Source organism: Ranitomeya variabilis, chromosome 1 (assembly GCF_051348905.1).
Source record: "Ranitomeya variabilis isolate aRanVar5 chromosome 1, aRanVar5.hap1, whole genome shotgun sequence".
In the NCBI taxonomy this organism is placed as follows: domain Eukaryota; kingdom Metazoa; phylum Chordata; class Amphibia; order Anura; family Dendrobatidae; genus Ranitomeya; species Ranitomeya variabilis.
The window spans coordinates 170196680-170266353 of record NC_135232.1 but is presented as its reverse complement, the minus strand read 5'-3'; the positions used below and the strand labels follow the sequence as shown (position 1 = coordinate 170266353).

The 69674-nt window shown below is 46.0% G+C and overlaps 1 protein-coding gene and 1 long non-coding RNA gene across 2 annotated transcripts; both read left to right on the top strand.

Moving 5' to 3' along the window:
- The first annotated feature begins 25938 nt into the window (after window positions 1-25938).
- On the top strand, window positions 25939-26980 carry LOC143793807 (uncharacterized). Its single transcript, XR_013220272.1, has 3 exons — window positions 25939-26062; window positions 26475-26562; window positions 26948-26980. It is a non-coding gene; the product is annotated as an uncharacterized LOC143793807 (long non-coding RNA).
- A 67-nt stretch (window positions 26981-27047) lies between these two features.
- On the top strand, window positions 27048-37170 carry LOC143793798 (germ cell nuclear acidic protein-like). The gene is made up of 11 exons (XM_077280782.1): window positions 27048-27144; window positions 27616-27661; window positions 27749-27813; window positions 34596-34641; window positions 34738-34882; window positions 35412-35541; window positions 35685-35892; window positions 36164-36252; window positions 36555-36615; window positions 36768-36867; window positions 37037-37170. Exons 1-8 carry the CDS (start codon window positions 27048-27050, stop codon window positions 36246-36248), a joined length of 822 nt encoding a protein of 273 aa, XP_077136897.1. The 3' UTR covers window positions 36249-36252; window positions 36555-36615; window positions 36768-36867; window positions 37037-37170.
- The last annotated feature ends 32504 nt before the right edge of the window (window positions 37171-69674 follow it).

Genomic DNA, 69674 nt, shown 5'->3' with positions numbered 1-69674 from the left:
ACAGGTTCCCTTAAACCCCTACCCCCAGGATAAGTGCTAACTTCCTGGTCGCTGAGAATCAAAGTGCTGGAAGCCCCACCAACCCAGAGAATGCGGTTCTGAATTGAGAGGAGGCCGAACATGTGCTCCTCTGCTTCAGTAATTCTCAATGGGACTGCTGGATTTACCTGCAACTTGCATTTGGTTGGTCTTTGGCAACCCCATTAAAAATGGTAATGTAATGGAATGATCATTCATTTTCAAAATTCTCAATTCCAGGGTAAAAGCTTTATTCAGTGTAGACAGATTGTTACATTACTGAGTTAGGTAATGACTAGTGATGAGCAAGTAATAAACAGGCAATCCCCACAAGTACTCAGGCTGGCTAGCAGCCACAAATCATGCAGCTATGGCGACAGAAACTAAATCTCCGAGCACATGCAAATACTCGGAGATCATCCAAGCATGCTCGAGAAATCTCGAGTAACGAGTATACTCGCTCATCACTAGTAATGACAGTTGTTATACAAGATTTTATGTCAAAGAGAGGACCTCTACCTCTAGCTCTTTCCTCTTCCATCCTCCACCCATCTACACAGAAACTTATCTGTAGTAAATGCCATCTCCTATCTCAGGAAATAAAAAATCTGCCTTCACTGAATACAGATTTTACCCAGTAATTGAGAATTTTGAAGATGAATATTAAGTCCTGGAGGAGAAAGAAGCTGATTTCTCTGATAAAATATAATACAAAGTTTCATATTTTCATGTGAACTATTGATTTACAAAATAAAAATATTCACAAGAAAAAATATTAACCCCTTGCTGACATCAGATGTAATAATCTGTTCATGTGCCCTGGGCCTATTTCACCAGGGATGGATTATTACGTTTGACCTTTTCGTTTGCTGTAGAATTTTTGAATTCTAGTTGTTGACAAAGGAAAAAGGCGATGAAGTTTATCAGGCTGGTGATGCAGAAGAATTGCCAGCACACTTTCTGATGGACGAGGTAAGTCCCTCAAACATTACATGTTACATAGATCTATTTTGAATACACTCATCATACTCTTATGGTTGGTATTGCATTTTTCTATTATAACACCAATATTGGCAACTTCATTTTCCCAATTTACAAATTGTCCATTTTCTGTATTCAATTTATGATCCAATATTGTTATAATTTCATGTACATTTAACCCTTTTACGACATGCGCCGTACATGTAGGCCACATGTCGATTCTCCCCCTTTCATGTGGGCTCTGACGCTGAGCACACATCTTTTCCCCACACATGTCAAATCAGTGGTCGGCGCTCATAGCCAGTGACCATTCAGATGATCGGAGCTTCTAGTCTCCCATGGAGACTATTGAAGATAGTGAAAATGTTTTTTTGGTCGCCGCTACATTTGCAATAACAGGCGATCAAAACATCGTATCTACAACAAAATGGTATTAATAAAAATGTCAGCTCGGCACACAAACAATAAGCCCTCACCCAGCCCCTGATCCCGAAAAATCTAGACGCTACGTTTTTCGGAAAATGGTGCAATTTTTTTTTAACAAACTTTGGATTTTTTTTACTACTTAAATAAAAAAAACCTATACATGTTTTGATCAACTAACTTGTACTGATATTGATACTCATAATGGCAGGTCAGTTTAACATTTAGAGAGCATAGTAAAAAAAACAAAACCAAAAAACAGTTGTGGAATTGCCCTTTTTTTGCAATTTCACCACACTTGGAATTTATTTTTTGTTTTCCAGTACATTTTATGGTAAGATCAAAAGGTGTTGTTCAAAAGAACAACTCGTCGCACAAAAAAACAAGCCCTCACATGGTCATACTGATGGAAAAATAAAAAAGTTATGGCTCTGGGAACAAGAGGAGCAAAAAACAGAAACGCAAAAATGGAAAATAGCCCGGTGTAACAGGCCAGATTAACCCCCCGCCCAGAATATACCCGGGGTTAAAGTGGGGGCCCCTGTGTGCTGCCTGGGGCCCTGTGTTCTGCCAGGGACCCCGTGTGCTGCCTGAGGCCCCTGTGTGCTGCCTGGGGCCCTGTGCGCTGCCTGGAACTCCGTTATTGATTATATCACCCGGGGTATAGTTTGGGCTAGGCCAGAATATACCTGGGGTATAATCTGGCTCAGAGGGGTATAAACTTGGCTAGTCCAATTTATACCCCGGGGTATAGTTTGGGCTAGGCCAGAATATACCCGGGGTATAATCTGGCCTAGGCCACTTTAACCCCAGGTATATTCTCGGTGGGGGGGTTAATCTGGCCTGTTACACCGGAGTTAAAATGGCCTAGGCCAGATTATACCCCGGGTATATTCTGGCCTAGCCCAAACTATACCCCGGGGTATAAATTGGACTAGTCCAGTTTATACCCCTCTGGGCCAGATTATACCCCGGGTATATTCTGGCCTAGCCCAAACTATACCCCGGGTGATATAATCAATAACGGAGCTCCAGGCAGCAAACGGGGCCCCAGGCAGCGCACAGGGCCCAAGGCAGCGCACAAGGTCCCAGGCAGCGCACAGGGCCCCAGGCAGCGCACAGGGACCTCAGGCAGCACACGGGGTCCCTGGAAGAACACTGGGTCCCAGGCAGCACACAGGAGCCCCAGGCAGCCCACAGGGCTCCAGGCAGCGCACAGGGACCTCAGGCAGCGCACAGGGGCCCAAGGCAGCAAACAGGGCCCCAGGCAGCACAGAGGGGCCCCAGGCAGCGCCCAGGGCCCCAGATAGTACAGAGGGGCCCCAGGAAGAGCACAGGGGCCCCAGGCAGCGCCCAGGGCAACAGGCAGCACAGAGGGGCCCCAGGAAGAGCACAGGGGCCCCAGGCAGCGCACAAGACAACAGGCAGCACAGAGGGGCCCCAGGCAGCACAGAGGGGCCCCAGGAAGAGCACAGGGGCCCCAGGCAGTGCCCAGGGCAACAGGCAGCACAGAGGGGCCCCAGGCAGCGCACAAGACGACAGGCAGCACAGAGGGGCCTCAGGCAGCACACGGGGTCCCTGGCAGAACACAGGGTCCAAGGCAGCACACAGGGGCCCCAGGTAGCCCACAGGGCTCCAGGCAGCGCCCAGGGACCTCAGGCAGCGCACAGGGGCCCAAGGCAGCACACAGGGCCCCAGGCAGCACAGAGGGGCCCCAGGCAGCGCCCAGGGCCCCAGACAGCACAGAGGGGCCCCAGGAAGAGCACAGGGGCCCCAGACAGCGCACAAGACAACAGGCAGCACACAGGGGCCTCAGGCAGCACACGGGGTCCCTGGCAGAACACAGGGTCCCAGGCAGCACACAGGGGCCCCAGGCAGCCCACAGGGCTCCAGGCAGCGCACAGGGACCTCAGGCAGCGCACAGGGGCCCAAGGCAGCACACAGGGCCCCAGGCAGCACAGAGGGGCCCCAGGCAGCGCCCAGGGCCCCAGACAGCACAGAGGGGCCCCAGGAAGAGCACAGGGGCCCCAGGCAGCGCCCAGGGCAACAGGCAGCACAGAAAGGCCCCAGGAAGAGCACAGGGGCCCCAGGCAGCGCACAAGACAACAGGCAGCACAGAGGGGCCCCAGGAAGAGCACAGGGGCCCCAGGCAGCGCCCAGGGCAACAGGCAGCACAGAGGGGCCCCAGGAAGAGCACAGGGGCCCCAGGCAGCGCACAAGACAACAGACAGCACAGAGGGGCCTCAGGCAGCACACGGGGTCCCTGGCAGAACACAGGGGCCTCAGGCAGCACACGGGGTCCCTGGCAGAACACAGGGTCCCAGGCAGCACACAGGGGCCCCAGGCAGCCCCAAGGGCTCCAGGCAGCGCACAGGCACCTCAGGCAGCGCACAGGGGCCCAAGGCAGCGCCCAGGGCCCCAGACAGCACAGAGGGGCCCCAGGAAGAGCACACGGGCCCAAGGCAGCGCCCAGGGCAACAGGCAGCACAGAGGGGCCCCAGGAAGAGCACAGGGGCCCCAGGCAGCGCACAAGACAACAGGCAGCACAGAGGGGCCCCAGGCAGCACAGAGGGGCCCCAGGAAGAGCACAGGGGCCACAGGAAGTGCATGGGGCCCTAGTCAGTGCACAGGGCAACAGGCAGCATAGAGGGGCCCCAGGCAGCACAAAGGGGCCCAGGAAGAGCACAGGGCCCCCAGGAAGAGCACAGGGGCCCCAGTAAGTGCACGGGGCCCCAGGCAGCCCACAGGGGCCCAAGGCAGCCCACAGGGCCCCAGGCAGCAGAGAGGGGCCCCTATGCTCTTCCTGGGGCAGGCAGCGCACAGGGCAACAGGCAGCACAGAGGGGCTCCAGGAAGAGGACAGGGGCCACAGGAAGTGCACGGGGCCCCAGGCAGGCGCTGCCTGGGGCCCTGTGCGCTGCCTGGAGCGCTGTGGGCTGCATGGGGCCCTGTGGGCTGCATGGGGCCCTGTGGGCTGCCTGAGGCCCCTGTGTGTGCTGCCTGGGGCCTCGTGTGCTGCAGAGGTCCCTGTGCGCTGCCTGGGGCACCTGTGTGCTGCCTGGGGCCCTGTGTGCTGCCTGGGGCCCATGTGTGCTGCCTGGGACCTCGTGTGCTGCATGGGTCTCTGTGCGCTGCCTGGGGCCCCTGTGTGCTGCCTGGGGCCCTATATGCTGCATGGGGCCCTGTGTTCTGTCTGGGGCCCTGTGCACTGCCTGGGGCCCTGTACCAACGTAGGTCCCAGGCAGCACACATGGATTCCAGGCAGCGCACAGGGCCCCAGGCAGCACACAGGCGCCTTTGCAATGACTGGAGCCCTGTGCACTGCCTGGGGCCCTTGTTTGCTGCCTGGGGCCCCATGCGCTGCCTGGAGCCCCGTGGGCTGCCTGGAGCCCTGTGGGCTGCATGGGCCCTGTGGGCTGCATAGGTCCCTGTGTGCTGCCTGGGGCCCTGTGCGCTGCCTGGGGCCCTGTGTTCTGTCTGGGTCCCTGTGCCCTGCCTGGAGCCCTGTGCGCTGCCTGGGGCCACTGTCTGCTGCCTGGGTCCCCATGCGCTGCCTGGAGCCCTGTGGGCTGCATGGGGCCGTGTTCTGTCTGAGGCCCTGTGCACTGCCTGGGACTCTGTATGTTGCCTGGGGCCCTTGTGCGTTGTCTTGGGGCCCTTGTGCGCTGTCTTGGGCCCCTTTGCATTGCCTGGAGCCCCTGTTTGCTGCCTGGCACGCTGTGCGCTGCCTGGAGCCCTGTGGGCTGCATGGAGCCCAGTGGGCTGCCTGAGGCTCCTGTGGGCTGCCTCAGGCCCCTGTGGGCTGCCTGGGGTCCTGTGCACTGCCTGGGGCCCCTGAGCGCTGCTTGGGGCCCCGTGCGCTGCCTGTGGCCCCTGTGCTCTCCCTGGGGCCCCATGTGTTGCCTGTGGCCCCTGTGCGCTGCCTGTGGCCCCTGTGCACTGCCTGTGGCCGCGTGCGCTGCCTGTGGCCCCTGTGCACTGCCTGTGGCCCCGTGCGCTGCCTGGGGCCCATGTGTGCTGCCTGGGGCCCCGTTATTAAGAATGTCACTCAATGGTACGCAAAAGCCTTAAAAATCTGATCTACAGTAGCTGGGGTATATTCTGACCTGGAGGGGTATAAACTGGACTAGTCCAATTTGTACCCCGGGGTATAGTTTGGGCTAGGCCAGAATATACCCGGGGTATAATCTGGCCCAGAGGGGTATAAACTGGACTAGTCCAATTTATACCCTGGGGTATAGTTTGGGCTAGGCCAGAATATACCCGGGGTATAATCTGGCCTAGGCCACTTTAACACCGGGTATATTCTGGGCGGGGGGTTAATCTGGCCTGTTACACCGGGTATATTCTGGGCGGGGGGGTTAATCTGGCCTGTTACACCGGGTATATTCTGGGCGGGGGGGGGTTAATCTGGCCCGTTACACCGGGGCTAAAGGGGTTAAACCTCAGCTGTTGTCTAAAAATATGTTAAAGTGACTTTTGCTTTAGTTTGTTACGCTTGACAACCAGTATATATTATTAATTTTTTTTAAAAAGATATCTTATAATTGTTTGCAGATTAATGAGAAAGGCGCCTTATCGCTTCTATACAGGCACGAGGCATGGCTATACTGGAAGAAAGAGGAGAAAATCTGCACCTTCCTGGGCTGAAAACATTATCAGAAAAATATTTAGAATTGAGAGTCCTCAGTGGTTGATACCTTTTAATGGCTAACTGAAAAGATGGTAACAAATTGCAAGCTTTCGAGACTACATACGTCTCTTCATCAGGCAAAGACTAAAACAAATTCTGAAGAATCACATATTTATGCACAACATAGTATAGAAATTTTTTTTCTATACTATGTTGTGCATAAATATGTGATTCTTCAGAATTTCTATTAGTCTATGCCTGATGAAGAGACCGGAGTAGTCTCGAAAGCTTGCAATTTGTTACCATCTTTTCAGTTAGCCATTAAAAGGTATCAACCACTGAGGACTCTCAATTCTAAATATTTTTCTATCTACTGGCTAACACGGTACCAAGATATATTTCTTTCCTGTAACATTATCAGATGCAGTTTCCCGGAAAATCTCGATATCTGTTTTTTCAAAGCTGTTCAGCAATGGATGTGGTGTTGGACATTTGAACATTAGTAGTCACAGATTGTTTTGTTTTTTCTTTCACATTTTTCTGAGATAAATATAAAAAAATAAATATATTAATTCTTTCATACAATACATAATAAAAAACAAGTACAGTAATCTTAATACAAGTCATGACTGTTACAGGAGGAGAGAGGACCCTGCCCGCGAGGGCTCACAATCAACAAGATTCAGCCATCATCTGCCTCATACAGCAATATGCCGTTGTCAATCTGTGATAGCAGCATTTAATGCAGGCCATTATGCGCCGATGGGTTGCCATTATGGCCGGGAGTCTGCTGAACACCCCTGTACTTGTCATGAGACAATAACAAATATAATGAAAAGAGGAATTTTTTTAACATGAAAAAATATAGAAAAGTTTAAAACCTTCCTTTTTCCTCCATTAAAAATAATGAAGAAAAATATATATAAAAAAAAACATATATTTGTTATTGCTGCATTTGTAAAATTCACAAAAACACAACAATGTAGGGGGGCGTGGCTAGCATCAGAAGGAGCAGGACACACTCTCCTTGTGCTCCACTGATAGATCTTGCAATCTAATCAATCCGAAGGTTTTGTGGACTCATCCATACACCTAGAGGCAACGCACGTCTGCCTCTGGACCCTAGAGTCGTTGATTGATCATATTGACCGCATATTTACACTCTAGGCCCGCTGGAAATCTGAGGCCTGCAAACAGGCCTGAAGCCTGACAGGAGAGAATACGGCCCACCATTCACCTGTGGACCTGCCGAACCTCATCCTCCTATTAAAGAAAACCGAATTCAGTGAGGCAAGAGAGGATCCCACCCCCGTCTGGGACCCGGTGGCTCTGTTGGGGGAGATCCGCTGCCGAAGAAAGCGGCGCCGTGGCCTCTGTGCTCGCTGTGAGGCCGGCGCTTGGTCTCGGTGGGACAGATTGGCACCTACGTGCCGAGGATCCGGAGCCGCCTCCCCGAGGCTGCTTCTGCTTACCTGCCACATCGCCGGCCGCCTGGTGCTCCGGTGCGTTCTGTGGCGGGGTGCCGACAGCGGGGCCGAGTCTGCCCGACGGCGGTGAGTGGAGGAGCGCCGATTGCTGTGGTGACTCTCCTTGTGCCGCATTTTCTGAGGTAGGATGGGCCGTGCTGTTGTACTCGGGGTGCTCCCCCTGTAAGAAGCTTCCCCATAGACAGGAAATGCAAGGCGCGACTGGCCTCCCCTGGAGAGGGATACTGTGGCGTCGGGCCTGAGTGCTGGGAGATCCCTGTATTTAGAGTCGCCTGGGAAGAAAACTAAATAAGTCTGTCAGGGGGCACTCCACTTCCCTCTTTATTAACAGCGCCGGAGAGGGAATTCAGGGAACGGACAGTCTGCATACTTATATTGGCGCCATTTTCATCTAAAGGCCCAAGCACTAAAGTAATAGAAAAGACCTCAGCCTGTAAGGAAACAACTCAACATCCTAACCCCCTCCATTTTAAAAGACTTGAAAACGCAGATTGCAGGGTCTGTACCTTCGTGAATAGTGAGGGATTGCAGACTGCTTAATTCTCAGATATGTGATCCTGTGCTGACACCTACTGGCCGCTTGAAAGAACTGTCACCACCTTCTAATCCTCGGAACACCTTAAAAGTTTACTGAGTCGGAATTAATGGCCTGAAACCAGCACCCCCCCAACCCCTGTAAGGGACAACGTACAGCATGCATTTCCCCTGATTCTATCTTTTTAAGCTGGTCGTATAATACTGTGGTTCTCTATCTAATCCCACCGCTCCCATGACTAAGCAGGGTAGAACTAATTCCAGGCACGCTAGCAATCGGTTCCAGGCGCTGACTGATCTAGAAGATACTATGTCCCCTGGGCCACACTCCCAGTCTGAATCCTCTAATTCTTCCATAATGGACGGAACAGAGCCAGATACAATTCCAGCCTCTACCACCAGGGTCCCTAGTACCCCAACTCCGGGCCACAATGCCCTACTCTCTCAATTTCAGTCTATTTTACATACGGAATTATCCAAAATGTCCGATAAACTGACTAAAGACCTAACGAAAGAAATTAGGGAGCTGGGATCTCGCACCTCTGACTTAGAAGATAAAATGGACTCTGCTCTAACCAATCTTGCCACCCAGGAAAAAGATATGGAGTCGCTTCATGAGGAGATATATACCCTCAACAACAAACTAGAGGATTTCGAGAATCGATCCCGCAGAAGCAATATCAGAATTAGAGGCCTGCCGGAGTCCATTACAGACCTCCAGTCAACGGCCACAGCTCTGTTCCAAGAACTTCTACCCGGCATTTCTATTGAACGCCTTGAGATGGACCGCATTCACAGAGCCTTAACCAGGAAATACCCCAATGGCCCCCCGAGAGACATAATCTTAAAGCTACATTATTATAAAACTAAAGATCAACTTCTCCAAGCTGCAAGAAATTCTACATCTTTGGTTTTCCAGGGGCACTCCTACGAACTGTTCCCGGACCTGGACCCTACTACTATTGCGATAAGACGGGCAATGAGACCATACTTGGAAGTTTTACGTTCCAAAAACATTAAGTATCGTTGGGGATTCCCCTTTAAGTTGATATTTACCCACGGTGAGATGGTACACACGGTCCTTTCCCCGGAGGGCGCGGACAGCTGCCTCACCAAGCTACAGCTTATGAATCCCCCCTCACCTGCCCCACAACCGTCATCATCATTGCCGCGGTCTGGAGACAGACGATCTGAGCTGCAGGCCTCATCGGGCCCCCCTTGAGACCCAAAGATTACTATAGCTCCTCCTGGAGCTTTGATCCACACCCAGGTAATTCAAACTGCAGCTTTAGAATCCTTTGGTGTTAATATTATCTTTTGACTGTTTTTTTAGCAGACAGAAAAGTTCGTGTTAATGCTATTGACGCATACTAATGTTTTTTTCACTTCACAGTTTAGGATTGTTTTCCAGTTTCTTTTATATGATTCTTCAGTGCCTTTGGCCTCTATTGGACGTTTACTTGGAATCCAGATATGATTTGTTATTTTACCAGCTATGAGTGCCTAAGAAGGCCTATTTTTCTTATAATGCACCGTTGTTTTATTTGTGTTATAAGGTTATTGATACTAACTTTATGCCTTGTTTTGTTTTGGTATTCCATTATAGCTGTAAGTACTTTCTTAATAACCACCATTACAGGGCTGGCACAGTTCGCAGCCTACATGTAGACCCGATATATTGCTAGGCCTTATTGGCGCTCCATATATCCAGCTTTCCCCATCTACCCCACCCTTCCTTCACACTTAATTACTAGGTCTACTGTTGTGAATTTGGATTCGGGGCTCCCCCGGTGGCTACTGGTGGAATTGAACTGGTGTCTTCATCTTCTCTGTTCACCTGTTCCCATCAAGATGTGGGAGTCGCTATATAACCTTGCTTCTCTGTTAGTTGCTTGCCGGTCAACAATGTTATCAGAAGCCTCTCTGTGCTTGTTCCTGCTCCTAGACAACTACTAGATAAGTTGGACTCTTGTCCATGTTTGTTTTTGCATTTTGTTCCAGTTCACAGCTGTAGTTTCGTTACTGTGTCTGGAAAGCTCTTGTGAACAGGAATTGCCACTCTGGTGTTATGAGTTAATGCCAGAGTCTTAAAGTAATTCCTGGATGGTGTTTTGATAGGGTTTTCAGCTGACCATGAAAGTGTCCTTTCTGTCTTCTGCTATGTAGTAAGTGGACCTCAAATTTGCTAAACCTATTTTCATACTACGTTTGTTATTTCATCTTGATTCACCGCCAATACATGTGGGGGGCCTCTGTCTCCTTTCGGGGTATTTCTCTAGAGGTGAGCTAGGACTAATATTTTCCTCTGCTAGCTTTATTTAGTCCTCCGGCTGGTGCTGGGCATCTAGAATCAACGTAGGCATGCTACCCGGCCACTGCTAGTTGTGCGTTAGGTTTAGTTCATGGTCAGCTCAGTTCCCATCTTCCAAGAGCTAGTTCCTATATATGCTGATGCTATGTTCTCTTGCCATTGAGATCATGACAGTTTGACCGGCCAGCAAAAGGGTTAAAATCCTTGACTGAGAAAGGAGAGTAATAAGAAGTCTGCTGAGTTTTTTTTTTTTTTTTTTCTTTGAATGGCTCTGTGTCCACCTGTTTGTAATGGATCTTCAGAGTGTAACTGCAGGTTTGAATAATCTCGCCACGAAGGTACAAAATTTGCAAGACTTTGTTTGTCATGCACCTGTATCTGAGCCGAGAATTCCTTTGCCGGAATTTTTCTCGGGGAATAGATCTGGGTTTCAGAATTTTCGAAATAATTGCAAATTATTTTTGTCCCTGAAATTTCGCTCTGCCGGAGACCCTGCACAGCAGGTCAGGATTGTGATTTCCTTGCTCCGGGGCGACCCTCAAGACTGGGCTTTTTCATTGACACCAGGGGATCCTGCGTTGCTCAATGTGGATGCGTTTTTTCTGGCCTTGGGGTTGCTTTATGACGAACCTCATTTGGAGCTTCAGGCAGAAAAAACTTTGATGTCCCTATCTCAGGGGCAAGATGAAGCGGAAATTTACTGCCAAAGATTCCGTAAATGGTCTGTGCTTACTCAGTGGAATGAGTGCGCCCTGGCGGCGACTTTCAGAGAGGGTCTCTCTGATGCCATTAAGGATGTTATGGTGGGGTTCCCTGTGCCTGCGGGTCTGAATGAGTCCATGACAATGGCTATTCAGATCGATAGGCGTTTGCGGGAGCGCAAACCAGTGCACCATCTGGCGGTGTCCACTGAGAAGTCGCCAGAGAGTATGCAGTGTGATAGAATTCTGTCCCGAAGCGAGCGGCAGAATTTTAGACGGAAAAATGGGTTGTGTTTCTATTGTGGTGATTCTACTCATGTTATATCAGCATGCTCTAAGCGCACTAAAAAGCTTGATAAATCTGTTTCCATTTGCACCTTACCGTCTAAGTTTATTCTATCTGTGACCCTGATTTGCTCTTTGTCATCTATTACCACGGACGCCTATGTCGACTCTGGCGCCGCTTTGAGTCTTATGGATTGGTCCTTTGCCAAACGCTGTGGGTATGATTTAGAGCCTTTGGAGACTCCTATTCCTCTGAAGGGGATTGACTCCACCCCATTGGCTAATAATAAACCACAATACTGGACACAAGTAACTATGCGTGTTAATCCGGATCACCAGGAGGTTATTCGCTTTCTGGTGCTGTATAGTCTACATGATGATTTGGTGCTAGGATTGCCTTGGCTGCAATCTCACAACCCAGTCCTCGACTGGAGAGCTATGTCTGTGTTGAGCTGGGGATGTAAGGGGGCTCATGGGGATGTACCTGTGGTTTCCATTTCATCATCTATTCCCTCTGAAATTCCTGAGTTCCTGTCTGACTATCGTGACGTCTTTGAAGAATCCAAGCTTGGTTCGTTACCTCCGCACCGAGAGTGCGATTGTGCCATAGATTTAATCCCGGGTAGTAAATACCCAAAGGGTCGTTTATTTAATCTGTCTGTGCCTGAACATGCTGCTATGCGAGAATATATAAAGGAGTCCTTGGAAAAGGGACATATTCGTCCATCGTCATCTCCCTTAGGAGCCGTTTTTTTCTTTGTGTCAAAAAAAGACGGCTCTTTGAGACCATGTATCGATTATTGGCTTTTGAATAAAATCACTGTTAAATATCAATACCCTTTGCCGTTGCTGACTGATTTGTTTGCTCGCATAAAGGGGGCCAAGTGGTTCTCTAAGATTGACCTTCGTGGGGCGTATAATTTGGTGCGAATCAGGCAGGGGGATGAGTGGAAAACCGCATTTAATACGCCCGAGGGCCACTTTGAGTATTTAGTGATGCCTTTTGGTCTTTCAAATGCTCCGTCAGTTTTCCAGTCCTTTATGCATGATATTTTTCGCGATTATTTGGATAAATTTATGATTGTGTATCTGGATGATATTCTGATTTTTTCGGATGACTGGGACTCTCATGTCCAGCAAGTCAGGAGGGTTTTTCAGGTTTTGCGGTCTAATTCTTTGTGTGTGAAGGGTTCTAAGTGTGTTTTTGGGGTACAGAGGATTTCCTTTTTGGGATATATTTTTTCTCCCTCTTCCATTGAAATGGATCCTGTCAAGGTTCAAGCTATTTGTGATTGGACGCAGCCCTCTTCTCTTAAGAGTCTTCAGAAATTTTTGGGCTTTGCTAACTTTTATCGTCGATTTATTGCTGGTTTTTCGGATATTGCTAAACCATTGACCGATTTGACTAAGAAGGGTGCTGATGTTGCTGATTGGTCCCCTGATGCTGTGGAGGCCTTTCGGGAGCTTAAGCGCCGTTTTTCCTCTGCCCCTGTGTTGCGTCAGCCTGATGTTGCTCTACCTTTTCAGGTTGAGGTCGACGCTTCTGAGATCGGAGCTGGGGCAGTGTTGTCGCAGAAAAGTTCTGACTGCTCCGTGATGAGGCCTTGTGCCTTCTTTTCCCGTAAATTTTCGCCCGCTGAGCGGAATTATGATGTTGGGAATCGGGAGCTTTTGGCCATGAAGTGGGCTTTTGAGGAGTGGCGCCATTGGCTTGAGGGGGCCAGACATCAGGTGGTGGTATTGACTGACCACAAAAATTTGATTTATCTTGAGACCGCCAGGCGCCTGAATCCTAGACAGGCGCGCTGGTCATTATTTTTCTCTCGGTTTAATTTTGTGGTGTCATACCTACCGGGTTCTAAGAATGTTAAGGCGGATGCCCTTTCTAGGAGTTTTGAGCCTGACTCGCCTGGTAACTCTGAGCCCACAGGTATCCTTAAGGATGGAGTGGTATTGTCAGCCGTTTCTCCAGACCTGCGGCGGGCCTTGCAGGAGTTTCAGGCGGATAGACCGGATCGTTGCCCACCTGATAAACTGTTTGTTCCTGATGATTGGACCAGTAGAGTCATCTCTGAGGTTCATTCTTCTGCGTTGGCAGGTCATCCTGGCATTTTTGGTACCAGGGATTTGGTGGCAAGGTCCTTCTGGTGGCCTTCCCTGTCACGAGATGTGCGAGGCTTTGTGCAGTCTTGTGACGTTTGTGCTCGGGCCAAGCCTTGTTGTTCTCGGGCTAGTGGATTATTGTTGCCCTTGCCTATTCCTAAGAGGCCTTGGACGCACATCTCGATGGATTTTATTTCAGATCTGCCTGTTTCTCAGAAGATGTCTGTCATCTGGGTGGTGTGTGACCGTTTCTCTAAGATGGTCCATTTGGTTCCTCTGCCCAAGTTGCCTACTTCTTCCGAGTTGGTTCCTCTGTTTTTTCAAAATGTTGTTCGTTTGCATGGTATTCCTGAGAATATCATTTCTGACAGAGGGACCCAATTCGTGTCTAGATTTTGGCGGGCATTCTGTGCTAGGATGGGCATAGATTTATCTTTTTCGTCCGCTTTCCATCCTCAGACGAATGGCCAGACCGAGCGGACTAATCAGACCCTGGAGACATATCTGAGGTGTTTTGTGTCTGCTGACCAGGATGATTGGGTTGCTTTTTTGCCATTGGCGGAGTTCGCTCTCAATAATCGGGCCAGCTCTGCCACTTTGGTGTCCCCGTTTTTCTGTAATTCGGGGTTTCATCCTCGATTTTCCTCTGGTCAGGTGGAATCTTCGGATTGTCCTGGAGTGGATGCTGTGGTGGAGAGATTGCATCAGATCTGGGAGAAGGTGGTGGACAATTTGAGGTTGTCCCAGGAGAAGACTCAGCTTTTTGCCAACCGCCACCGTCGTGTTGGTCCTCGGCTTTGTGTTGGGGATTTGGTGTGGTTGTCTTCTCGTTTTGTCCCTATGAGGGTCTCTTCTCCTAAGTTTAAGCCTCGGTTCATCGGCCCGTATAAGATATTGGAGATTCTTAACCCTGTTTCCTTCCGTTTGGACCTCCCTGCATCCTTTTCTATTCATAACGTTTTTCATCGGTCATTATTGCGCAGGTATGAGGTACCGGTTGTGCCTTCCGTTGAGCCTCCTGCTCCGGTGTTGGTTGAGGGTGAGTTGGAGTACGTTGTGGAGAAAATCTTAGACTCCCGTGTTTCCAGACGGAGACTCCAGTATCTGGTCAAGTGGAAGGGATACGGCCAGGAGGATAATTCTTGGGTGAATGCATCTGATGTTCATGCCTCTGATCTGGTTCGTGCCTTTCATAGGGCCCATCCTGATCGCCCTGGTGGTTCTGGTGAGGGTTCGGTGCCCCCTCCTTGAGGGGGGGGTACTGTTGTGAATTTGGATTCGGGGCTCCCCCGGTGGCTACTGGTGGAATTGAACTGGTGTCTTCATCTTCTCTGTTCACCTGTTCCCATCAAGATGTGGGAGTCGCTATATAACCTTGCTTCTCTGTTAGTTGCTTGCCGGTCAACAATGTTATCAGAAGCCTCTCTGTGCTTGTTCCTGCTCCTAGACAACTACTAGATAAGTTGGACTCTTGTCCATGTTTGTTTTTGCATTTTGTTCCAGTTCACAGCTGTAGTTTCGTTACTGTGTCTGGAAAGCTCTTGTGAACAGGAATTGCCACTCTGGTGTTATGAGTTAATGCCAGAGTCTTAAAGTAATTCCTGGATGGTGTTTTGATAGGGTTTTCAGCTGACCATGAAAGTGTCCTTTCTGTCTTCTGCTATGTAGTAAGTGGACCTCAAATTTGCTAAACCTATTTTCATACTACGTTTGTTATTTCATCTTGATTCACCGCCAATACATGTGGGGGGCCTCTGTCTCCTTTCGGGGTATTTCTCTAGAGGTGAGCTAGGACTAATATTTTCCTCTGCTAGCTTTATTTAGTCCTCCGGCTGGTGCTGGGCATCTAGAATCAACGTAGGCATGCTACCCGGCCACTGCTAGTTGTGCGTTAGGTTTAGTTCATGGTCAGCTCAGTTCCCATCTTCCAAGAGCTAGTTCCTATATATGCTGATGCTATGTTCTCTTGCCATTGAGATCATGACAGTCTACTTTAAATTGCGTTGTCCCTGAATTGTCCTTATGTCCCTAGAGTGTCCCTATACACTGCTGCTCAGCATGTTGTGCTTGGCTAATGTTACGGTTTCCCCTGTTACCCTTGTATCCCAGTTATACCCGACCATCCACTCCTCCTCCCCCATTCCCCACCCGAGTAAACACTATCTATCTTGCCTGAACCTAGAGGACTCTTTCATTTCCAACCCCAAACCACGAAAGATGGCTACCATAGGCGAACCCCACATCTCTTTATCATGCCACTAACGATCATTTCACACAATGTACGTGGTTTTAATTCTCCACACAAACGTACCAAGGCCTTTCGCTATTATAGATCTCAACAAGCTGACGTGGTCTGTCTCCAAGAGACACACTTCTCGGCCAGTTCTTATCCTAAGTTCTTATCTGCTTCCTACCCATTATATTATTTAGCTACTGCCCCAAATAAGACTAAACGCGTTGCCATTTGCTTTAAGAGGTCCGTCCCTTTTGTCTTTAAATCTTTAGTAGCCGATAAAGAAGGTCGTTACTTGATAGTTACAGGCACCATTTCGGACGAACTGGTAACCATCGTTTCGTACTATGCCCTTAACACCCATCAAACCGCCTTTTTCTCTCAATTACCACCGAACATGCCCAAGGAGCTACGGTACTGTGCGGTGATTCTAACTGTATATTCAAACCCCATTTGGATAGGTCATCAATTACACAATCCCTTACTATTCCATCGCCTCTCCCGTCGGCGGACTCGTCCTCTCTTAATAAACTCCTCTCCCAATACCAGTGGGTGGACTTGTGGAGGGACTTACACCCCTCACAGAGAGATTATACGTATTTTTCCCCGCAACACAGTCTATACCAGAATAGATCACATATTTGCCCATCCATCCTTCATTCCTAACGTCTCTAATGTCTCCATCCTTTCCACCCCATGGTCTGATCATTCCCCAATCTTGCTTATATGTTCCGCGCTGCACCCTAAACCGCTATCATATAATTGGATCCTGAACGATTCTCTGCTCTCCTATCCTGATATCAATTTGAAATTAAAAGGTCACCTAGAAGAGTATTTTTCTTTAAATCTTCAATCAACTTCTTCCCCTATTTCTTTGTGGGAAGCGCATAAGGCAGTATTGAGAGGCCTCTGTATTCAAGTGGCCTCCTGCAGGAAAAAAGAGAGATGTGCGAAGATGGCTGAATTGGAGGACAGGGTATCAGTGCTTGAGACTCAATTAAAGAATTCGCCATCCCCTGACATATATAGAAATCTCACCCATGCCCGAACTGAACTTGACCTCTGTCTATCTGAAAACGCCGACCGAGCCTTACGCTGGTCCCAACAACGGTTTTATGCCCTCAATAATAAAAACAACTCTAATTTAGCACGTCGGTTAAAATGCCTACCCCAACCCCGTCCCCCAGTAAGATTACGTACCCCCTCAGGAATCACGTCCAACCCGCTGAAGATCATGCAATTGTTTCAGCAGAAATTAAAACAATTATATAGCGCCACCTCAACTGTCGATTCAGGGGAGCTGGAAGCTTTCTTGGACTCCGTCCCACTCCCGGCTCTTGACCCAAGTTTGATTGATTCGCTGAACCAACCTATTTCCTCTAACGACATAGAGTTAGCTATCCAACAATTGAAAGTTAATAAAAAGCCCGGCCCGGATGGTTTTACAGCCCTATATTATAAAAAATATGCCCCACTTCTGATACCCCATCTTACCAATTACTTTAACTCCTTGAGAGAAGGTAATAAACCTGGAGAGGCATCATTAATAGCAGCTGTATCTATGATACCAAAGCCTAATTCTGATCAGTTAGTATGGTCTAACTATAGACCAATATCCCTAATTAACATAGACCTTAAAATATTAGCCAAGATTCTATCCCAACCTCTAAACTTGGGTCTGGGAGCCATAATACATAGAGACCAGGTAGGTTTCCTTCCCAAAAGACAAGCATCAGATAATATAAGAAGAGTCTCTCACCTGTTGCATCATTGCAAACAGCACAATTTACCAAGCATGTTATTGTCGCTTGACATTAAAAAAGCCTTTGACTCTATTTCTTGGTCTTATCTGTTTGCGGTCTTGCGGAAATGGGGTTTTCCTCCTTACAATGATTCAGGCCCTTAATAGCTCCCCTTCTGCATATGTACGATACAACGGCTTCTCCTCCCCGCGCTTCCCTATTCATAGAGGCACTCGCCAAGGCTGTCCCTTATCACCTATATTATTTCTTTTAGCATTTGAACCCTTGGCAATACACCTTCGACTCAATTCATCCATCCAGGGAGTCACCATAGCATCAGTCCCCCATAAACTTTTCTTGTTTGCTGACGACATGCTGCTCCTCCTAACATCTCCTCGGTCATCCCTCCCTGCCCTACTTCAAACTCTTAATAACTTTGAACACATTTCAGGTCTACAAATTAATCCCTCTAAATCCTATGCTATGAACATCACTCTCCCTTCCTCCACTATCACATTGCTAAAACAGGATTTCCCGTTTCAGTGGACCTCTAACCATTTGGACTATTTAGGAGTGAAACTTACTTCAAGTAAGGCTCATTATAAGAGGCTAATTATCCTCATATGCTCTGTAAAATTCGATCAATACTCCAGTCATGGGGCAAACAACCTCTCCTGGCTCGGCAGAATACGCGCACTAAAGATGACTATACTCCCTAAATTACTTTATCTATTTCGGGTCCTCCCAGTCTCGGTCCCCACACAATACCGTAAAATAGCTCAGCGAGCGATTAATACCTTTGTTTGGAGGGGGGGTCTCCCTAGGGTTAATAGAGCCACCCTTTATCGCCATCGTCTAAAAGGGGGATTGGGGGTACCAAACCCCTCGAAATATTATCAAGCTGCCCAACTTGGTCAACTGACGTTGTACCACGCCTACTCTGAACCCCCCCTATGGCTAGCTCTAGAGGCCTCAGAAATCCACTTGAGTACCCTAGATACGTTGCTCTGGACTCTCCCAACACACTGGAGAGAAATCACTAACCCCATCATGGTTCACTCTCTCAGAATCTGGGACTCATTAAAATACTCCTCACATTTAATATCTTCATTCCTACCCTTGGCCCCCTTGTGGGGTAATGCCCTGTTCCCCCCGGGAGTGGATTCCCTCAGGGACTTCCGACTATGGGTCGTGGCGGGAATAACGAGAGTTCACCATCTCATCAACGTGGATGGGCTTATCCCATTTTCTGCTTTGAGTGAAAAATACTATCTCCCACCGAGAGAAATATTTTGATACTTGCAACTTAAAAATTTTGTTCAATCTCTACTAAGAAACTCTGCCCCCCTATTCCTTCACCCCCTTTGAACAGAGATGCCGCCAAAACCCACATGCTCCAGGTATCATATCCCTTCTTTACTCACATCAACTCTCCAACTCACAGGCGGTGCCTGGGCTACACCTCTCGCTGGGAGTCTGATATTGGTTCAACCCTGACAGACTCGAAATGGATCCAGATTTGGTCTTCCTCCACTGGAGGCTTGCTTAACACCCTCATGCTAGAGACCAATTACAAAGTACTTACAAGATGGTACTTGACCCCAGCTAGAGTGGCGAAGGCAGTCGCTAATTACCCTCCAAACTGTTTTCGGGGATGTAACTCTATAGGAGATATGCTTCATATTTGGTGGCTATGCCCAATGGCTCGAAGGTTTTGGACCAGGGTATACTACTTGATTCTCTCAATAACAAATATCAATCTTAGGAAAAACCCCTGGGAAGCCCTACTAAACAAGCGTATCCCCAATATTTCTAAATATTCCCTAGCCCTTATCACGTTTATTTTCTTAGCAGCCAAACAAACTATAGCCTTGGCTTCGAAAAAACCTGGCTTGGATCTGTCGGGAGTTAAATCTCGTCTATCATGGTACATGGTAAACGAAAAATTATCAGCTATACTCACTGACAGAGTAGAGAGATTCGAACTTACTTGGCTCCCCTGGGCAGAATACACCAGCCACACCCCTTTCGCTATTCCTGTATCTCGAGTATCTAACTGTAGTCCTCAGGCTTCTGATTAAAATTACCCAAATGGGTATGAATTTATTATAACCTCTTCTCGGGTCCCCCTTCCCTTCCCCCTCCCCTAACCCTTGTCCCCCCTTTTGTGTGTGTTTTTGTCGTTGTTACGCTCGTCCTTTGATATGACTCGTCTTAAGTTTATTGCCAGTTACCAGAACATAAATGAAGGACTGTTATCCCCTTGTTATGACGCAATGTACTATATGATAATACTAAAGTTTCTTCTTTTCCTGTATCATATATGCAAACTTCAATAAAAATGTATTGTTTAAAAAAAAACAAAAAAAAACAAAACACAACAATGTAATCAAAACATTGCAATCAACCCAAAAGTGACATCAATAAAAAACATCTACACAGGGCACAAATAACCAAGTCATCAAACTCCAAATCCTAAAAAATTCAAAATAAAACGGCTCTCAGAAAATGGCGACACAAGCGAATTTTTTTCTACACATTTCTGAATTTGTTTTACCACTCAATTAAAACAAAAATTATGCATGTTTGGTACCTGCTAATCATACTCTACTGGAGAATATTTCCAGGTAGTTATTATTATTAAATCAACACTCTAAATAAAATAACCAGAAAAATAAAAAATGCAAGATTGCGCTTTTTTTGTTAATTTGTCACAGTTCGATTTTTTCACTTTTTTCAGTACGTCACATGACAAAATAGGTGGTATAATACAATAGTGCAACTCGTCCAACAAAAAAAACAAAGCCTCACACTGTTGTGTCTCAACTGAAAAATAAAAAAGTTATGGCTCTTGGATTGAGGGGAGGACAAAACGAAAGTGCAAAAACAGAAAATCGCCCAGTTGGGTAAGGGTTAAGTAAATTAGGGAAAACCAAAAACATGCATCCTGTGTGAACAGAAGCCACAGTTTACAGAACCATTTGGGCCCAACTGCAACCTGAAAAAAATATAAAGTGTACAAAAACAGGTATTGGTTGATTTTCTGGCCATAATACGTAAGCTGGCAACCTGCGTCAAGGGTCCTTACACTTGCCAGTCCTACTCTAACATAAAAACCAGAAAAAGAGGAAAAAATCCTCCAATATTCAAGAAAAAACAAAAACAGGCAGAGATGCTTACCTGTCTAACTGGGCCATAATACCAGGGCTACCACTCGAAATTTTGGGGCCCCATACTGGCAAAATGTTCAGGGCCCCCTTGAGACTCCGCCCAGGCTCCACCCCAGCCCTGCCTCCACGCTCCACCCCTCGAACTGTCCACAGTCCCACGGCTCTTTCTTGGAAAATCTCCACTTCTCACCTATCACACATTGACAGTTCCCATCACCAGATCACACATATAGCTGGCAGCTTTTGTTTTGGCCAAAAGATTTTTAAAGCCACCAAAATGACAAGGTAGACACTTTTGGCCAGGCCCTACTCTACTGTAACCTATTAAATATTTGTTAAAATAAGCAATACAATTTAGGTATATTTTTATTTATTTTTCAATTTTTAAAATGACCTATAATACCACATACAAGGAACAAATACCACAGCACCATGACCAGATGACATATTACCACCAGTGATCGAATAATATCAAATACAAGGAACAAATACCGCTACACCATGACCAGACCACATATTACCACCACATAGTGACTGAATACTACAATACTGATCAGTAATAAAAACCCCCCACAATACTATCATTATCAGTGCCATTATACACAGGAGTTCTGTACTTAGTATGCAGTGTCTGTGTACAGGTAATACAGTGATCACTGGTGATATTATACACATTAGCTCTGTATATAGTGTATAGGTAATACAGTGATCACTGGTGACATTATACACAGGACCGCTGTATATAGTATACAGTGTATAGTGTCAGTGTATAGGTAACACACTGACTCACCAGTGACGCCTCTAGGTGAAGTCCTTCATCGTTCATCCAGCACAGACTGCCATCACTTCATCCAGCCAGGACTCGTCTCTGCAGGAAATAACACCGTTATCTCGAGTTCCGCTTACAGAACACATTACTTAATTTTCCCAACTTCTACATTACACCACATGAAGAAGGCGACATAGTATCACTCTACACAGTAACAGGACCGCCCCCCATTTAAAACAGTATACTAAAAAAATAAAATAAATACATCACTGCAGTAATAATATCCCTTAATTAGCCCCTATGGTAATAATATTCACCATCCTAGCCCCCATGTGTCTCATTCCTGGCGTCAGCCATATGTTCTCCCATCCTGCCCTCATGAGTATCCATTCTGCCCCATATGATCTCCCCATCCTGCCCCATCTGTCTCCATCGTATCCATCCTGCCCCATCTATCTCCAATCCTGCCCCCAGTGTCTCCAATCATGTCCGTATCTCCATTCTACCCCGTCTCCAATCATGCCCCCATGTCTGCAATCATGCCCCCTGTGTCTCCATTCTGCTCCATCTGTTTCCAATCCTGCCCCATTTGTCTCCAGTCATGCCCCAGTGTTTCCAGTCATGCCACCATGTCTTTCATCCTGCCCCCTGTGTCTCCAATCATGCCCCGTATCTCCATTCTGCCCCGTGTCCAGCATTTTGGCCCGTGTCCTGCTTGCTGCCCCTGTATCCAGCTTTCTGCCCCTGTGTCCAGCTCTGCCCGTGTCCAGCTCTCTGCCCGTGTCCAGCTCTCTGCCTGTGTCCAGCTTTCTGCCCCTGTGTCCAGCTTTCTGCCCCTGTGTCCAGCACACTGCCCCAATGTCCAGTTCTCTGCATCAGTGTTCAGCATTGTGCCCCAATGTCCAGCTTTCTGCCCCTGTGTCCAGCTTTCTGCCCGTGTCCAGCTTTCTGCCCGTGTCCAGCATTCTGCCCCTGTGTCCATCCATCTGCCCCTGTGTCCAGCATTCTGCCCCTGTGTCCAGCTTTCTGCCCGTGTCCAGCGTTCTGCTCCTGTGTCCAGCGTTCTGCCCCTGTGTCCAGCGTTCTGCCCATGTCCAGCTATCTGCCCGTGTCCAGCGTTCTGCTCCTGTGTCCAGCGTTCTGCCCCTGTGTCCAGCTTTCTGCCCCTATGTCCAGCTTTCTGCAAGTGTCCAGCTTTCTGCCCGTGTCCAGCTTTCTGCCCGTGTCCAGTATTCTGCCCGTGTCCAGCTTTCTGCCCGTGTCCAGCTTTCTGCTCCTGTGTCCAGCGTTCTGCTCCTGTGTCCAGCGTTCTGCCCGTGTCCAGCTTTCTGCCCCTATGTCCAGCTTTCTGCACCAGTGTCCAGCTTTCTGCACCAGTGTTCAGCGCTCTGCCCGTGTCCAGCATTCTGCCCATATCCAGCATTCTGCCCGTGTCCAGCATTGTGCCCATATCCAGCATTCTGCCCGTGTCCAGCATTCTGCCCGTGTCCAGCATTCTGCCCCTGTATCCAGCTTTCTGCCCATGTCCAGCATTCTCCCAGTGTCCAGCGTTCTGCCCGTGTCCAGCTTTCTGCCCCTGTGTTCAGCTTTCTGCCCCTGTGTCCAGCATTCTGACCGTGTCCATCATTCTGACCGTGTCCAGCATTCTGCCCCTGTGTCCAGCATTCTGCCCGTGTCCAGCTTTTTGACCCAATGCCCAGAGTTCTGCCCCTGTGTCCAGATTTTTGCCCCTGTGTCCAGCGTTCTGCCCGTGTCCATCTTTCTGCACCAGTGTCCAGCGTTCTGCCCCTGTGTCCAGCATTCTGCCCGTGTCCAGCGTTCTGCCTCTGTGTCCAGCGTTCTGCCTCTGTGTCCAGCTTTCTGCCCCTGTGTCCAGCTTTCTGCACCAGTGTCCAGCGTTCTGCACCAGTGTCCAGCGTTCTGCCCTTGTGTCCAGCGTTCTGCCTCTGTGTCCAGATTTCTGCCCGTGTCCAGCTTTCTGCACCAGTGTCCAGCGTTCTGCCCTTGTGTCCAGCGTTCTGCCCCTGTGTCCAGCTTTCTTCACCAGTGTCCAGCGTTCTGCCCCTGTGTCTAGCGTTCTGCCTCTGTGTCCAGCGTTCTGCCCCTGTGTCCAGCATTCTGCCCTGGGACCCCCGGATCGCCGCTCTCAATAATAAAAAAAAAAAATTCTTCTCACCTGACCGCGCTCCTGCGGCGGGCGAAGCTCTCTCCACGCAGCTGAAGCGCGCACTCGCCTGCGACTGACAATGACGTCAGACGCCGGCGACATGCACGCTGCGACTGACGTCAGCAGCCAGCCTCAGATTGGCTGGCAGCTGTTCACTATTGACGTGCGGGAATAGCGTTAAACAGCTGCAGCGCCGCTAAGGGCCCGGTTTAACCTGCGGCTGCTGGTAGGAGCCCGGTGAGCAGATGAGATGGGGCCCGATGCGGGCCTCTTCTGCCCACCGGGCCCCTTCTGCCCACCTGGCCCCATATCCAAGTCAGGGCAGTAATGCCCTGATGGCGGCCCTGCATAATACACTAACAGGGTACAGCGGAACCAAGTAAAATGGCAGCTGCACAGGTGCAATAATACCAAATGAGACAGCCAGTCTTCAGTCAGGGATTGGCCGTGAGGCACACCAGTACAATACTATCTGCTGCATCCTGTTAAGTAAATTAGGACCTCCCAGAAAGTCTATAGGCATGTAAAGTACTTTGAGGTATAAAATGATGTTTGCCCTTCCAGATGAAATTATAGAGTTTGGACTTTAGTTTTTTTTAGTTGTCCTGGATTGATAGGAATATGTAGGCTGCTTGCATTACAGAGCTAAAAATGTCTTCAATCGACTCCAAGAGGAACTCAGTGTTCTGCACATATTGTCCAGGAAAATGAAAGGCTTTTTAATTATGATATTCATGGCAATTTTTACTTATTTTTGGGAGAATTTCAGCAAATCCGGCACATTCGAATTTAAAAAGATCAGCTCATCTGAAAGCAGTATGAAGTAGGGGCAGAGACCGTGATTCAAGCTTATGGAGCATCTTATTGCAGCTAGGATACAATCAGTGTTTTATCTGCTGCAGATATACCAGTTATCTGAATGCTGAGCTGTGCACTGTGCGTAGGCAGCAAGCAGCCAATCAGTGGTAGGAGCAGGATTATAGAGAGCTTGTACATATGGATAACTACATGGCAGCAAGTTTACTTCTAGTGGTAATCTTCTGCTGACTAAAACTGTGATTTTCTCAAAACTACAGCAAATTGCCCTGTAAATGACCCACTGTTTGGATTAGGGTCTCTGCCCCTACATCTGTCACGTTATTGGTGGAGCAGAGCTGGAATCCATTGTCCAGAGGGGCACGAGTAGGGAAAAGCAAGTGCTAGTAGAAGTCCTTGGAGGTAGCAACATAAAATGTAGGAAACAACCTGAGATGAGTGGGAACAGTCTGGGTAAGACAGTGCTAGGAGCTGGAGACTGGAACTAGAGAAACAGCAAAGCACAATACTCAAGCCATGAGTTAAGTGTTGCAGGTGGCTTTACTAGGCCCAAACAGGAAACAAGATGGCTTCCACAGGTTCAGTATCTGCCATGTTAGCAGAGGGCGACTGCTGAACACAGCTGCAGCGTCCAGTGAAATGCAGCACAATTATCATGGTGAACAATAGCAGCCACTAGTGGTCAATCCGCAGAAGAACACCAGGATCTTGACATGCTGCTCTCAGATTCGGCAACAAAACATAGTGACAGATTCCCTTTAAGACAGAAGTGCAATGCAGATTACAGTGCAATACGGTTGTCACAAAATACCCACTGTATATAAAAACATAATTGGGATCCCAATCAATATAATCATAAATTGATCCATTGCTTACATTATTTTAACCAAGTATTACACAAAAGGGAAAAGTACGCTGACAATACTTGTAAACTGTGTAAGAAACAAGGGTAGATTTAATACATTTATCACAGGGTATGCAGATATTTAAGGGAACTGGGCAATCAGATCTCCATTTTGGTCTAGTCAGCAATTGTAAACTGTTCTCTGGATGAAAGACATAAAATGAGGAAGAAGATCTTAAGTAGCCGGCTTTACAGAGCAAAAGTGGATTTAGTTAGGAAACGGATAGGAAAAACATTGAATATTATGTCATATTCATTGTATGTAAGACAGCTATAAAATATGAGAAGGTGCGGCTTTGCTCTTCAGAACATTTTTATAATTGGGAGAAAATATGAAAAATGTAGTGGAGAACATTAAAACTTAAGGAAGAGGGATAAACAACCACCAAGACAACAGTTGTGTTTATTTTATTTGTTTTTTTTAATATTGTGTAATGTTACAAAAAAATTATCTGAACATTTGGAAATGGGTAGCAGTGGGGAAATTAGACGGATTGTTGTTTTTGTCTACTTTCTTTTCTTGTATTTGTACAGTATGTTTTGTATATTTAAATAAAGTTATAAAAAGTGACAACAAACAATCACAGCATTCCGCTGATGTCACAAATGACTGGATGATATAGAATACCCAGTCATCCAGAGTTCCGTTGAGGGTTTTTGTAGGCGTTTGTAGAGAGAGGAGCGTTGTGAGTGACTATTGCGAATATAATGAGAAAAAAGCGCTTAAGGCGTACTGAAGTTCTCTCTGACACCGAGGACAGCAGCGATGATGATGATTTCCATCAGGTGAGCATCACTTTTAGATTTTCAAATAATTAGAATACAATTGAGATAAAAAATCCCAGAAAAAGATGGTTGGACCAAAAATATAGCTCCAGAAAGAGGAAATATGGCGGGAGGAGTTTGGATCATGTTTGCAGAGTAAAGACCGCCCTCCGTTGTGGTATTTGTGACAATATGTCCATGTACAGGATACATAATAATATTGCATGAAGAAAAGCAAATGTCACCACCTTATCCACTTCCTAACCATAAGTATCCCGTATACCCGTTATACTCTGCACATGAAATAAGCGCAGCCCAATGGTAACCACATTCACACAGGCGTCTAACTGTATCTTACTGGAAAATGGACTAAGATAAATTAGAGATCTTCATGGTTATAGATTCTATCTGACATGTTTGCTATTTTTTACAGTCTCATCCGCGAAAGAGGCCAATACCGAGGTCTCCAAGCCAGGATAACACCAGAGGCTTCAATTCGGGCTCGACCCCGAGTATACCAGGTACTGTGCTCCGATCCAGTAAAGGTCCTGACATATTAAGGAGTTATAGTCATTGGGTGCAGAACACGTGCACATTGTGGTCAGGGCTTGGATTTAAGTCTTTTCCATGTCTACAGTAATGAATTCATATTAGCCATTTCTTTTTAACATTTGGTCAGGAATATTCCTGCGGCCATATTACAGTCAGACAGAAATGGGATATGGGGATTTCTTCTCATGGTGGCCATGCACAGTGCAGGTTACTGTAGCTGAATGTGATTGCCTGCCCCATGTACATATAGGGGTACACTGAATACTATATTACGGTGTATGTCTTTGATGTTGAGCCTCAGTCATTGCTATTACACTATTCTAATAAGAGATTTATATTGTGTTGCCCCCACAGATCTGACTTCACCACCTTCAGATCGTGATCCGGACAGTACCACCTGGTAAGACGCACGTCTCCTCCATTACTAGATACCTGAGGGGGATTAATGACTAATATGGCTCATATTCTTTTACATTTATTTTACAGCTCCGATGAGATCATTTTGATATTTGTTGATGATTCCAATAGAGCTGGAACGTCCACATCTAATAGTAAGTTATCATTTCTAAATACAATCCAGGGTTATGTAATTGTAGAAAGAACATTGAGTTTTCAGTTTTATCTCAGATCAGTTTCCAGATGTAATGATTGAAGGCAAATTATAAAAGGTTGTGTGCATATTTAAATTAAAGATACATTAAAAGGGTAATTCTATTTTAGCCATGCTGTATTGGTGTGGGTCCATGTCTGGGACACTTCCATGTTCGGAGAACAATATTTAAGTTCAGCATTTGGTCAGGAATATTCCTGCAGCCGCTCTAAATTCAGGCAGAAATGGGATTTGGAGATTTCTTCTCATGGTGGCCGTGCACAGTGCAGGTTACTGTAGCTGAAAGTGATCTTTTGTCCCATGTACATATCGGGGTATACTGGATACTTTAGTAGGATTTCCTTGATGTTGAGCCTCAGTCGCTGATATTACAATAGTCTAATAAGAGATTTATGTTGTGTTTCCCCCACAGATCTGACTTCACCACCTTCAGATCATATTCCGGACAGTACCACCTGGTAAGACACACGTCTCCTCCATTACTAGATACCTGATGGGGAATAATGACTAATGGTGACTCATATTCTGTTACATTTATGTCACAGCTCCGATGATGACATCATTGTGGATGATGGTGATTCCGATTCTGGTGAATCTTCCATATATAATAGTAAGTTATCATTTCTAGATACAATCCAGGGTTATATTGTTGTAGAAAGAACAATGTGTTTTCTGTATTGTCACAGATCAGTTTCCAAATCTAACAATTAAAATTATCGTCTTATCTGTACCTTTAACCCCTTCGGAAATGGTCAGTCGTTGTGCTTTTGTGATTTTTCTCCTTCTTCCTTGAGACATAAGTTTTTATATTTCCAACCACATTGCCCTATGAGGGCTTGTTTTTAACCCCTTCCCGACATTTGACGTACTATCCCGTCGAGGTGGGGTGGGCCCGTATGACCGCCGACGGGATAGTACGTCATCATCGATCAGCGGCGCTCACGGGGGGAGCGCGGCCGATCGCGGCCGGGTGTCAGCTGCATATCGCAGCTGACATCCGGCACTATGTGCCAGGAGCGGTCACGGACCGCCCCCGGCACATTAACCCCCGGCACACCGCGATCAAACATGATCGCAGTGTACCGGCGGTATAGGGAAGCATCGCGCAGGGAGGGGGCTCCCTGCGGGCTTCCCTGAGACCCCCGGAGCAACGCGATGTGATCGCGTTGCTCTGAGGGTCTCCTACCTCCCTCCTCGCCGCAGGTCCCGGATCCAAGATGGCCGCGGCATCCGGGTCCTGCAGGGAGGGAGGTGGCTTACCGAGTGTCTGCTCAGAGCAGACACTTGGAAAGCCTGCAGCCCTGCACAGCAGATCGTCGATCTGGCAGAGTGCTGTGCACACTGCCAGATCAATGATCTGTAATGTCCCCCCCTGGGACAAAGTAAAAAAGTAAAAAAAAAAATTTTCCACATGTGTAAAAAAAAATAAAAAAAAAATTCCTAAATAAATAATAATAAAAAAAATATATTATTCCCATAAATACATTTCTTTATCTAAATAAAAAAAACAAAACAATAAAAGTACACATATTTAGTATCGCCGCGTCCGTAACGACCCAACCTATAAAACTGCCCCACTAGTTAACCCCTTCAGTAAACACCGTAAGAAAAAAAAAAAAAAAACGAGGCAAAAAACAACGCTTTATTACCATACCGCCGAACAAAAAGTGGAATAACACACGATCAAAAAGACTGATATAAATATCCATGGTACCGCTGAAAACGTCATCTTGTCCCGCAAAAAAAAAGCCGCCATACAGCATCATCAGCAAAAAAATAAAAAAGTTATAGTCCTGAGAATAAAGCGATACCAAAATAATTATTTTTTCTATATTTTAGTTTTTATCGTATAAAAGCGCCAAAACATAAAAAAATGATATAAATGAGATATCGCTGTAATCGTACTGACCCGACGAATAAAACTGCTTTATCAATTTTACCAAACGCGGAACGGTATAAACGCCTCTCCCAAAAGAAATTCATGAATAGCAGGTTTTTGGTCATTCTGCCTCACAAAAATCAGAATAAAAAGCGATCAAAAATGGTCACGTGTCCGAAAATGTTACCAATAAAAACGTCAACTCGTCCCGCAAAAAACAAGACCTCACATGACTCTGTGGAGCAAAATGTGGAAAAATTATAGGTCTCAAAATGTGGAGACGCAAAAACTTTTTTGCTATAAAAAGCGTCGCTGGTTTCACACTTGCGTTTTTGTCTGCAGCGTTTTTTGCACAAAAAAACGCATGCGTTTTTTCCCTATATTTGACATTGAAAACGCATGCGGTTTTTTTGTACGCGTTTGGTCGCGTTTTCAAACGCATGCGGTTTTTTTCTGCATGCGTTCATTTTCAGAAATACAACCTGCAGTATTTTCTTGCGTTTTTAAGCACATGCGTTTGTTTGCGTTAAAAACGCATGCATTTTTATCGAAAAAAAAACAGAAAACACACTGAAAAGCCACCCACCACCATCAAGGTGATAAAGGGATCCAAACCCTAACCCTAACTCTACCCCTAACCTCACCCCTAACCGTTTAATGAACATTTTCTGACAGTCATAGTGCCACGTATTTCAGTGCCACGTATTTCAGTGCCACGTATTTCAGTGCCACATATTTCAGTGCCACGTATCACGTATTTCAGTGCCACGTGTTTCAGTGCCACGTATTTCAGTGCCACGTATTTCAGTGCCACATATTTCAGTGCCACGTATTTCAGTGCCACGTATTTTAGGGCCACGTATTTCAGTGCCACGTATTTCAGTGCCACGTGTTTCAGTGCCACGTGTTTCAGTGCCACGTGTTTCAGTGCCACGTATTTAAGTGCCACGTATTTAAGTGCCACGTATTTAAGTGCCACGTATTTCAGTGCCACGTATTTCAGTGCCACGTATCACGTATTTCAGTGCCACGTGTTTCAGTGCCACGTATTTAAGTGCCACGTATCACGTATTTCAGTGCCACGTATTTCAGTGCCACGTATTTCAGTGCCACGTATTTCAGTGCCACGTATTTCAGTGCCACGTATTTTAGTGACACGTATTTTAGTGACACGTATTTCAGTCACGTTTAGGGTTAGGGTGAGGGGTAGGGTTAGGGTTAGGGCTAGGGTTGGAGGTAAAGTTAGGGTTAGGGTTTGGATTACATTTACGTTTGGATTAGGGTTGGGATTAGAATTATGGGTGTGTCAGGGCTAGGGGTGTGGTTAGGGTTACCGTTGGGATTAGGGTTAGGGGTGTGTTTGGGTTAGGGTTTCAGGTAGAATTGGGGAGTTTCCACTGTCCAGGCACATCAGGGGCTCTCCAAGCGCGACATGGCGTCCAATCTCAATTCCAGCCAATTCTGCGTTGAAAAAGTAAAACAGTGCTCCTTCCCTTCCGAGCTCTCCCGTGCGCCCAAAAAGGGGTTTACCCCAACATATGTGTTATCAGCGTACTCGGGACAAATTGAACAACAACTTCTGGGGTCCAAGTTCTCTTGTTATCCTTAGGAAAATAAAAATTTGGGGGGCTAAAAATCATTTTTGTGGGAAAAAAAAGATGTTTTATTTTCACGGCTCTGCGTTATAAACTGTAGTGAAACACTTGGGGGTTCAAAGTTCTCACAACACATCTAGATAAGTTCCTTGGGAGGTCTAGTTTCCAATATGGGGTCACTTGTGGGGGGTTTGTACTGTTTGGGTACATCAGGGGCTCTGCAAATGCAACGTGACGCCTGCAGACCAATCCATTTAAGGCTGCATTCCAAATGGCGCTCCTTCCCTTCCGAGCTCTGTCATGCACCCAAACAGTGGTTCCCCCCCACATATGGGGTATCAGCGTACTCAGGACAAATTGGACAACAACTTTTGGGGTCTAATTTATCCTGTTACCCTTGTAAAAATACAAAACTGGGGGCTAAAAAATCATTTTTGTGAAAAAAAAAAAGAATTTTTATTTTCACGGCTTTGCGCTATAAACTTTAGTGAAACACTTGGGGGTTCAAAGTTCTCAAAACACATCTAGATAAGTTCCTTGGGAGGTCTAGTTTCCAATATGGGGTCACTTGTGGGGGGTTTGTACTGTTTGGGTACATCAGGGGCTCTGCAAATGCAACGTGACGGCTGCTGACCAATCCATTTAAGTCTGCATTCCAAATGGCGCTCCTTCCCTTCCGAGCTCTGTCATGCGCCCAAACAGTGGTTCCCCCCCACATATGGGGTATCAGCGTACTCAGGACAAATTGGAAAACAAATTTTGGGGTCCAATTTATTCTGTTACCCTTGTAAAAATACAAAGCTGGGTGCTAAAAAATCATTTTTGAGAAAAAAAATAAAAATTATTTTCACGGCTCTGCGTTATAATCTGTAGTGAAACACTTGGGGGTTCAAAGCTCTCAAAACACATCTAGATAAGATCCTTAGGGGGTCTACTTTCCAAAATGGTGTCACTTGTAGGGAGTTTCAATGTTTAGGCACATCAGGGGCTCTCCAAACGCAACATGGCGTCCCATCTCAATTCCAGTCAATTTTGCATTGAAAAGTCAAATGGCGCTCCTTCCCTTCCAAGCTCTGCCATGCGCCCAAACAATGGTTTACACCCACATATGGGGTATCAGCGTACTCAGGACAAATTGGCCAACATTTTTTGGGGTCCAATTTCTTCTCTTACCCTTGGGAAAATAAAAAATTGGGGGCGAAAAGATCATTTTTGTGAAAAAATATGATTTTTTATTTTTACGGCTCTGCATTATAAACTTCTGTGAAGCACTTGGTGGGTCAAAGTGCTCACCACACATCTAGATAAGTTCCTTAGGGGGTCTACTTTCCAAAATGGTGTCACTTGTAGGGAGTTTCAATGTTTAGGCACATCAGGGGCTCTCCAAACGCAACATGGCGTCCCATCTCAATTCCAGTCAATTTTGCATTGAAAAGTCAAATGGCGCTCCTTCCCTTCCAAGCTCTGCCATGCGCCCAAACAATGGTTTACACCCACATATGGGGTATCATCGTACTCAGGACAAATTGGCCAACATTTTTTGGGGTCCAATTTCTTCTCTTACCCTTGGGAAAATAAAAAATTGGGGGCGAAAAGATCATTTTTGTGAAAAAATATGATTTTTTATTTTTACGGCTCTGCATTATAAACTTCTGTGAAGCACTTGGTGGGTCAAAGTGCTCACCACACATCTAGATAAGTTCCTTAGGGGGTCTACTTTCCAAAATGGTGTCACTTGTAGGGAGTTTCAATGTTTAGGCACATCAGGGGCTCTCCAAACGCAACATGGCGTCCCATCTCAATTCCAGTCAATTTTGCATTGAAAAGTCAAATGGCGCTCCTTCCCTTCCAAGCTCTGCCATGCGCCCAAACAATGGTTTACACCCACATATGGGGTATCATCGTACTCAGGACAAATTGGCCAACATTTTTTGGGGTCCAATTTCTTCTCTTACCCTTGGGAAAATAAAAAATTGGGGGCGAAAAGATCATTTTTGTGAAAAAATATGATTTTTTATTTTTACGGCTCTGCATTATAAACTTCTGTGAAGCACTTGGTGGGTCAAAGTGCTCACCACACATCTAGATAAGTTCCTTAGGGGGTCTACTTTCCAAAATGGTGTCACTTGTAGGGAGTTTCAATGTTTAGGCACATCAGGGGCTCTCCAAACGCAACATGGCGTCCCATCTCAATTCCAGTCAATTTTGCATTGAAAAGTCAAATGGCGCTCCTTCCCTTCCAAGCTCTGCCATGCGCCCAAACAATGGTTTACACCCACATATGGGGTATCATCGTACTCAGGACAAATTGCACAACATTTTTTGGGGTCCAATTTCTTCTCTTACCCTTGGGAAAATAAAAAATTGGGGGCGAAAAGATCATTTTTGTGAAACAATATGATTTTTTATTTTTACGGCTCTGCATTATAAACTTCTGTGAAGCACTTGGTGGGTCAAAGTGCTCACCACACATCAAGATAAGTTCCTTAGGGGGTCTACTTTCCAAAATGGTGTCACTTGTAGGGGGTTTCAGTGTTTAGGCACATCAGGGGCTCTCCAAACGCAACATGGCGTCCCATCTCAATTCCAGTCAATTTTGCATTGAAAAGTCAAATGGCGCTCCTTTCCTTCCGAGCTCTGCCATACGCCCAAACAGTGGTTTACCCCCACATATGGGGTATCAGCGTACTCAGGACAAATTGTACAACAACTTTGGGGGTCCATTTTCTCCTGTTACCCTTGGTAAAATAAAACAAATTGGAGCTGAAATAAATTTTGTGTGAAAAAAAGTTAAATGTTCATTTTTATTTAAACATTCCAAAAATTCCTGTGAAACACCTGAAGGGTTAATAAACTTCTTGAATGTGGTTTTGAGCACCTTGAGGGGTGCAGTTTTTAGAATGGTGTCACACTTGGGTATTTTCTATCATATAGACCCCTCAAAATGACTTCAAATGAGATGTGGTCCCTAAAAAAAAATGGTGTTGTAAAAATGAGAAATTGCTGGTCAACTTTTAACCCTTATAACTCCGTCACAAAAAAAAATTTTGGTTCCAAAATTGTACTGATGTAAAGTAGACATGTGGGAAATGTTACTTATTAAGTATTTTGCGTGACATATGTCTGTGATTTAAGGGCATAAAAATTCAAAGTTGGAAAATTGCAAAATTTTCAAAATTTTCGCCAAATTTCCATTTTTTTCACAAATAAACGCAAGTTATATCGAATAAATTTTACCACTAACATGAAGTACAATATGTCACGAGAAAACAATGTCAGAATCGCCAAGATCCGTCAAAGCGTTCCAGAGTTATAGCCTCATAAAGGGACAGTGGTCAGAATTGTAAAAATTGGCCCGGTCATTAACGTGCAAACCACCCTTGGGGGTGAAGGGGTTAATGTGACGAGATGATCTTTTCAATGACCACATTCATATTACCATATAATACACTGAAAAATAGGAAAAATTCCAAGTGAGGGGAAATTGTGAAAAAAAAGCCACAATTCCAGATTTGTATTTTGCTTTGATTTTTATGGCATTCATTGCACAGTAAAATTAACGTGAAAATATAATTTTCCAGGTCAATATCATTATGTCCATACCAAACTGGCAAAGTTTTTCTAAGTGTTAACATTTTTCTCTGAAATTGTTACTAAATATATTTGCTTGTGTCGCCATTTTCAGAGATCTGTAACATTTTTATTTTGCTGTTGGTGGAGCTGTGTGAGGACTTGCTTTTTATCAGGAGAACTGATATTTTTGCTGATACTATTGATGTGGTCTGATCCAATATTCATAGTCTTATTAGCTCTCTACACTCCATATCTATAGACCCCTCTCTAGTACGGACCTGCATACTAACATGTCTGATTTTAGCCTTATAAAAATCATTTTCACTCTTTCATATTTCTGTACAGATGATTTACCATCTGATTGTGAGGAGAGCTCCACTACAGAGGAGAGGTGAGTTATACCGGACGCATCTATCTTTATATAAAACCAAGACCTCGGTAAGAAATATTTCCCGTGGATTCATATATGATTCCTTATCTTCCCCAGAACACAACTATGTAACATCTCCGGCTATATCCTGGAAGATATTATTTCTCCTACTTCCATCTACGTTACCCACTTCCAGGTAACTAAGGAAGAACTGGTGGAGCGACTGTACCATCTATACAACACGACAGTCTTCGAGAATAAGGTATCTTAGCATTGGTATCTGGGTGACACGTGACTTATCCATTATCTCCTCCTTCAAACGGTCATTTCTATGACTGACGTTCTGAAGAGCATACTAACCCCTTTGTCATGATTCTGACACTTAGCTATTGAATATCTCAGGTAAAAGTCCCTTAGTTTGGTAAATTATGTCACCCTCTTCTTATCTGTGGGATGAGAGGAGACCTTACATGAGCCACCATGCAGAGACAAAGAAATAAGCAACATTTGGCTTGAAGGTCACAGGGTTTTCACACACACACACATATATATATACTGTATATATATATATATATATATATATATATATATATATATATATATATAAAACATTTTGTTGGCATCTGGACAATCTTGAAAAAGTGTATTTTTGTTCTCTCATTTTGCACTTCTCCATAGACCCCAGGCTCCATACAAGGAGAGCAGTGCTGGAAGTCACGCATTAGAGTTAGTTTGTTAGATTGGGGTCAAAGAGTTTCCAGGTTTAATGGAATTTGTTTCCTCTATTCTAGCTCCCTGAGAAAATGGACATTGTGTGGAATAAGAGGCTGACGAAAGCATCCGGTCAATGCCGTCACACAGAGCAGAACAGCCAACGTTTCTCAGTTATTGAGCTTTCTGATAAAGTCTGTGATTCTGCAGGTAGGTTTCATGTCACGTCCATCCTGCGGCTTCATAAGACAACCTGTATGCAGGGCACAAAGCTGCTACTTGCAATGTAATACATCTTATATCAAGCAGGGTGTACTTAGATTTTCTCATGTCTGTATAAACTCTTATTTCAGAGCGACTACGATCCGTGCTTGTGCACGAGATGTGCCATGCTGCCTGCTGGATAATCGATGGTGAAGACAGAGACAACCATGGCCCATTATGGCAGGCTTACACAAGAAGGGTAAATGATATCCACCCTGAGCTGCCAGAAGTGACGATGTATCACAGTTATACCATCAACTATAATTACAAATACCAATGTTCCCTGTGTGATAACAAGTAAGTAGATTGTATGATTCATCGTGTCATGAAACACAATCGCTGTGAAGAGAAGTCAGTCCGGTTCTGTTGGTATAAGGTTTTAGTACTTTACTACTATCAGAGCGGACCGACGTCTGGGGGCTGTAGGGATTAGGACGTTACATATTATATTTTCTGTCCAGGGATCAGTTTTTAATATATGGTTTCAATTTGTTCTTTTTATTGTTACCCATAGTATTAACCAACATTCACTCCAGTCTGGTAACCAATATTCCTCCTCTCTTTGTAGATTCGGCCGTTTTCGACAGATAGCTCTGAATAAATGTTATTGCCGTCGCTGTGGATGCCGATTACTTCAACTGTCCACCAGCTAAACATGTAACTATTCTCCAGAATATTTAGTCTGTAACTATGCTTCATTATAATTTAAAATTCAGATACCTTCATATATTTTTGCCCGAGTAATAACACAATGAGTATCTGTGTTCACCACCAGCACCAGCAATTAGCAGCAAACACTCAGATTCCATCCTCATAGGTTACCAGATAAATACTGGATACATTTTCCATGACTTGCTGGATATGTAATGATTGGCAATTCCCATCATATCTAGAATGCTTTTGCAAATCTCCTTTAATTTTAAGTTTAGCTGAATGTATTTTTTTTTTTATATTTTCAGGTTCACTATTTGATTATTGACACGTATGTAAATATCGGCACCTCATCTACCTGTGATGGAGGTAACAAATAATCCTCCACTATTGTCAGCAATCAATAAAACGTTATTGTAAAAATATTGAGAATCCTGAGTATCTAATTTAGTCTCTTATAGCCTTATATTATTTAAAGTTTAAATACCTTTGTTTATTTTGCCTTTGTTTTCACCGTGTAGAAAGACAACGAGTGAATGTCTTCATCACAAGTAATGGCAAGCAAACATTCAGAATCCACCAATTCTGATTCACACAAAGCTTCAAACATGAATTTTCCAGGTAAATATTTCTGTGTATAATACAATATTGTTATAATTTCATGTCCATGTGAACTAGTGAGGTGATAGACAGCAATAAAATAATAAAGTTACCTTTGCTTTAGTTTGCTACATTTGATAACAAGTATATGTTTTCAATTTTATAAAAATGTTTTTTAAATTGTTTTCAGATTAATGAGAAATGCGCCTTATCACTTCTATACAAGCACGACGCATGGTTGTTCTGGAAAAAAGAGGCGAATATCTGCACCGGCCTACGCTGAGAACATTATCAGATAGAGTTTCCTTGACCCAGACATTCTCCACATGTTTATGTTTCAAAGCGGTGACGACCCAGCATTAGATGGACAATAGTAGTCATATATTGCTTTGTTTTTGTTTGTTTTTCCCATTCTGGGCTAAATATAAAAACCATTCAAAAATGAATATCTTAGATCCTTATAGCTTCAAACTTTTGTTCTACAAATCGAAGGCTTTTGCTAAACATATCACAATCAATGTTGTCTAGTTCTAACATTTGATAGTTGGACTATATTTATAATTATACAGTATAAACAAATATGCATTTTTAAAATACATTTCAGAATAACCAGAAACACCATCCAAACTTGATGAGTTGCATAACATATCCCTAACCAAGTGTGTTCCTGAGATACCTTAACCCCTTAGTGACAGAGCCAATTTGGTACTTAATGACTAAGCCAATTTTTACAATTGAACAGTGTAATTTTATGAGGTTATAGCTCTAGAACGCTTCAACCTATCCCACTGGTTCTGAGATTGTTTCTTCGTGACATATTGTACTTCATGTTAGTAGTAAAATTTCTTCAATATAACAAATTTATTTATGAAAAAAAGGAAAATTGGCAAAAATTAGAAGTTTTTGCATTTTTAAAACTTTTAATTTTTGTACCCTTAAATCAGGGAGTTATGTCACACAACATAGTTAATAAATAACATTTCCCACATGTCAACTTTATATCAGCACAATGTTGTAAACATAATTTTTTTTGTTAGGTCGTTATAAGGGTTAAAAGTTGACCAGCGATTTCTCATTTTTCCAACAAACTTTACAAAACCTTTTTTTTAGGGACCACCTCACATTTGAAGTGAGTTAGGCTGTCAATATAACTGAAAATACCCAAAAGTGACACCATTCTAAAAACTGCACCCCTCAAGGTGCCCAAAACCACATTCAAGAACAGGGTCGGACTGGCCTGGCGGGGTATCGGGGAAATCCCCGGTTGGCCTTGTCTCTGGGGGCAGGAGAGGAGCAGAAGAAGAAGAAGAAGTAGAAGAAGAAGAAAAAAATCTGCAGTTTTTAGAGGCATGTGCCCTCTAAAAGTGCAGACAAAGTGCAGGGGCGTGGGCGCGTGAACGCAGCGTTCACTACCTGAACCGCTTCAGCGTGCGTCCCGATAGTAGCTGTCAATTGTGCGCCCATCGTCACTGGTGTATGACGTAAGTGTCATGCACCTCATGCGACGGGCGCTCATCAGCCACTGGGCCTCTGCTAGGTCGGCGACCATTTTAATATGTGTGCACCGACCTGCAGAGAGGAGGAGAACGCCACCGCCGGGAGCACACGAAGATAAGAGGAAACTTCTTTCTCTCTGTCTGTATATGTCACTCTGTCTGTCTGTGTCTCTGTCTGTTTATCTTTGTCTGTCTGAATCTCTTGTCTGTCTGCCTGTCTCTCTCTGGGCCAGGATGGATATATATTGGGGAGCCAGGATGGGTATATATGGGGGGCCAGGATAGTTATAAATGGGTAGCCAGGATAGTTATATATGGAGAGCCGGGATGCATATATAAGTGGGATCAGGATGGATATATGGGGGGAGCCAGGATGGAATAATCGGAGGTGAGGCCCAGACAATGGACCAGGATGGATATATGGGGGGGGCAGGACAAGGGACATATGGGGGCCAGTATGGATAGCTGGGGGCAGGATGGATATCTGTGAGCAAGGCTGCACAAGGGACATAGGGGGGCAGGCTGGCGCATATTATAAAATAAAGGTGACCAGGCTGGGCGAGATTACAAAATAAAGGGGTCCAGGATGAGGGACTTAATTACTGCTTGGGGGCCAGAATGAGAAACATGCTGTATTAGTCTATGGTGACAAGTGGGGAAGATCATTTCTTTAGAGTCCAATTAGGGACATTATTACTACTGTAATATAATTTACTTTTTAGGAAACAGTTTTTCATGGAGGGAACAAAATAGGGGTCCTCTTATGTACAGGACGGCACTACGTCGCTTTTTTCTTCATCTGACGTAGTGTAGAAGTCGGGGAAAAAGTGGGGAATGTGCTCTGGAAGCGATCAGCAATTGATGAATGTGTGTTATTTTTTGCAGAGATGAGTCCTGGCTGGAAGAAGTGATGGCGGTCTGGCCTGGCTGAACAAGAAAAGCGAAGAAGGACTTCAACTAGAGACGTCACCGATGAGTCAGTGTATTACATGTACACGCACACTATACACTATATACTGTGTACAGAGTTCCTGTGCATAATGTCACCGATGATCACTGTATTACCTGTACACTGACACTATATACAGAGCTCTTGTGCATGTCACTGGTAATCCCTGTATTACCTGTACACTGACACTATATACAGAGCTCTTGTGTATAATGTCACTGGTGATCACTGTATTAGATGTACACTGACAGTATATACAGAGCTATTATGTTTAATGTCGCTGGTGGTAATATCAGTGTTGTTAGTATCGTGGTTTGTATTCATGATCAGTATTAAGTCACTATGTGATGGTAATATGTGGTCTGGTAACAGTGTGGTGGTATTTATCCCCTATATGTGGTATTAGTTGGTCACTATGTGGTGGTAATTTGTGTTCTGGTCACGGTATGGTGGTATTTATCCCCTGTATGTGGTATTATTCAGTCACTGTGTGGTGGAATTTGTAGTCTAGTTATGGTGTGGCTGTATTTCTCCTAGTATGTGGTATAATTTGCTGCCTATATGCTGGTATTACATAGTATTATTCAGTCACCTTGTGATCTGTTCATGGTGTGGTGGCATTTCTTCCCTGTATGTGGTATTATTGGTCTTGGTATAGTGGTTTGTGTTGTGTATGGTGGTCATTTGCTCTCTCTGATATTAATTAGGAGAAGATTCTTTATTTTCATTAGAGATTAGACACTTGGATCACAATGTCAGAGATGCACTTACAGGGGTTCTCCTGTGAAAAAAGTTATCAACTCTCCACAGGATTAGTGATAACATATTGATTGGTGGTGGTGGGGTCTGACTGTTGGGGCCCAGTTGGCAGAATATGGAACTTTTATCCCCATTAGACTGGAGTGGTATGTCCGACTTGACCACTGATCCATTCATTCACTCTGTGGCTGCGAGCGCTGCTCTTGTTTTTTTCTGGAAGCCCCAAAGAAAATGAATGGAGCAGCGGTCAGACATCTGAACTGCTGCTGCATTTTAAAATAGGGATAAGTGTAGTGATGAGCGAACGTGCTCGCCACTGCTCATTACTCGCCCGAGTATCACTATGCTCGGTGTACTCGGCGAGCATCGTGCATTTCCGGGATTATTCGGCGGTAACTGGTTTCTCCACCCAAAATTTTTGGTGGACTTTAGAGACCCAATCACGCTGCAGGGATTGTCTGCCAGGCAATGAAACGCCGCAGCGATCTTTGTTGTGGTCGTGCAGTGATTGGCTTGGCCGCACAGCATCATCCCGAGTATAAGAGACCTGGCGCCGCCCTGCTCGCCGCATTCTGCTCTGGATTTAGCAAGAGTAGGGAGAGCTGCTGCCAAGATAGGGTCAGAATCGTGGTTTTTATAGTTACTGTAGGCCTGCAACTCCTAAAATCACTAAAATCACAACTCCTGAGAAATCGATGTGAATATTTTTCTGCCCAATGATGACAGAAGTATTCTAGGAGTGATACCTTTATTGGCTAACCAGAAAATAATATGTTTGTTAGCCAATAAAGGTATCACTCCTAGAATACTTCTGTCATCATTGGGCAGAAAAGTATTCACATCGATTTTTCTGGCTAACACGGTACCACAATACAATTTGTTATTGTACATCAACTCCTGAGAAACCAACAGTCCTTTTTAGGGCTAATTCGTGGGTCCCGATATTGCTCCCACTGCAAACCTCCCAAAGCTCCATAACTGTCTGCTGCTGCTGCAGCTTCTTTACTATATACCTAGTTGCATTTGTTTTTGTTCCCAAAAATTCACCCCCCAAAAAAAATTATACAGTGTGTTCTGTCAGACTGAGGCCTGTTTAAAAATCATAGTTTGTCAGGCATACGCAGCATAGTTGTGTGTGCTAGCCTTGTGCCCCCTTTTTATTTTTTTTGGTGTTTTAAATTCAACAAAAAAGGCCTCGTATATCTGCTCCAAGTTTTGGCATTTTAGATCATTTTCGTACCGTTTTTGCTGTCTGATACTCTAATTATATTCAGCACTATTTAGCATATATATATATAAAAAGGCCACATTTTTGCCAGTGTGGTATTTCCGTGACAGGCCTCATATCTGCGTGCTTGAAGTTTGGGCATTGTAGGCTGGTGTACCATTTTTTTTGCTGTTTGATACTCTAATTATATACAGCACTATTTAGCTTAAAAATATATAAAAAGGCCACATTTTTGCCAGTGTGGTATGTCCGTGACAGCCCTCATATATCTGCGTGCTCCAAATTTGGGCATTGTAGGCCGGTGTACCACTTTTTTTGCTGTCTGTTACTCTAATTATATACAGCAGTATTTAGCTTAAAAAAAATAAAAGGGCAACATATTTGCCAGTGTGGTATTTCTGTGACAGCCCTCAATATATCTGCGTGCTCCAAGTTTAGGCATTGTAGGCTGGTGTACCACTTTTTTGCTGTCTGTTACTCTAATTATATACAGCACTATTTAGCTTTAAAAAATATAAAAAGGCCACATTTTTGCCAGTGTGGCATTTCCGTGACAGGCCTCATATCTGCATGCTCGAAGTTTGGGCATTGTAGGCCGGTGTACCATTTTTTTTGCTGTGTGATACTCTAATTATATACAGCACTATTTAGCATAAATTAGCTTCACAAAAAAGCCCCCAAAAATTGAATACAGTCTGTTATGTCAGGCTGAGGCCTGCCTGGTGTTTGGGTTTAAAAAATCGTAGTTTTGCAGGCATACTGATCAGATATTATTTCGCTACCAATACATTTGTGTTGAGCATTTGAAATAGTGCAGTAGTCCATTTAAAATGGGCAAGGCAAGGGGCAAGAGACGGGGAAGTGGACGTGATGCTGATGGTGCATGCAGAGGATGAGGCCATGGACAAGGTGAAAGTGGGCAACAACAAAGACCCACATCTTCTAGTTCGACCTTCCTGTCCCAGTTTCTAGGGGACCGCAGCACACCACTGTGAAACGATTGTTGGGTGGATAGCGGATAGTGCTTCCAGTCACTTAGCTACCACCACCATATCTTCCGAACAGTCAAGTCAGAGTAGCCGTGAGTGTGGCCTGGATATTCCTCACCCTGATCCTCCTTCCTCTCACCATGCCGAGTTCCCTGAGATAACTGATCCCACACTTGGACACTCTGAAGAGCTATTCAGTTTTCCATTTCAAGATTCCAAACTCTCGGACGGTCAACTTGAAGTGGGGACAGATGAGATCGCATGTAGAGATGCCCAAAGCTTTGACCAACCCTGGTCACACGAAGGCAATGGTGGGAAAGTGTCAGAAGAGGTGGATGATGATGGGACACAATTGCCAGAAAGTCAGGAAGAGGAGCAGGTTGCTGATGTGGAAGACGAGGTGGTGGATGACTATGTGACTAACCCAACCTGGCAGGAGGACATGCAGACCGAGGGCAGCAGCACACATGGGGAAGGAGGCATATCACCCCAACAGGCAGGAAGAAGCAGTGTGGTGGCCACAGACAGAAGGCGTGCATCCGTTCCCTGTAACACCAACATGAGGAAAGTTGCAATTCCAACTGTTGGTTCTTCCCGAGTCTGGTTATTTTTTAAAGACTCTGCCGATAACCCCAGACAGGCCATTTGCAGCAACTGCAATGCCCGCATCAGTAGCGGTAGCAAACAACCAGCGTGACCACCACCAGCATGATCAGGCACATGTCAGCAAAGCACCCGACTTTGTGGGCCAACCTCAAGCTCCAGGACCACTGTCTGCAGGTGATACCACTGGTTCTTCCACTGTTTTGTGTAAAAGCCAATGCCCAGTCCACCGTGCATGTGAAGATGCCTCTAGCCTTACACCTGTTGTGGCCCACAGTCAAGCACCACCATTTTCAAGCCCTTCCACGTCCTTGTCCCAGCACAGCCTTCATTTGTCTATACCCCAGTCTTTGGAATGCAAGCGGAAATACCCAGCCAACAGCCCACAGGCCACAGTCCTAAATTCTTATATTTCTCTTCTGCTTGCGCTAGAAATGCTGCCTTTTAGGCTCATTGAGACAAAGCTTTCTGCAACCTGATGGTGGCGGCTGTCCTGAGGTACTCGGTCCTCAGTCACCACTATTTCTCCCATGGTGCCATACCGGCATTATACCAGCATGTGTCCCACAACATTACCCGTGCCCTCAACAATGCTGTTACAGGGAAAGTCCACCTAACCACGGACACATGGACAAGTGCATGTGGGCAGGGACAGTACAGCTCACTGACGGTACACTGGGTTAACATAGTGGAAGCCGGGACCCAGTCAGACCTTGGGATGGAACACATCCTCCCCACGCCGAGGATTGCTGGCCCTATGTCAATCAGGGTTGCCTCCACAGTCTACAGCTCCTGCACCTCCTCCTTCTCCTCTTCATCCTCCATCTCTGCAATCAACACATCACTCAGAAGCTGAAAGCACTGCAGCACTGACTCAGCCAAGCAGGAACAGGCTGTGCTGAAGCTAATCTGCATAGGTGACAAACCGAAAAATGCAGAGGAGTTGTGGACAGCGTTGAAAGAGCAGTCAGATGTTTGGATGACAACGCTGAACCTACAGCCATGTATGGTCGTGTGTGACAATGGCTGTAACCTGGTGGCGGCTCTGAGGCAAGGTGAGCTCACACACGTACCTTGCTTGGCCCATGTGCTTAACCTCGTGATTCAACGTTTTCTGAAAAGCTACCCGGAGCTGCCGGATCTGCTAGTGAAAGTTCGCCGTCTGTCTGCCCATTTTAGAAAGTCAGCTACAGCTTCAGCCACCCTTGCCATGCTTCAGCAGCGTTTGCAGCTTCCAGCTCATCGGCTGGTGTGTGATGTCCCCACGCGCTGGAACTCTATGCTGCATATGTTGGAAAGGATCTGTGTGCAAAAGAGGGCAGTTGTTGACTACCAACATCAACAATGCCGTCGATATTCAGTTCACACTCCACATGTAAGACCTCAGGAGTGGACATGGATATCCGACATATGTACCATCCTCCAAAACTTTGAGGACTGCACCAAGATGGTGAGCGGAGATGACGTTATAATTAGCATCACCATCCAGCTTCTCATTCTTAAAAACTCTCTGCTCACAATTAAAGAGGATGCATTGCAGGCAGAGCATGAGGACATGGAGCAAGGAACCATACAGGGGGATTACATTCAGCCCAGCCTCATGTCTTCTCAACATGGATTGGTAGTTAATGAGGAGGAGGAGGAAGAACAGGAGCTACTTTCATGTGATATAGACGGTACTACAAACACAGCTGTCATACTGTCTGTTCAGCAGGGATGGCCTGAGGACAGGGAGGAGGATGAGGACAGCATGGTCAGTCGTCCTGTTGGTGAGGACATGGAAGTCTTGCCTGTTAGCAGTCTGGCACGCATGGCTGACTTTATGTTGCGCTGCGTTTCACGTGACCCTCGCATTATAAAAATTTTGGATGACACTCATTACTGGTTGGTGACAATTCTAGACCCACGCTACAAGGAGAACTTTCAATCTCTTCTGCCGGAGGCAGAGATGTGTATCAAAATGTTTCAGTACCAGAGGGCCCTTGTAGCGGAATTACTTAGAAAAATAGTTTGTTGTACAACCAAGGAGTCCAAGCGGAAGAGACAGAAGTACAATCCAGCTGAGGCAGGGGAACAATGGCAAAGTTCTGAGACAGTTTTCTCAGACCCTCCCATCGTGCTGGCACAGAGGCAAGGGGTGCTGTCACAAGAAGTGCAATGTTTGGGAAGATGCTGAGGGAGTACCTTGCAGATCGTACAAACATCCTCTGGGATTCCTCTGTGCTTTTTAATTATTGGGTATCCAAGCTGGACATGTTGCATGAACTGGCTCTCAGCGCCTTGGAGGTCCTGACCTGCCCTGCTGCTAGAATTCTGTCAGAGCAGGTTTTCAGTGCCGCTAGTGGAGTTATAACAGATAAGCGCATCCGCCTGTCAACCGAAAATGCTGACAGGCTGACTCTTATAAAAATGAACAAGGGCTGGATTGGGAAAGACTTCTTTACACCACCAAGTGAAAACAGCGAAACATAACCTCAAATACATTCTCTCTTTTGGTGAGTTGTATTCTCGTGCACCTCTTCACAACCACACATGGCTATACACTTCCAGATTTGGTCTGTTTGTTGTTATACTCCTCCTCATCATCCATAACCAGAAGAGCACCAGAGTGAACGGATTCCGTGATGCCAAAGGCACAATTTTTTTTTGCAAGGGTGTAAACATTATGCCCGTAACTAATTGGAAACTAAAACAAATGTCACTCCCACATAAAAAAAAAGATGTAAGTCTATTTATCCTCTGTATTCTTATATTTTCCATTTTCCCAATCTCTGGCACATTCAGGCTTCAAATCTATGAACCTGTGTTTGCCCCTCCCTTTTGTTATTTACTTTAATCGGTGGATTCACATTTTTTATTTCCTTGTCTAATTTTATAATGATTCAGCTTTATGTCTCTTCATTGCCCACCACTAGATCACCAGGCTTATCGGCCTCTGGGCCGTTACAGGCAGTCAATTTTTTGGCAAGGGTGTCTCGGATGCCCATAGTGTTTTTAATAAATGTATCCCCCTTGGGGAAATGTTTGTCAGCCCATAGGTACTTAGTGTATGGGCATTACAAGTGTAGGGACACAATCCTTTACATTGGGCCGGGCCTAGGTTTTAATGAGGCCTTCAGCAATGTCTCTTCATTCTCCACCACTAGATCACCAGAGTTCACGTGTTCTGTGCTGCTACAGACAGTTAATTTTTTGGCAAGGGTGTCTCGGTTGCCCATAGTATGTTTTTAATCAATGTATTTCCCTTGGGAAAATGTTTGTCAGCCCCTAGGCACTTCGTGTATGGGCATTACAAGTGTAGGAGACACAATCCTTTACATTAGGCCTAGGTTTTAATGAGGCCTTCAGCAATGTCTCCTCATTCTCCACCACTAGACCACCAGGGTTCACGTGTTCTGTGCTGCTACAGACAGTCAATTTTTTTGGCAAGGGTGTCTCGGATGCCCATAGTATGTTTTTAGTCAGTGTATCCCCCCTGGGGAAATGTTTGTCTGGCCAGAGACACTTAGTGTATGGGCATTACAAGTGTAGGAGACACAATCCTTTACATTGGGCCTAGGTTTGTAATGAGGCCTTCAGCAATGTCTCCTCATTCTCCACCACTAGATCACCAGGGTTCATGTGTTCTGTGCTGCTACAGACAGTCGATTTTTTGGCAAGGGTGTCTCGGATGCGCATAGTATGTTTTTAATAAATGTATCCCCCTTGAGGAAATTTAAATTTCAAAAAACCGACCGTCTCTTCCAAACATAGAATAAGTGTGAACAGGTGCTGAACCTAGAGTCACCAACTCGTATACAGTCAAATAAATAAGGCAGCACACTGCGACGCTAAAACATGCAAACATGAAAATTGAACTACATTACTGCACTAGAAATATGAAAAAATGAGAGCGTTTAGCCATAAATTGGCCAATTCATGTGTACTTGGTAGCCACATTAGGGCATCTCTCGTATACCAGGTCCTAAACTTTCCTTTCCTTGCTGAGAATAAACTGTTGTACTTTTGAGCGACATCCTTGGTTGTAGCATGTCGTGTACTAGAAAGCGGGGAAAAAAATTCCAAGTGCGGTGAAATTGCAACAAAAGTGCAATCCCACACTTCTTTTTTGTTTGGCTTTTTTGCTAGGTTCACTAAACGCTAAAACTGACCTGCCATTATGATTCTCCAGGTCATTACGAGTTCATAGACACCTAACATGACTAGGTTAATTTTTCTCTAAGTGGTGAAAAAAAATTCCAAACTTTGCTAAAAAAAAAAAAAAAAAGTGCCATATTCTGATACCCGTAGCATCTCCAATTTTCATAAACTGGGGTCGGTTGAGGGCTTAATTCTTGTGTGCCAAGCTGGCGTTTTTAATTATACCATTTCTGTGCAGATACGTTCTTTTGATCGCCTGTTATTGCAATTTAATGCAATGTCGCGGCGACCAAAAAAACATAATTCTGGCGTTTCAAATTTTTTTCTCGCTACGCTGTTTAGCGATCAGGTTAATGCTTTTTTTTATTGATAGATCGGGCGATTCTGAATGCGGCGATACCAAATATGTGTAGGTTTAATTTTTTTTTTTTAGCGATTTGTTTTGAATGGGGCGAAAGGGGGGTGATTTAAACTTTTATATTTTTTTTATTTTTTGACGGACGGCCGGGTCTTGGTAGATTTCCAGTGGTAGATACTCCTTCAATTTCAATATGATCACTTGCACAGTGCTCCTTGAGATGTTTAAAGTTTTGTACATCATTTTGTATCCAAATCCGACTTTAGACTTCTACACAACAGTATCACAGACCTGCCTGTTGTGTTCCTTGGTCTTCATGATGCTTTCTGTGCTTCAAACAGAACCCTAAGGGTATGTGTCCACGTTCAGGATTGCATCAGGATTTGGTCAGGATTTTTCATCAGTATTTGTAAGCCAAAACCAGGAGTGGAACAATTAGAGGAAAAGTATAACAGAAACATATGCACCACTTTTGCATTTATCACTCACTCCTGGTTTTGGCTTACAAATACTGATGAAAAATCCTGACCAAATCCTGAACGTGGACACATACCCTAAGGGTATGTGTCCACGTTCAGGATTGCATCAGGATTTGGTCAGGATTTTCCATCAGTATTTGTAAGCCAAAACCAGGAGTGGGTGATAAATGCAAAAGTGGAGCATATGTTTCTATTATACTTTTCCTCTAATTGTTCCACTCCTGGTTTTGGCTTACAAATACTGATGGAAAATCCTGACCAAATCCTGATGCAATCCTGAACGTGGACACATACCCTAAGACTATCACAGAGCAGGTGCAATTATACGGAGACTTGATTACACACAGGTGGATTTTATTTATCATCATTAGGCATTTAGGACAATATTGGATCATTCAGAGATCACCAATGAAATTCTGGAGTGAGTTTGCTGCGCTGAAAGTAAAGGGGCCGAATAATATTGCACGCCCCACTTTCCAGTTTTTGTATTTCCACAAAAATGTAAAACAACCAATACATTTCGTTCAACTTCACAATTATGTTCCACTTGTTGTTGATTCTTCACCAAAAATGAACATTTGGTATCTTTGTGTTTGAAGCATGATATGTGGGAAAAGGTTGAAAAGTTCCAGGGGGCCGAATACTTTCGCAAGGCACTGTATACACTGCTCAAAAAAATAAAGGGAACATTTAAACAACAGAATATAACTCCAAGTAAATCAAACTTCTGTGAAATCAAACTGTCCACTTAGGAAGCAACACTGATTGACAATCAATTTCACATGCTGTTGTGTATTTGTAATCTTGCCTGAAGAAGGAGCCACTGTGCTCTGAAAGCTTGCAAACATATTATTTTCTGGTTAGCCAATAAAGGTATCACTCCTAGAATACTTCTGTCATCATTGTGCAGAAAAATATTCACATCGATTTTTCTGGCTAACACGGTACCACAATACAATTTGTTATTGTACAACACGCTGTTGTGCAGATGGAATAGACAACAGATGGAAATTATTGGCAATTATCTAGACACCCTCAATAAAGGAGTGGTTTTGCAGGTGGGTACCACAGACCACATCTCCATACCAATGCTTTCTGGCTGATGTTTTGGTCACTTATGAATGTTGGTTATGCTTTCACACTCGTGGTAGCATGAGATGGACTCTACAACCCACACAAGTGGCTCAGGTAGTGCAGCTCATCCAGGATGGCACATCAATGCGAGCTGTGGCAAGGTTTGCTGTGTCTGTCAGCGTAGTGTCTAGAGGCTGGAGGCGCTACCAAGACACAGGCCAGTGCAGCAGGAGAAGTGGAGGGGGCCGTAGCAGGGCAACAACCCAGCAGCAGGACCGCTACCTCCGCCTTTGTGCAAGGAGGACCAGGAGGAGCACTGCCAGAGCACTGCAAAATGACCTCCAGCAGGCCAGAAATGTGCATGTGTCTGCACAAATGGTTAGAAACCAACTCCATGAGGATGGTCTGAGTCCCACAGATGGTGGTTGTGCTCACAGCCCAACAGCGTTCAGGACACTTGGCATTTGCAACAGAACACCAGGATTGGCAAATTCGCCACTGGCGCCCTGTGCTCTTCACAGATGAAAGCAGGTTCACATTGAGCATATGTGACAGACGTGACAGAGTCTGCAGATGCCGTGGAGAGCGATCTGCTGCCTGCAACATCCTTCAGCATGACCGGTTTGGCAGTGGGTTAGTAATGGTGTGGGGTGGCATTTCTTTGGAGGGCTGCAAAGTCCTCCATGTGCTCGCCAGAGGTAACCTGACTGCCATTAGGTACCGAGATGAGATCCTCAGACCCCTTGTGAGACCATATGCTGGTGCGGTTGGCCCTGGGTTCCTCCTAATGCAGGACAATGCCAGACCTCATGTGGCTGGAGTGTGTCAGCAGTTCCTGCAAGATGAAGGCAATGAAGGTATGGACAGGCCCGCCCATTCCCCAGACCTGAATCCGATTGAGCACATCTGGGACATCATGTCTCGCTCCATCCACCAACGTCACGTAGCACCATAGACTGTTCAGGAGTTGGCGGATGCTTTAGTCCAGGTCTGGGAGATCCCTTAGGAGACCATCCGCCTCCTCATCAGGAACATGCCCAAGCATTGTACAGTAGGGAGGTCATACAGGCACATGGAGGCCACACACAAAACTGAGCATCTTTTCCTCGTCATGAGGCATTTCCACTGAAGTTGGATCAGACTGTCATTTGATTTTCCACTTTGATTTTGAGTATCATTCCAAATCCAGACCTACATGGGATATTCATTTTGATTTACATAGATCATTGTAATGTTTTATTGTTCTCAACATATTCCACAATGCAATTACTATAAATTTGCAACTGGAATATTTCATTCAGAGATATCTAGGATGTGGTATTTTAGTGTGCCCTGTATTTTTTTGAGCAGTGTATATACACACACACACACACACACACACACACACACACACACACACACACACACACACACATGTATATTATATTTTTGGATAATACAAGTCTGATTGTATACATTTTCTGATGATACATTTCCTTTAAACATTATGCACCAAGATTAGAGCTTAAAGGGAACCTGTCCCCCACCCCTTCCAGGCGTTTGTAACTAAAAGAGCCACTTTGTGCAGCACTGATGCTGCATTCTGACAAGGTGGCTCTTTTAGTTCGGGTCCCTGGCACGGCTGAAAGAATCGTTTTTGAAATTTGCCCCTCATACCGTGAAATTGCCAGGCAGGCAGGGCTTTCCTGGCTAATCCAGACACCTCGTAGCCGTCAATCACGGCCTCTGCACGCTGAGCGCCGCCTCCTCTTCCTTCATTAGCATCCCCGGCGCCTGAGCAGTTTTTTTTTTTTCGGGCATGCGCAGTTGCGCTGCCCTTCGAACTTACAGCGCAGGCGCCGGGGAAGCTAATGAAGGAAGAGGAGGCGGTGCCAGGCACGCAGAGGCCATGATTGACGGTTGTGAAGCGTCTGGATTAACCAGGAAAGACCTGCCCGTGGCGATTTCACGGTATGAGGGACAAATTTCAAAAATGATTCTTTCAGCAGTGCCAGGGACCCGAACTAAAAGAGCCACCTTGTCAGAATGCAGCATCAGTGCTGCACAAGGCGGCTCTTTTAGTTACAAATGCCTGGGGGGGTGACAGGTTCCCTTAAACCCCTACCCCCAGGATAAGTGCTAACTTCCTGGTCGCTGAGAATCAAAGTGCTGGAAGCCCCACCAACCCAGAGAATGCGGTTCTGAATTGAGAGGAGGCCGAACATGTGCTCCTCTGCTTCAGTAATTCTCAATGGGACTGCTGGATTTACCTGCAACTTGCATTTGGTTGGTCTTTGGCAACCCCATTAAAAATGGTAATGTAATGGAATGATCATTCATTTTCAAAATTCTCAATTCCAGGGTAAAATCTTTATTCAGTGTAGACAGATTGTTACATTACTGAGTTAGGTAATGACTAGTGATGAGCAAGTAATAAACAGGCAATCCCCACAAGTACTCAGGCTGGCTAGCAGCCACAAATCATGCAGCTATGGCGACAGAAACTAAATCTCCGAGCACATGCAAATACTCAGAGATCACCCAAGCATGCTCGAGAAATCTCGAGTAACGAGTATACTCGCTCATCACTAGTAATGACAGTTGTTATACAAGATTTTATGTCAAAGAGAGGACCTCTACCTCTAGCTCTTTCCTCTTCCATCCTCCACCCATCTACACAGAAACTTATCTGTAGTAAATGCCATCTCCTATCTCAGGAAATAAAAAATCTGCCTTCACTGAATACAGATTTTACCCAGTAATTGAGAATTTTGAAGATGAATATTAAGTCCTGGAGGAGAAAGAAGCCGTTTTCTCTGATAAGATATAATACAAAGTTTCATATTTTCATGTGAACTATTGATTTACAAAATAAAAATATTCACAAGAAAAAATATTAACCCCTTGCTGACATCAGATGTAATAATCTGTTCATGTGCCCTGGGCCTATGTCACCAGGGACGGATTATTACGTTTGACCTTTTCGTTTGCTGTAGAATTTTTGAATTCTAGTTGTTGACAAAGGAAAAAGGCGATGAAGTTTATCAGGCTGGTGATGCAGAAGAATTGCCAGCACACTTTCTGATGGACGAGGTAAGTCCCTCAAACATTACATGTTACATAGATCTATTTTGAATACACTCATCATACTCTTATGGTTGGTATTGCATTTTTCTATTATAACACCAATATTGGCAACTTCATTTTCCCAATTTACAAATTGTCCATTTTCTGTATTCAATTTATGATCCAATATTGTTATAATTTCATGTACATTTAACCCTTTTACGACATGCGCCGTACATGTAGGCCACATGTCGATTCTCCCCCTTTCATGTGGGCTCTGACGCTGAGCACACGTATCTTTTCCCAACACATGTCAAATCAGTGGTCGGCGCTCATAGCAAGTGACCATTCAGATGATCGGAGCTTCTAGTCTCCCATGGAGACTATTGAAGATAGTGAAAATGTTTTTTTTGCTCGCCACTACATTTGCAATAACAGGCGATCAAAACATTGTATCTACAACAAAATGGTATTAATAAAAATGTCAGCTCGGCACACAAACAATAAGCCCTCACCCAGCCCCTGATCCCGAAAAATCTAGACGCTACGTTTTTCGGAAAATGGTACAATTTTTTTTTTTTTTTAACAAACTTTGGATTTTTTTTACTACTTAAATAAAAAAAAACCTATACATGTTTGGATCAACTAACTTGTACTGACATTGATACTCATAATGGCAGGTCAGTTTAACATTTAGAGAGCATAGTAAAAAAACAAAACCAAAAAACAGTTGTGGAATTGCCCTTTTTTTGCAATTTCACCACACTTGGAATTTTTTTGTTTTCCAGTACATTTTATGGTAAGATCAAAAGGTGTTGTTCAAAAGAACAACTCGTCGCACAAAAAAACAAGCCCTCACATGGTCATACTGATGGAAAAATAAAAAAGTTATGGCTCTGGGAACAAGAGGAGCAAAAAACAGAAACGCAAAAATGGAAAATAGCCCGGTGTAACAGGCCAGATTAACCCCCCGCCCAGAATATACCCGGGGTTAAATTGGGGGCCCCTGTGTGCTGCCTGGGGCCCTGTGTTCTGCCAGGGACCCCGTGTGCTGCCTGAGGCCCCTGTGTGCTGCCTGGGGCCCTGTGCGCTGCCTGGAGCTCCGTTATTGATTATATCACCCGGGGTATAGTTTGGGCTAGGCCAGAATATACCTGGGGTATAATCTGGCTCAGAGGGGTATAAACTTGGCTAGTCCAATTTATACCCCGGGGTATAGTTTGGGCTAGGCCAGAATATACCCGGGGTATAATCTGGCCTAGGCCACTTTAACCCCGGGTATATTCTGGGTGGGGGGGTTAATCTGGCCTGTTACACCGGAGTTAAAATGGCCTAGGCCAGATTATACCCCGGGTATATTCTGGCCTAGCCCAAACTATACCCCGGGGTATAAATTGGACTAGTCCAGTTTATACCCCTCTGGGCCAGATTATACCCCGGGTATATTCTGGCCTAGCCCAAACTATACCCCGGGTGATATAATCAATAACGGAGCTCCAGGCAGCAAACGGGGCCCCAGGCAGCGCACAGGGAACAAGGCAGCGCACAAGGTCCCAGGCAGCGCACAGGGGCCCCAGGCAGCACACAGGGCTCCAGGCAGCGCACAGGGACCTCAGGCAGTGCACAGGGGCCCAAGGCAGCACAAAGGGCCCCAGGCAGCACAGAGGGGCCCCAGGCAGCACAGAGGGGCCCCAGGAAGAGCACAGGGGCCCCAGGCAGCGCCCAAGGCAACAGGCAGCACAGAGGGACCCCAGGAAGAGCACAGGGGCCCCAGGCAGCGCACAAGACATCAGGCAGCACAGAGGGGCCCCAAGCAGCACAGACGGGCCCCAGGAAGAGCACAGGGGCCCCAGGCAGCGCCCAGGGCAACAGGCAGCACAGAGGGGCCACAGGAAGAGCACAGGGGCCCCAGGCAGTGCACAAGACAACAGGCAGCACAGAGGGGCCTCAGGCAGCACACGGGGTCCCTGGCAGAACACAGGGGCCTCAGGCAGCACACGGGGTCCCTGGCAGAACACAGGGTCCCAGGCAGCACACAGGGGCCCTAGGCAGCCCACAGGGCTCCAGGCAGCGCACAGGGACCTCAGGCAGCGCACAGGGGCCCAAGGCAGCACAGAGGGGACCCAGGCAGCGCCCAGGGCCCCAGACAGCACAGAGGGGACCCAGGAAGAGCACAGGGGCCCCAGGCAGTGCCCAGGGCAACAGGCAGCACAGAGGGGCCCCAGGAAGAGCACAGGGGCCCCAGGCAGCGCACAAGACAACAGGCAGCACAGAGGGGCCCCAGGCAGCACAGAGGGGCCCCAAAAAGAGCACAGGGGCCACAGGAAGTGCACGGGGCCCTAGGCAGCGCACAGGGCAACAGGCAGCATAGAGGGGCCCCAGGCAGTACACAGGGCCCCAGGCAGTGCACAGGGCCCCAGACAGAACACAGGGCCCCATGCAGCGCATAGGGCCCCAGGCAGCACACAGGGGCCCCAGGCATCGCACAGGGACCCATGCAGCACACGAGGTCCCAGGCAGCACACATGGGTTCCAGGCAGCGCATAGGGCCCCAGGCAGCACACAGGTGCCCCAGGCAGCGCACAGGTCCCTGTGCGCTGCCTGGGGCACCTATGTGCTGCCTTGGGCCCCTTTGCAATGACTGGAGCCCTGTGCACTGCCTGGGGCCCTTGTTTGCTGCCTGGGGCCCCATGCGCTGCCTGGAGCCCCGTGGGCTGCCTGGAGCCCTGTGGGCTGCCTGGGGCCTCGTGTGCTGCATAGGTCCCTGTGCGCTGCCTGGGGCCCGTTTGCTGCCTGGGGCCCTGTGCGCTGCATGGGGCCCTGTGTTCTGTCTGGGGCCCTGTGCCCTGCCTGGAGCCCTGTGCGCTGCCTGGGGCCACTGTTTGCTGCCTGGGTCCCCATGCGCTGCCTGGAGCCCTGTGGGCTGCATGGGGCCGTGTTCTGTCTGAGGCCCTGTGCACTGCCTGGGACTCTGTACGTTGCCTGGGACTCTGTACGTTGCCTGGGGCCCTTGTGCGTTGTCTTGGGGCCCTTGTGCGCTGTCTTGGGCCCCTTTGCACTGCCTGGAGCCCCTGTTTGCTGCCTGGCACCCTGTGCGCTGCCTGGAGCCCTGTGGGCTGCATGGGGCGCTGTGGGCTGCCTGAGGCTCCTGTGGGCTGCCTCAGGCCCCTGTGGGCTGCCTGGGGTCCTGTGCACTGCCTGGGGCCCCTGGGCGCTGCCTGGGGCCCCATGTGCTGCCTGTGGCCCCTGTGCGCTGCCTGTGGCCCCTGTGCGCTACCTGTGGCCCCGTGCGCTTCCTGGGGCCCCGTGCGCTTCCTGGGGCCCCTGTGTGCTGCCTGGGGCCCATGTGTGCTGCCTGGGGCCCCGTTATTAAGAATGTCACTCAATGGTACTCAAAAGCCTTAAAAATCTGATCTACAGTAGCTGGGGTATATTCTGACCTGGAGGGGTATAAACTGGACTAGTCCAATTTGTACCCCGGGGTATAGTTTGGGCTAGGCCAGAATATACCCGGGGTATAATCTGGCCCAGAGGGGTATAAACTGGACTAGTCCAATTTATACCACGGGGTATAGTTTGGGCTAGGCCAGAATATACCCGGGGTATAATCTGGCCTAGGCCACTTTAACACCGGGTATATTCTGGGCGGGGGGTTAATCTGGCCTCTTACACCGGTTATATTCTGGGGGGGGGGTTAATCTGGCCTGTTACACCGGGTATATTCTGGGCGGGGGGGGGGGGGGGTTAATCTGGCCTGTTACACCGGGGCTAAAGGGGTTAAACCTCAGCTGTTGTCTAAAAATATGTTAAAGTGACTTTTGCTTTAGTTTGTTACGCTTGACAACCAGTATATATTATTAATTTTTTTTTTAAAAGATATCTTATAATTGTTTGCAGATTAATGAGAAAGGCGCCTTATCGCTTCTATACAGGCACGAGGCATGGCTATCTTGGAAGAAAGAGGAGAATATCTGCACCTTCCTGGGCTGACAACATTATCAGATGCAGTTTCCCGGAAAATCTCTATATCTGTTTTTTCAAAGCTGTTCAGCAATGGATGTGGTGTTGGACATTTGAACATTAGTAGTCACAGATTGTCTTGTTTTTTCTTTCACATTTTTCTGAGATAAATATAAAAAAATAAATATATTAATTCTTTCATACAATACATAATAAAAAACAAGTACAGTAATCTTAATACAAGTCATGACTGTTACAGGAGGAGAGAGGACCCTGCCCGCGAGGGCTCACAATCAACAAGATTCAGCCATCATCTGCCTCATACAGCAATATGCCGTTGTCAATCTGTGATAGCAGCATTTAATGCAGGCCATTATGCGCCGATGGGTTGCCATTATGGCCGGGAGTCTGCTGAACACCCCTGTACTTGTCATGAGACAATAACAAATATAATGAAAAGAGGAATTTTTTTAACATGAAAAAATATAGAAACGTTTAAAACCTTCCTTTTTCCTCCATTAAAAATAATGAAGAAAAATATATAAAAAAAACATATATTTGTTATTGCTGCATTTGTAAAATTCACAAAAACACAACAATGTAGGGGGGCGTGGCTAGCATCAGAAGGAGCAGGACACACTCTCCTTGTGCTCCACTGATAGATGTTGCAATCTAATCAATCCGAAGGTGTTGTGGACTCATCCATACACCTAGAGGCAACGCATGTCTGCCTCTGGACCCTAGAGTCGTTGATTGATCATATTGACCGCATATTTACACTCTAGGCCCGCTGGAAATCTGAGGCCTGCAAACAGGCCTGACAGGAGAGAATACGGCCCACCATTCACCTGTGGACCTGCCGAACCTCATCCTCCTATTAAAGAAAACCGAATTCAGTGAGGCAAGAGAGGATCCCACCCCCGTCTATCTGGGACCCAGTGGCTCTGCTGGGGGAGATCCGCTGCCGAAGAAAGCGGCGCCGCGGCCTCTGTGCTCGCAGTGAGGCCGGCGCTTGGTCTCGGTGGGACAGATTGGCACCTACGTGCCGAGGATCCGGAGCCGCCTCCCCGAGGCTGCTTCTGCTTACCTGCCACATCGCCGGCCGCCTGGTGCTCCGGTGCGTTCTGCGGCGGGGTGCCGACAGCGGGGCCGAGTCCGCCCGACGGCGGTGAGTGGAGGAGCACCGATTGCTGTGGTGACTCTCCTTGTGCCGCATTTTCTGAGGTAGGACGGGCCGTGCTGTTGTACTCGGGGTGCTCCCCCTATAAGAAGCTTCCCCATAGACAGGAAATGCAAGGCGCGACTGGCCTCCCCTGGAGAGGGATACTGTGGCGTCGGGCCTGAGTGCTGGGAGATCCCTGTATTTAGAGTCGTCTGGGAAGAAAACTAAATAAGTCTGTCAGGGGGCACTGTTGTGGATTCTGTTTGTGGGCTCCCTCTGGTGGTTACTGCTGGTACTGGGTGACTTTGGTGGGTTGCGGCCTTTGGTTTCCACCTGTCCATCAGAGGCTGGGTGTTTCCTATTTTACCTGGCCTTTCTGTCATTCCCTTGCCGGCTATCAATGTATTCAGATGTGCTCTGTTTGGTTCCTGCCTACCTGCTCCCAGATCTTTCAGGATAAGCTAAGTGCTGATTTTCAGTTGTTTGGTTTTTTGTCCAGCTTGCTTATTATGTCTCTATGCTAGCTGGTAGCTCTAGTGGACTGAGGTTCTCCCCATGTGCCATGAGTTGGCACATGGGTTCTTGTAATCTCAGGATGGTTTTTTTGATTAGGGTTTTTTGCTGACCGCTCAGTCCCCTTTTGTATCGTTCTGCTTTCTAGTTTACAGCGGGCCTCTATTTGCTAAAACTATATATATCATCTCTATGTGTGTGCCTTCCTCTCATTTCACCGTCAATACATGTGAGGGGGCAACTATATCTTTTGGGGTTCATTCCTCTGGAGGCAAGTGAGGTCTTTATTTTCTCTGCAGTACTAGTTAGCTCTTAGGCTGGTGCGTGGCGTCTAGAACCAACGTAGGCACGCTCCCTGGCTATCTCTAGTTGCGTTTGTCAGGCGTAGGGCAGCGGTCAGCCCAGGTTCCATCACCCTAGAGCTCGTCCGTTATCTATTTTTACTTTGCTTGTCCTGTGCTATCCCTAGCCATTGGGGATTCATGACAGTATAGCCGGCCACAAAGTGTTAATTGTTTGGGCTGAAGCAGGAGAAAAAGAAGTGTTTAAGGGAATTTTTTTTTTTTTTTTTTTTTTCACTTCAGAGTTTTGCTGCCTAGCCCTTAATTGCTGTCTAGCTGCTTCTTACCTCCTCTTAACCCTTGAATGGCTCTGATCTTGGCTGTTTAACATGGATGTCCAGAGTTTGGCTTCCAGCCTGAGTAATCTCGCGGCAAAAGTTCAAAACATACAGGATTTTGTTGTTCACACTCCCATGTCTGAACCTACAATTCCTATTCCAGAGTTCTTTTCTGGAGATAGATCTACCTTCCTGAATTTCAGGAACAATTGTAAATTGTTTCTTTCTTTAAAATCTCGCTCCTCTGGAGACCCTGCTCAACAGGTCAAGATTGTAATATCTTTCCTGCGGGGCGACCCTCAGAATTGGGCATTTGCATTGGCACCAGGGGATCCTGCATTGCTCAGTGTGGATGCGTTTTTTCTGACATTGGGATTGCTCTATGAGGAACCTAACCTAGAGATTCAGGCTGAAAAGGCTTTATTAGCCCTCTCTCAGGGGCATGATGAAGCGGAAATATATTGTCAAAAATTTCGGAAATGGTCGGTGCTTACTCAGTGGAATGAGTGCGCCCTGGCTGCAAACTTCAGAAATGGTCTTTCTGAGGCCATTAAGGATATTATGGTGGGGTTCCCTACGCCTACAGGTCTGAATGAGTCTATGGCTATGGCCATTCAGATTGATCGGCGTTTACGGGAGCGCAAACCCGTGCACCAGTTGGCAGTGTCTTCTGAACAGGCACCTGAGACTATGCAATGTGATAGAATTCAGTCCAGAAGTGAACGGCAAAATTATAGGCGGAAAAATGGATTGTGTTTTTATTGTGGTGATTCAGCTCATGTTATATCAGCATGCTCTAAACGCACAAAAAGGGTTGATAAATCTTTTGCCATTGGTACTCTGCAGCCTAAGTTCATTTTGTCTGTGACTCTGATTTTTTCACTGTCTTCCATTTCCGTCGATGCCTATGTGGATTCGGGCGCTGCCCTGAGTCTTATGGATTGGTCATTTGCTAAACGCTGCGGTTTTAGTCTGGAGCCTCTGGAAGTTCCTATTCCTCTGAAGGGAATTGACTCTACACCATTGGCTATGAATAAACCGCAGTATTGGACACAAGTGACCATGCGCATGACTCCCGTTCATCAGGAGGTGATTCGCTTCCTTGTACTGTATAATTTACATGATGTACTAGTGCTTGGTCTGCCATGGTTACAAACTCATAATCCTGTCCTGGACTGGAAAACAATGTCTGTGTTAAGCTGGGGATGTCAGGGGGTTCATGATGATGCACCTCCGATTTCAATCGCTTCATCTACTCCTTCTGAGATCCCTGCGTTTTTGTCTGACTATAGGGATGTTTTTGAGGAGCCTAAGCTCAATTCGCTCCCTCCTCATAGAGAGTGTGACTGTGCTATAGAATTGATCCCTGGCAGTAAGTTCCCTAAGGGTCGTTTATTTAATCTGTCACTGCCAGAGCATACTGCTATGCGGAATTATATTAAGGAGTCCTTGGAAAAGGGACATATTCGTCCATCTTCGTCCCCTCTGGGAGCAGGTTTCTTTTTCGTGGCAAAAAAAGATGGTTCCCTGAGGCCTTGTATAGATTATCGCCTTCTGAATAAGATTACAGTCAAATACCAGTATCCATTGCCATTATTAACTGATTTGTTTGCTCGCATTAAGGGGGCTAGGTGGTTCACTAAGATAGATCTTCGCGGTGCGTATAATCTGGTGCGGATAAAACAGGGTGATGAGTGGAAAACCACATTTAATACGCCTGAGGGCCATTTTGAGTATTTGGTAATGCCTTTTGGACTCTCCAATGCTCCGTCAGTCTTTCAGTCCTTTATGCACAATATTTTCCGTGAATATCTGGATAAGTTTATGATTGTGTATTTGGATGATATTTTGGTGTTTTCTGATGACTGGGAGTCTCATGTTCTACAGGTCAGGAAGGTGTTTCAGGTTCTGCGGGCCAATTCTCTGTTTGTGAAGGGTTCAAAGTGTCTCTTCGGAGTCCAGAAGATTTCTTTTTTGGGGTACATTTTTTCTCCTTCTACTATTGAGATGGATCCCGTCAAGGTTCAGGCTATTTGTGACTGGACACAACCTACATCTGTTAAGAGCCTTCAGAAGTTCTTGGGGTTTGCTAATTTTTATCGTCGGTTCATTGCTAATTTTTCCAGTATTGTCAAACCTTTGACTGATTTGACTAAAAAGGGTGCTGATGTTGCTGATTGGTCTCCTGTGGCCGTGGAGGCCTTTCAGGAACTTAAGCGCCGGTTTTCTTCTGCTCCTGTGTTGTGTCAACCAGATGTTTCACTTCCTTTTCAGGTTGAGGTTGATGCTTCCGAGATTGGAGCGGGGGCGGTTTTGTCACAGAGAAGTTCTAATGGCTCGGTGATGAAGCCATGTGCATTCTTCTCTAGAAAATTCTCGCCCGCCAAGCGCAATTATGATGTGGGTAATCGGGAGCTTTTGGCCATGAAGTGGGCATTTGAGGAGTGGCGTCATTGGCTTGAGGGTGCTAAACATCGTGTGGTGGTCTTGACTGATCACAAGAATCTCATTTACCTTGAGTCTGCCAGGCGTTTGAATCCTAGACAGGCTCGTTGGTCGTTGTTTTTTTCTCGTTTCAATTTCGTGGTTTCATACCTGCCAGGTTCAAAGAATGTGAAGGCAGATGCTCTTTCCAGGAGTTTTGTGCCTGACTCTCCTGGAGACTCTGGGCCTACTGGTATCCTTAGGGATGGGGTAATATTGTCCGCCGTATCCCCAGACTTGCGACGTGCATTGCAGGAGTTTCAGGTGGATAAACCGGATCGTTGTCCACCAGAAAGACTGTTTGTTCCGGATGATTGGACCAGTAGAGTCATCTCCGAGGTCCATTCTTCTGTGTTGGCTGGTCATCCTGGAATATTTGGTACTAGAGACTTGGTGGCCAGGTCTTTTTGGTGGCCTTCCTTGTCTAGGGATGTGCGTACCTTTGTGCAGTCTTGTGAAGTGTGTGCTCGAGCTAAGCCTTGCTGTTCTCGGGCCAGTGGGTTGTTGTTATCCTTGCCCATCCCGAAGAGGCCTTGGACGCACATTTCCATGGATTTTATTTCTGATCTTCCGGTTTCACAGAAAATGTCCGTTATCTGGGTTGTGTGTGACCGCTTTTCTAAGATGGTTCATTTGGTGCCCTTGCCTAAGTTGCCCTCCTCCTCTGAGTTGGTCCCTTTATTTTTTCAGAACGTGGTCCGTTTGCATGGGATTCCGGAGAATATCGTTTCTGACAGGGGATCCCAGTTTGTGTCTAGATTTTGGCCTACGTTTTGTGCCAAGATGGGCATTGATTTGTCTTTCTCGTCAGCATTCCATCCTCAGACGAATGGCCAGACGGAGCGAACTAATCAGACCTTGGAAACTTATTTGAGGTGTTTTGTTTCTGCTGATCAAGATGACTGGGTTGCTTTTTTGCCACTGGCCGAATTTGCTCTTAATAATCGGGCTAGTTCTGCCACGTTGGTCTCTCCTTTTTTTTGTAATTCGGGGTTTCATCCTCGTTTTTCCTCTGGTCAGGTGGAGTCTTCGGATTGTCCTGGAGTGGACATGGTGGTGGACAGGCTACATCAGATTTGGAATCAGGTGGTGGACAATTTGAAGTTATCTCAGGAGAAGACTCAGCAGTTTGCTAATCGCCGTCGCCGCGTGGGTCCCCGACTTCTTGTTGGGGATTTGGTGTGGTTGTCTTCTCGTTTTGTCCCTATGAAGGTCTCTTCTCCTAAGTTCAAGCCTCGGTTCATCGGTCCTTATAGGATCTCGGAGATTCTTAACCCTGTATCTTTTCGTTTGGATCTCCCAGCATCGTTTGCTATTCATAATGTGTTCCATCGGTCATTGTTGCGGAGGTATGAGGTGCCCGTTGTTCGTTCGGTTGAGCCTCCTGCTCCGGTGCTGGTGGAGGGAGAATTGGAGTATGTTGTTGAGAAGATCTTGGATTCTCGTGTTTCCAGACGCAAACTCCAGTATTTGGTTAAGTGGAAGGGTTATGGTCAGGAGGATAATTCCTGGGTGGTCGCCTCCGATGTTCATGCGACTGATTTGGTCCGCGCCTTCCATAGAGCTCACCCTGATCGTCCTGGGGGTTCTCGTGAGGGTTCGGTGACCCCTCCTCAAGGGGGGGTACTGTTGTGGATTCTGTTTGTGGGCTCCCTCTGGTGGTTACTGCTGGTACTGGGTGACTTTGGTGGGTTGCGGCCTTTGGTTTCCACCTGTCCATCAGAGGCTGGGTGTTTCCTATTTTACCTGGCCTTTCTGTCATTCCCTTGCCGGCTATCAATGTATTCAGATGTGCTCTGTTTGGTTCCTGCCTACCTGCTCCCAGATCTTTCAGGATAAGCTAAGTGCTGATTTTCAGTTGTTTGGTTTTTTGTCCAGCTTGCTTATTATGTCTCTATGCTAGCTGGTAGCTCTAGTGGACTGAGGTTCTCCCCATGTGCCATGAGTTGGCACATGGGTTCTTGTAATCTCAGGATGGTTTTTTTGATTAGGGTTTTTTGCTGACCGCTCAGTCCCCTTTTGTATCGTTCTGCTTTCTAGTTTACAGCGGGCCTCTATTTGCTAAAACTATATATATCATCTCTATGTGTGTGCCTTCCTCTCATTTCACCGTCAATACATGTGAGGGGGCAACTATATCTTTTGGGGTTCATTCCTCTGGAGGCAAGTGAGGTCTTTATTTTCTCTGCAGTACTAGTTAGCTCTTAGGCTGGTGCGTGGCGTCTAGAACCAACGTAGGCACGCTCCCTGGCTATCTCTAGTTGCGTTTGTCAGGCGTAGGGCAGCGGTCAGCCCAGGTTCCATCACCCTAGAGCTCGTCCGTTATCTATTTGTACTTTGCTTGTCCTGTGCTATCCCTAGCCATTGGGGATTCATGACAGGGCACTCCACTTCCCTCTTTATTAACAGCGCCGGAGAGGGAATTCAGGGAACGGACAGTCTGCATACTTATATTGGCGCCATTTTCATCTAAAGGCCCAAGCACTAAAGTAATAGAAAAGACCTCAGCCTGTAAGGAAACAACTCAACATCCTAACCCCCTCCATTTTAAAAGACTTGAAAACGCAGATTGCAGGGTCTGTACCTTGGTGAATAGTGAGGGATTGCAGACTGCTTAATTCTCAGATATGTGATCCTGTGCTGACAACTACTGGCCGCTTGAAGGAACTGTCACCACCTTCTAATCCTCGGAACACCTTAAAAGTTTACTGAGTCGGAATTAATGGCCTGAAACCAGCACCCCCCCAACCCCTGTAAGGGACAACGTACAGCATGCATTTCCCTTGATTCTATCTTTTTAAACTGGTCGTATAATACTGTGGTTCTCTATCTAATCCCACCGCTCCCATGACTAAGCAGGGTAGAACTAATTCCAGGCACGCTAGCAATCGGTTCCAGGCGCTGACTGATCTAGAAGATACTATGTCCCCTGGGCCACACTCCCAGTCTGAATCCTCTAATTCTTCCATAATGGACGGAACAGAGCCAGATACAATTCCAGCCTCTACCACCAGGGTCCCTAGTACCCCAACTCCGGACCACAATGCCCTACTCTCTCAATTTCAGTCTATTTTACATATGGAATTATCCAAAATGTCCGATAAACTGACTTAAGACCTAACGAAAGAGATTAGGGAGCTGGGATCTCGCACCTCTGACTTAGAAGATAAAATGGACTCTGCTCTAACCAATCTTGCCACCCAGGAAAAAGATATGGAGTCGCTTCATGAGGAGATATATACCCTCAACAACAAACTAGAGGATTTCGAGAATCGATCCCGCAGAAGCAATATCAGAATTAGAGGCCTGCCGGAGTCCATTACAGACCTCCAGTCAACGGCCACAGCTCTGTTCCAAGAACTTCTACCCGGCATTTCTATTGAACGCCTTGAGATGGACCGCATTCACAGAGCCTAAACCAGGAAAAACCCCAATGGCCCCCCGAGAGACATAATCTTAAAGCTACATTATTATAAAACTAAAGATCAACTTCTCCAAGCTGCAAGAAATTCTACATCTTTGGTTTTCCAGGGGCACTCCTACGAACTGTTCCCGGACCTGGCCCCTACTACTATTGCGAAAAGACGGGCAATGAGACCATACTTGGAAGTTTTACGTTCCAAAATCATTAAGTATCGTTGGGGATTCCCCTTTAAGTTGATATTTACCCACGGTGAGATGGTACACACGGTCCTTTCCCCGGAGGGCGCGGGCCGCTGCCTCACCAAGCTACAGCTTATGAATCCCCCCTCACCTGCCCCACAACCGTCATCGTCATTGCCGCGGTCGGGAGACAAACGATCTGAGCTGCAGGCCTCATCGGGCCCCCCTTGAGACCCAAAGATTACTATAGCTCCTCCTGGAGCTTTGATCCACACCTAGGTAATTCAAACTGCAGCTTTAGAATCCTTTGGTGTTAATATTATCTTTTGACTGTTTTTTTAGCAGACAGAAAAGTTCGTGTTAATGCTATTGACGCATACTAATGTTTTTTTCACTTCACAGTTTAGGATTGTTTTCCAGTTTCTTTTATATGATTCTTCAGTGCCTTTGGCCTCTATTGGACGTTTACTTGGAATCCAGATATGATTTGTTATTTTACCCGCTATGAGTGCCTAAGAAGGCTTATTTTTCTTATAATGCACCGTTGTTTTATTTGTGTTATAAGGTTATTGATACTAACTTTATGCCTTGTTTTGTTTTGGTATTCCATTATAGCTGTAAGTTCTTTCTTAATAACCACCCCTACAGGGCTGGCTGTTGTGAATTAGACTTTTTTGGCTCCCTCTTGTGGTCACTAGTGATATGACTCTGGGATTGTCTTTCCTCAGTTTGGCACCCACCTGGGTCGTTAGTCCAGGGGTGTTGCTATATGAACTTCCTGAATTTTCAGTCTGGTGCCGGGCATCGTTGTAATCAGTCCTTTCTGTTTGCTCCTGTCTGCTGGTCCGGGTTCTTGCAAAATTAAGCTAAGTCTTGCTTCCTTGTTTTTTGGTTATTTGCATTGCTCTTATTTTTTGTCCAGCTTGTACTAAATGTGATTCCTGATTTTGCTGGAAGCTCTAGGGGGCTGGTATTCTCCCCCCGGGCCGTTAGACGGTTCGGGGGTTCTTGAATATCCAGCGTGGAAATTTTGATAGGGTTTTTGCTGACCGTATAAGTCATCTTACTATATTCTGCTATTAGTCAGTGGGCCTCTCTTTGCTAAATACCTAGTTCATTCTTACGTTTGTCTTTTCTTCTTACCTCATCGTTATTATTTGTTGGGGGCTTGTATCCAACTTTTGGGGTCTTTTCTCTGGAGGCAAGAAAGGTCTATCTTTTCCCTTCTAGGGTTAGTTAGTTCTCCGGCTGGCGCGAGACGTCTAGAACCAACGTAGGCACGTTCCCCGGCTGCTGCTATTTGTGGTGCTAGGATTAGATATACGGTCAGCCCAGTTACCACTGCCTATGAGCTGGTTTTTTGTGTTTGCAGACTTGGGATTTATTTCTGAGACCCTCTGCCATTGGGGTCATAACAGTATGCCCGGCCAACATTGAATGTTTAATGCATTGCAGAAGTGGGATAATTAGAAAGGAAATTCTGAGTTTTTTTTTTTTCCTCTCTTTCTTCCTCCCCTTTACCTCTGAGTGGCTTATGCTTGCTGCAGACATGAATGTCCAGACTTTGATTACAAGTGTGGATCAGCTTGCTGCTCGTGTGCAGAGTATACAAGATTTTGTTACCAGTAGTCCAATGTCTGAACCTAAAATACCTATTCCTGAACTGTTCTCTGGAGACCGATTTAAGTTTAGGAATTTCAGGAATAATTGTAAATTGTTTCTATCTCTGAGACCCCGTTCGTCTGGAGACTCAGCTCAGCAAGTTAAAATTGTTATCTCTTTCTTGCGGGGCGACCCTCAGGATTGGGCTTTCTCGCTAGCGCCAGGAGATTCGGCATTGGCGAATATTGATGCGTTTTTTCTGGCGCTCGGATTGCTTTACGAGGAACCCAATCTTGAAATTCAGGCAGAAAAAGCCTTGCTGGCTATTTCTCAGGGCCAGGATGAAGCTGAAGTGTATTGCCAAAAATTTCGGAAATGGTCCGTGCTTACTCAGTGGAATGAGTGTGCTCTGGCCGCAAATTTCAGAAATGGCCTTTCTGAAGCCATTAAGAATGTGATGGTGGGTTTCTCCATTCCTACAAGTTTGAATGATTCCATGGCGCTGGCTATTCAAATTGATCGGCGTTTGCGGGAGCGCAAAACTGCTAATCCTCTGGTGGTGTTGTCTGAGCAGACACCTGATTTAATGCAATGTGATAGAATTCAGACTAGAAATGAACGGAAAAATCATAGACGTCAGAATGGGTTGTGTTTTTACTGTGGTGATTCTACACATGTTATATCAGCATGCTCTAAACGCCTAACAAGGGTTGTTAGCCCTGTCGCCATTGGTAATTTGCAACCTAAATTTATTTTGTCTGTGACTTTAATTTGCTCATTGTCTTCCTACCCTGTTATGGCGTTTGTGGATTCAGGTGCTGCCCTGAGTCTTATGGATCTGTCATTTGCCAGGCGCTGTGGTTTTGTTCTTGAGCCATTGGTAAATCCTATCCCTCTTAGAGGTATTGATGCTACGCCATTGGCGGAAAATAAACTGCAGTTTTGGACACAGGTAACCATGTGTATGACTCCTGAACATCGGGAGGTGATTCGTTTTCTTGTTCTGCATAAAATGCATGATTTGGTCGTTTTGGGTCTACCATGGTTACAGACCCATAATCCAGTCTTGGATTGGAAGGCAATGTCTGTGTCAAGTTGGGGCTGTCAGGGAATTCATGGTGATTCCCCGCCGGTGTCTATTGCTTCCTCTACTCCTTCGGAAGTTCCTGAGTATTTGTCTGATTTTCAGGATGTATTCAGCGAGTCCAGGTCCAGTGCTCTGCCTCCTCATAGGGACTGTGACTGCGCTATAGATTTGATTCCAGGTAGTAAATTTCCTAAGGGAAGACTATTTAATCTGTCTGTACCTGAGCATACCGCAATGCGTTCGTATATCAAGGAATCTCTGGAGAAGGGGCATATCCGTCCATCCTCTTCCCCTCTTGGTGCGGGATTCTTTTTTGTGGCCAAGAAGGACGGATCTTTGAGACCTTGTATTGACTATCGGCTTCTGAATAAAATCACTGTTAAATTTCAGTATCCTTTGCCTCTGTTGTCGGACTTGTTTGCCCGGATTAAAGGTGCCAAGTGGTTCACCAAGATAGATCTTCGTGGTGCGTACAACCTTGTGCGCATTAAGCAGGGAGATGAATGGAAAACTGCATTTAATACGCCCGAAGGTCATTTTGAGTACTTGGTGATGCCTTTTGGGCTCTCTAATGCTCCTTCAGTGTTTCAGTCCTTTATGCATGATATTTTTCGGAAGTATCTGGATAAATTTATGATTGTTTATCTGGATGATATTCTGGTTTTTTCTGATGATTGGGACTCGCATGTAGAGCAGGTCAGGATGGTGTTTCAGGTCTTGCGTGAGAATGCTTTGTTTGTTAAGGGCTCAAAGTGTCTCTTTGGAGTACAGAAGGTTCCCTTTTTGGGTTTTATTTTTTCCCCTTCTGCGGTGGAGATGGACCCAGTCAAGGTCCGAGCTATTCATGATTGGACTCAACCCACGTCAGTTAAGAGTCTTCAGAAGTTCTTGGGTTTTGCTAACTTCTACCGTCGTTTTATCGCTAATTTTTCTAGCGTTGTTAAACCTTTGACGGATATGACCAAGAAAGGTTCTGATGTTGCTAACTGGGCTCCTGCAGCCGTGGAAGCTTTCCAAGAGTTGAAGCGCCGGTTTACTTCAGCGCCTGTTTTGTGCCAGCCTGATGTCTCACTTCCCTTTCAGGTTGAAGTGGATGCTTCTGAGATTGGGGCAGGGGCCGTTTTGTCGCAGAGAGGCCCTGGTTGCTCTGTAATGAGACCATGTGCTTTTTTCTCTAGGAAGTTTTCGCCTGCTGAGCGGAATTATGATGTTGGCAATCGGGAGTTGCTGGCCATGAAGTGGGCATTTGAGGAGTGGCGTCATTGGCTCGAGGGTGCTAAGCATCGTGTGGTGGTCTTGACTGATCACAAAAATCTGATGTATCTCGAGTCTGCTAAACGCCTGAATCCTAGACAGGCCCGTTGGTCATTGTTTTTCTCCCGTTTTGACTTTGTGGTCTCGTATTTACCAGGTTCAAAGAATGTGAAGGCTGATGCTCTTTCAAGGAGCTTTGTGCCTGACTCTCCTGGAGTCGCAGAACCAGTTGGTATTCTTAAAGAGGGAGTAATCTTGTCAGCCATTTCTCCGGATTTGCGACGTGTGTTGCAGAGATTTCAGGCTGGTAGACCTGACTCCTGTCCACCACAGACTTTTTGTTCCTGATAAGTGGACCAGCAGAGTCATCTCCGAGGTTCATTCCTCGGTGTTGGCAGGGCATCCGGGAATTTTTGGCACCAGAGATTTGGTGGCTAGGTCCTTTTGGTGGCCTTCCTTGTCACGGGATGTGCAGTCATTTGTGCAGTCCTGTGGGACTTGTGCTCGAGCTAAGCCTTGCTGTTCTCGTGCCAGCGGGTTGCTCTTGCCTGTCCCGAAGAGGCCTTGGACACACATTTCCATGGATTTCATTTCAGATCTTCCGGTGTCTCAGGGCATGTCTGTCATCTGGGTGGTATGTGATCGCTTTTCCAAGATGGTCCATTTGGTATCTTTGCCTAAGCTGCCTTCCTCTTCCGATCTGGTTCCTTTGTTCTTTCAGAATGTGGTTCGTTTACACGGCATTCCTGAGAATATCGTGTCTGACAGAGGATCCCAGTTTGTTTCCAGGTTCTGGCGATCCTTTTGTGCTAAGATGGGCATTGATTTGTCGTTTTCGTCTGCCTTTCATCCTCAGACTAATGGACAAACGGAACGAACTAATCAGACTCTGGAGGCTTATTTGAGGTGTTTTGTTTCTGCAGATCAGGATGATTGGGTGACCTTCTTGCCGTTGGCTGAGTTTGCCCTTAATAATCGGGCTAGTTCCGCTACTTTGGTTTCGCCATTTTTCTGCAACTCTGGTTTCCATCCTCATTTTTCCTCGGGACATGTGGAGCCTTCTGACTGTCCTGGGGTAGATTCTGTGGTGGATAGGTTGCAGCAGATTTGGAATCATGTGGTGGACAACTTAAAGTTGTCACAGGAGAAGGCTCAGCGTTTTGCCAACCGCCGCCGCGGTGTGGGTCCCCGACTTCGTGTTGGGGATTTGGTATGGCTGTCTTCTCGATTTGTTCCTATGAAGGTCTCCTCTCCTAAATTTAAGCCTCGCTTCATCGGTCCTTACAAGATATTGGAAATCCTTAATCCTGTGTCCTTTCGCTTGGATCTTCCGGTGTCGTTTGCCATTCACAATGTGTTCCATAGGTCTTTGTTGCGGCGGTACGTTGTACCTGTGGTTCCTTCTGTTGAGCCTCCTGCTCCGG

Excerpts from the sequence above, each read along its gene's own strand:
- LOC143793798 (XM_077280782.1), top strand. The coding sequence starts at position 27,048 with ATGGCTCATATTCTTTTACATTTATTTTACAGCTCCGATGAGATCATT. Across the intron at positions 27,145-27,615 it reads TGGAACGTCCACATCTAATA|ATCTGACTTCACCACCTTCA; the intron begins GTAAGTTATCAT and ends TTTCCCCCACAG. Across the intron at positions 27,814-34,595 it reads TGAATCTTCCATATATAATA|ATGATTTACCATCTGATTGT; the intron begins GTAAGTTATCAT and ends ATTTCTGTACAG.